This window comes from Quercus lobata, chromosome 1 (assembly GCF_001633185.2).
Source record: "Quercus lobata isolate SW786 chromosome 1, ValleyOak3.0 Primary Assembly, whole genome shotgun sequence".
NCBI lineage: Eukaryota > Viridiplantae > Streptophyta > Magnoliopsida > Fagales > Fagaceae > Quercus > Quercus lobata.
The window spans coordinates 45,048,152-45,120,240 of NC_044904.1; the positions used below are offsets into that span (position 1 = coordinate 45,048,152).

The window sequence follows — 72,089 nt, forward strand, 5'->3', positions numbered from 1 at the left end:
ACATGACAACTTCCAGTCTGGCTAGGCAGTTAGCTCATGACTCGTTCTAGTCATGAGGTCGAGTCGCCTGAAATGCCCTGTTTGATAAAAATTGACATTTCGCATTCCTCATACACCCTAATATAAATACCCTTATACCCACAAAATGTAGAGACTTCCAAAGAAAATTTTAAGAGAGAAACCCTAGAGAAAAACAAGATTGACTCATCCACAATCTTCATCTTTTGATTCTCCAAATTCCTCTACTCACACCCTCTCCATTAACATATCCTTGAGAGGTACATTTAGCGAAATCCTTATCTTACCATACCCATATCAATGAGGAGGTATTTTCATGCTTGGGAAGCAGTTTAGAAGGGATCAATTCATTTTAGTTGATGCAATGGGCGATTGGGGGATCCGGTAAATTAGAGAAGACAAGGTTTGGCGTCACCCTGTTGGAGCAAGAAACTTGGAGGATTTAGGTGCACTAGGTAAATTAGGTTTAGAGGGTCTTCTGCTATTCATGTATCCCAACTTCATTCTCTAGTAGATTATTGATCGCTTAGAAGGCGGCAGAGAGGTTTTTCGTCGAGTACTTCGGTTTCCTCTTCAATAACACATCACCGCGTTATCTTTGTGTTTACATCTTTCTTCCCTTTCTCTTTACCTTTTAATTACTGCTGTGATTGTGATTAATTATGGTTTAGAGTGTGTTACCAATTTGGTTATAGCTTATATTTCATATTCTGTGCATATATTATTTGATTATAAGCTTGTGTTGGTATTTTTGTATTTGAGGGTTTAAACGTTCATAGGTGTTTTATACACTATTAGAACTTTCACATACCATTAGAACTGGTAGATCTAAAGTTGCTGCATACAAGATCATACATAGTTGATGATTTAAAGCTTTGAGTGGGATCTTAGAGTCACAAACTTAGGTGTTTGTGTGTGATAAATTCAAATAGAAGAATCCATGGATTTAGAGCTACACATGGTCATGTGAGTAAGTACTACAAGAGGTAGTTTTAAATTTTGGGTTTAAATCTATTGTAAAACTTTCATTCTATTACAGTGAATTTGTTGCCTTAAGGATAGATTAGGTTAAATCCTCCCCAAGATTTTTTATTGTGAAACTGTTGGTTTCATTGGTTTTTCTAGATCATCATATTACTTTCTTTTTTTATTTTTCTGCACTAAGTAATATGATTTCATGAGTTTAACCTAGATCTGAAAAATCAACCTGAGTAAGTTCTTGGTTAATTAATTAAGTTAAACGAATTTGATTTTAGGGATCTAAACCAAAAAAAAAAAAAAAAAAAAATTTATCTAGTTGAACTAGATGTCAGTTTGATGCAATAGCCATAATAATAGGTCATAATAGTCACAAACTTGACCACTGGATAGAAGGTCTCATGATAATCTAAGCCCTCAATTTGTGCGAAACATTTAACCACCAACCTATCCTTGTATCTCTCTATTGTACCATTTGATCTATATTTGAATTTATAAGCCTGTTTGCAACCAATGGGCTGCTTATCAGGTGGTAATGGAGTCAAGATTTAAGTCTAATGGATATATAGCTTGAGGAAAGATACCAATTAAGTTAAATCTCTCGAAATAATAATAAAAAATTTCACAAATGACACATACAAGATGAAAATTTGTTTTTCAAATTTTTTTTATCAGTTTAGCTTGACATCATATTTTGTCAACTGAATTATTTATTTTCTTAAAATAAAAATTCCAAATAGAAGACAAATTTCAAAAATTTCTCACAATTATTTATTTTGTTTAGATAAATAAGAAGACACCATACTAAAATATTTACAAACTTCTTATATTCTTCATTAGGTGTCTAAATAAATAAATAAAATGTTTGAAGTTTGATCCAAGAAACTAGTGAAGAAAATTTGTTTCATTAAGCTCAATACTAGTTGCTATCGAGGATTAACGAAGAATCAAAACACAAGCTCGATTTATCAAGAATTACGATTTCAGAATTCTCATATCTAAAATTCGGCTCATGATAACTTGAATGATTAGGGTTTCTCTCTCTTCAATCCTAGTCATATATAAGGCTTATTTTAAAAGTCATCAAGTAGAGAAACAAATACTCAAAACTCATATACTCTGTATGTGAAGTTACTGCCTTTGTACGCCTTAGGGTTTTGTAACTAAGTGCTTCCTGATCTTCATTGTTTTTGAAGTAAAGAATTTTGCAACCAACAACAACCAATCAAGTTGTTGGAGTTAGTCACATACTGGGATCCGTGCAAAGAAGTTTGTCACAGATTGGAAATTTGTGCAGAACAAAGAAGTCTACTATAAGATCATGTTTAATTGGGTATTAAAGTGAAGATTCAACTATAGATTGGTATTTTGGGATAAGCCAGGGTAGTAGTAAGATTTCTCATACTTGTAACCGATTGATTGTTGATTAGTGGATTCTTAGGAGTGATGACATTAAATTCACTCGGTGGGATTTTTGCCTTGCGAGAGGTTTTTCCCATTCGTCAAAAAATCACCATGTCAATTTAATTTCCACTGCACTTAGTTTATTTGGTGATTTATTGGTCCCTCCACAATTTGCATGTAATTTGACATAAATAATCAACTTGGGTAATTAAATTAATTAACTAGGGTCAATCTATTTTAACCCAACATTATCTATTATAAATTATTAGATCATTTGCAATGTATCCCTTAATATTTTTTTTTTATGAAAAAAAAATTAATAAACAATGTCTTAACTCGAAATTTATTTACATTCTCAACCTTATCATTCAAATCAGTGTCCCATATATCATGTTAATGCGGTGGGGTGCACTAGTTAGTTTAAATAAACAAATTATTACGTATTGAGTTACAATATCCACCCTACTTGTGCATGCATCTCACCTCATTCCACATAGGTGATGAGAAATATATTGTAAGTTTTTTTTTTCAGAAGAAAATATATACAGTTAATCTTGAATTAACACGTTGATTACAATTATATATAAGTTGGGATGGACAATTAGACGAGAAAATGGGCTTTTGCCCTTTCCTTTTAAAATATCCAAAAAAATGCCCAATGTTTGAAATTAATTAGGCAAATGCCCCTATTTTGAAACTCGATTTTTAAAAACTAATTAGGCAATGCCCCTATTTTGAAACTCGATTTTCTAAAAATCGAGTTTCAAATGTATAAATCGATTTTTGGAACATTGAGTTATAGCGAATGTGAACTTAGGAAAAAAAAATTTCTAGAACTCGAGTTCCACTTGAATTTTTTCCATGAACTCAAGTTCCAAAAATAATAATAATAATAATAATAATTTCAGTTCGCTATAACTCGATTGTCCAAAAATTGAGTTTTAAATTGAAACTCGATTTTTGGAAAATCGAGTTTCAAAACAGGTGCATTTTCCTAAATAGTTCTAGATATGGGGCATTTTGCTGGATATTAAATAAATTAATTAATTAAAAATAAAAAATAAAAAAAATAAAAAATAAAAAAAGGAAAAAGCCCATTTTCTCCCAATTGGACATTATTGATGACCTCATAATTTAGAACAGATAGTTATGGTTTGTCGTTTTTTTATTATTATAAAATAGATGGTTGAAATTATAGTCAAATTCATCAAATCTCTTACCAATCTTGACTCATGGACACTTAGGGCTTGTCATTATAAATTAGGAAAATATTCTCTTACACTCGTTTATATCTATTATTTTATATTAATATCCACAATTAATAGAAAAATGTCCATATTTTAAAAACATTGAACAGATGTAAAGTGTAAAAAAATGAGAGTAAGAATATAATTGTCCTTAAAAATTGCATATTTGACATGACATCGTTACCTCTATCCTGGGTCATGTCAAGTTGTGGTTGTTAATAGACCAGCTATTGAATGTGTTTATGATTAAAGCAAACACAGATCGAACTGTATTGACAAATTGGACCAACACATGATATTTCATTGGAAATTTTGTCTATGCACTTTTTCAGAATATATATATATATATATAAATATATATATATATATAAATATATATATATATATATATATATATATTAATGCATTTACTGGTAGAAAACAAGAGCTGTAGACCAAGTTGGTGGAAACTGTTGTATATCTAGGTATATACATGAATAGGTTGTAATAATGATGTTTGAGTTTGGAGAATATTGTTTCATAAAGTGAAAATTCAAGTTTTGAAATTTTCTAAGTGAAAATTCGAAATTCAGCATTTTTGATTGGTCGAAACTTTGACTCGATCGATCAAAAATGGTAAAAAAATAATCCTGGAGTCTCTAGATGTCTCGATCACTATTCGATTCCTATTCGATCAATCGAAAGTCATGAAACAGGATTTTCTGCAGAATTTTCTAGTGACTGTTCAAAAATGTTGAAGAGGTTTTAAGCCTTGTGAATGGTTTTATGAAACATTTTAACTCTCCATACGTGCCTTTTGATAAAATATAACCCTATGAGTATAAATAAAGACTTATGTTAGAGAGAAACACAAAAAATCCTATGGTCATTCTCCAAAATTACTATCTGTAGAACCCAATATCTTGGTTATATCTTAGGGATAAATTTGCGATAACTTTAGCAACAATAGTGTGGGGGGCAAATATTGTCTAAGGAAAATGATATTGTGCCTCCAAGTTATCTATTTTTTGTTTGTCTTTTATATTAACTTTGTTCTCTCATTATTACTTTGTGTAATATCTCCAACAATCTTAGACAATATTTCCTACGATGGAAGGAACAAGTGATGTTTCAGCATTGAATATGTTGAATCACGAGTTGGTGAAATTGGATCGCTTTGATGGAACCAGTTTCTCTCAATGGAAAGACAAGATGAAATTCTTACTTACTACATAGAAACTTCTCTATGTCTTGGATCCGAATTTGATGCATTTTCCTACTACAAGTGATGAAGACACTAATGAGATAAAAGCACAAAGAAAGAAATGGGAGGAAGACGAACTGATTTACAGATGGCTGTTGAGGGCCATTTGTGGAAGCCCAGGCAAACAGAAAAGCCCAATAATGAGGGCTACAAAGAATTGACAAGATAAATAGCAAAAAACCCATTAGGCCCAAGCGGCAGGAATAATGAATCACAGGCCCAACAAATAAATAAATGGGTCTTGAAGAGACAAGCGGGCTCAAAGAAGCTAGGAAAGAAAGAAATAGCATCCCATGGGCAGAGTATGAGGTAGAAAAGTGAGAAAGGGCCACCGTAGGCCCAAGGCAATGCAAACTAAGAGAGTAAGGGGTTTATGGCAGGCTCATGAACGCCAAAGATAAAGATAAGGTTATTGGGCTGGGGAAACCCAATGAAGTTAGTAAAAAACCCATGGGAATGTAGAATTAGCAAATGGGCCGAGGAAGCCCAAAGAAAGTAATCGGGCCATGGATGCCCAAAGGAAAGCCCAAAGGGACATAAGAGCCCATGAGTAAAAGCAAAACAGTGCCCATGACAGGCCACTGAGAAAAGGGATAAACGGTTGGCCCAAAAAGAGGTCCAACATGATTAAGTTATTATGGCAGGAATAATAATTCAATGTGGCAGGCAATAAAGAAAATCAAAAGTGGGCTAAAGAAATGTAAGGCCCATCATCATACAAAGCCCAGCTCCTGAATAGAGCAGGAAACCAAAGAAAAGCCCACATGAAGGGTTAGGAAATGCAGACGGAGAGTCTCCAGATCATGGCAGACGCATGAGTAGCAGGCAGACTCTTGGACATATCTGAAAGGGAAGCACACGTAAGGCCCAAGCACCACTAGCCTGTACCCAGCCAATATAGGACATGGTGGGGCCATGGGCCAGAGGTAAGAGGTAAAGGAGGTATGGTTTGGTGGTGAGGAGTGGGGAAAATGTCTATTTTGCGGTTCCTGCCCAAGCCCTTTTGGGAGGTACGTCCTGCTGGGATGATAAACCACCCAAAAAAGGCAAGTTTGAGGGGGAACCGTTGGGTGCATGCCTTGAGAGTAGGGAGAAAACATTTATACCGTGGCAGGAAGAAATGTTACGGTATACAGAGGAACAAAACAAACCTGCCTCTGTCTGGCAAGGGTGGACGTTGCACAAACCTGGTGGTCGGCAAGTACTCCCAGACCAGACAAAGTCGGTTAAGGGGCAAAACAGTAAAACATTGGTCACGGCAGGCACTATAAAAGGGCCCTTGCCGTGCCTTGAAAAGGGGATCGAAAAACAGAGTATTTTACAGAGTGAAAAGAAAAACAGAGCAAGAAGAAAAGAAAAAAAGATAAGAAAGAAAACAGAGAAGAAAAGAAAGGAAACTAAGGAAAAAGGAGAGTTAGTTCAATGGGCATGCACCAATAGATCGGTTTACTTCTCTCCCCCTTCAAATCTTACTTTCTTCCAAAACATAAACAATGACTCTTTCTCTTTGGGCAATAACCATTCAGGTCCGACTCCCTTAAAGCCATTAATCCCCACGGCAGGATCTTTTTCCTGGGAGATTATTTGCATTGAGAAGAGGCGTTCTCTCCTCTTTGGCTTTACTGCGGTAGACTAAGCTTAAAACTTGATTTATGCCCATTTGATTAGCTAGTATTATTTTCTTCCTTTTTTCTCGGTGATTGACATCATTATGACTGTAATCATGCTTTATTAGTAGGGAGTACATAGCCATTTATTTAAATAGTCAGAGTACTCTATTTTGATTATTATTATATCTCCCTGCCATAACTCGTCTGCAATAGTTCTGCTTGCCATAAATTTACTCCTGGTAGATAAGGCATAAGTTTGTGCACAAACCGGCCCAAGTTGAGTTACAATTGGACCGGCCCTAACTCCCTTACTCAGAAATATTCGGGCCCATCACAGCAGGAGGCAACCCAACCCATTACCGCAGGAGGTAGCCCAGTTCATTACCGTAGAAGGCAGCCCAAGCCCAAAACACCATATACAAAAAAAGGCTCGTACATTAAATTGGTGACTCCGCTGGGGAGTTGGGAAGCAGACAGGGGCAAAGGAAAAGAAAATAGCGCCCCTCGCAAACAATGCCACCAAACTCTAGGACGACACGGAATATGAGTGCCGTACCCTCACAAGCAGAATCTAGGCCAACAACACCTCACCAAGAGCAACTTAACCAAACAAAAGGTGTCAACAAAACGGGGGCTGATCCTCAGCCTCAGACAAGAGTCCCCGCGGACAATGTCAACACCTTTGTCAAAGTATTGCAATCATTGCAACACTCGCAGCAACAAATGATGGAAGAGATCCGTCAACTAAAAGCAGACAAAACAAAAGAGAAAGGCAGCCAGCATGACCCGGATCATGTGGCAGATAGAGAAGAGACACTGGCAAGAGGTGTCCCTCGAAACGCAGGACAGCGTTTCATTACCATGGTTGAGGTGGCGGCTCTCTTGGAGTAAGAGAGAGCCAGAACACCAAAGGAGAGGTTTTACGCACGAAGACCTCCCTATCCTCTAAAAGTACTTAGCAAGCCGTACCCCGAGAGGTATGAACCAAGGGCATTGGCCCAGTACGATGGCAGGAAGGGAAGTGCAATAAAGCATGTGAGCAAATTTATTGACACCCTTGGACCTTATGCAGCAAACGAAGACTTATGTCTGCGGAAATTTTCAAAGTCACTGTGCAACCGGGCATACACCTGGTACATTGGCTTAAAACCAGGATCAATCCCAACCTGGGATGACATGGTGGATGTACTTTGCACTAAATACTTTCACGGGGAAGAAACGGTGATGCTTGCAACTCTGCAAGCAACCAAGCAAAGGAATGGAAAGGATCTGATGGAGTACATCAAACAGTTCAGGAACATAGCACTTGATTGCTATGACCACTGTGAAGAGAGGACGTTGGTAGAAATGTGCATGACCAATATGATTCGGGAGTTCAGAGCTATCCTGGAGAATCTGGAGATTTCCCAGTTCGCACAGCTATTGCAGAAAGCTAGAAAGACGGCTCAGACCGTGAAACCCAGTTCAGACAAGAGAAACGCACCGCAGGCTATGGTGGTGTCCACTAGAAACCAGAGGAGGAAAACAGAGGGGAGGGAGTATGATACGCCCCCACCCTTACCATGTACTCCTAAGGAGCTGGATGTGCTACTTGACAAATGGATAGCGGACGGGATCTTTAAACCCAACCAGGTTTCTAGAGAGCTTACGGAGGAAGAAATGAGGGATCCTCGCTTTTGCTACTTGCACAACTATGTACAACATCCCACCGCAGAATGCTAGGCGCTCCGCAGGCTAGTGCATCGCAGGATCAAAGAATGCACATTAGAGCTGACCCAGCTGGAAATCCAAAGAAACCCACTCCCAAACCACAAAGGAAAGGGTGTAGCAGCAGTGGTGATATGTGCAGACCCAGGAGAAGACGAGGAAGAAAACTTGGCCCTGCCTGCTACGGCGATTACCACTCTTCAGCAAAGTGCCAATTTCAAAAATCTATTTGACCAGTTGGGACTTACAGCAAAAGAAAGAAAAATAGCCACGGAGGCTTTGGTAAGCATCGCCTCCAGGGCAGGGGTGGAATGCCTATCAGCAGAGATGCCAGAAGACAGGGCCCTCCTACAGGAATTAACAGAAATCACGTTTAGCAGTGAGGATATCAGCCCAGCCCATTACTGTAGGAGGCAGCCCAAGCCCAATACACCATATACAAAAAAAGGCCCCTACAAGGGCATATTCTCAATACTCTTTCGAATCGACTCTATGATCTCTACACATCAATGAAGTCACCAAATGAGATTTGGAATGCTTTGGAGGCAAAGTACAAAACTAAGATAGTAGGTACGAATAAGTTTATTATTCAAAAGTATTCTGATTATAAAATGCTTGATAATATCTCAGTTTTGGATCAAGTGCATAAGTTACAGATTTTGTTCAATAAACTCCATGATTTGTCAATTAATATTCTTGAATCATTCCAAATGGGTACAATCCCCAAGTTGGAATAATTTTAGGAAGAAGTTTCTGCATATGTCGGAAGATCTCACTATAGAACAATTCGGACAATATCTTCAAATTGAAGAGGAAAGTCGGGTTAGAGATGGGATTAACACCGATTTTAAAGTGAATGTGAACAATGTGAGCAATGTTCAAAGTGCGAGTTTGAGTAAGACCAATAAGCACTTGAAAGTGAACAAAAGTGGGAGTGGTTTCAAAAAGAACAACTCCAAGAATCCCAACAAGGACAAAAAGAACCGGGCTTGTTTCCATTGTGGAAAGAAAGGTCATTAAATTCATGAATGTAAACTCTTAAAGAACAAGAAAAGGATGAAGAAGGCAATGCCATTGAAATGAATGTCATTGAGGCCATTGAAATGAATGTGTAAGTGGCATAGATATTGATATGATCACTGAAGTTCATATGGCTGTGATTGCAAATCCTTTTGATTGGTGGTTCAATTCGGGTGCAACGGTGCATGTGTGCAACAACAAAGAGCAATTCAGGACTTATGATGAGTCTTCCATAGAACAAAAAGTGTTGATGGGCAACCACAATAAAGAAAAGGTTCTTGGAAAGGACACCATTGAAGTGAAAATGAGTTTCGGCAAGATGTTGATCTTGACCAATGTTTTCCATGTACCTAATTTAAAGAAGAATCTAGTTTCTACCAATTTGTTATGTAAGAGTAGTGTAAAAGTTGTACTTGAATCAGACAATTTAATCTTGTCCAAGAATGAGATATTTGTAGGAAAGGGATATGCTACTGATGGCATGTACAAACTAAGTATTATTAATAGAAGTTTCTTGTTGTGTTTATATTGTTGATTCTTCATGTTTGTGGCATGCTAGATTAGGACATTTAAATTTTGAAATATTTGAAGTTTATGTCAAAGCATGGTGTTATTTCTTATAAGCATGATGATGAAAAGAAATGTGAGATTTGTATTCAAGCAAAGATGACAAAGAAACCATTTTCTAAGTCAGATATAAATTCTCTTATGCTTGAACTTGTATATTTTGATGTATGTGAATTGAATGGTGTATTAACTAGAGGAGGTAAAAGATACTTCATTACATTTATTGATGATTTCTCTAGATTTACATGTGTATTTAATGAGAAAGAAAGATGAATCCATTGACATGTTCAAATGCTATAAAACTGAAGTAGAAAATCAAAAGGATAGGAAAATATAGATCATATGAAGCGATAGAAGTGTGAATATTTTCTTAATGATTTTTCTACGTTTTGTGAGGAATATGGCATAATACATCAAAGTTCAGCCCCTTATACACCCCAACAAAATGGTTTGGCTGAAAGAAAAAATAAAACTCTTGTAGACATGGTAAATGCCATGATCTTGAGTGCAGAGCTTCCTTTTAATTTATAGGGAGAGACATTGATTACAGCATGTCATGTGCACAATAGAGTTCCTTCCAAGAAAATTAAAGTATCTTCATATGAGTTATGGAATGGAAGAAAACCAAACCTTGATTATATCAAAGTGTGGGGGTGTTTAGCCTTTTATAGAGTGGTTGATCCAAAAATAACAAAGTTAGGACTAAGAGCTATGAAAAGTGTGTTTGTAGGTTATGCTTAAAATTCAAAGGCATATAGGTTATTAGACTTAAACTCTAATACAATGGTGGAATCAAGAGATGTTGAATTTATTGAGAATAAATTCAATAAAGATTCCGTAGATGCTTTGATACCTACTCAAACACAACAAGGTGACTCTAATCCTAATACTACTTTAGGTGGTACTAAAAGGATTGAAAGTGGTTCACCAAATGAACAAAGAAAGAGTCAAAGGATAAGAAAAGTAAAGGACTTTGGTCCAAACTTCATTTTTAATCAAGCTCAATTGTACCTTGTTGAACGTAATAGACAAATAGTCCTAAATAAAATACCTATAGTGTTTAACACAGAAATCTATGGCTTCTAGAGATTTAGCTTTCGGGAAAGAAGCTGTGAATGATGAGATGGACTCAATATTATCCAGTAATACTTGGGTCCTAATGGATCTACCTACTGGTTCTAAACCAATTGGTTGTAAATGAGTATTTAGAAGAAAATATAATACTAATGAATCAATACAAACCTTTAAAGCAAGGTTAATGGCAAAAGGCTTTAAACAAAGGGAATGAGTAAACTACTTTGATATCTATGCACCAGTGGCTAGGATCATGTCAATTCATGTGTTGTTAGCACTTGCATCCATATATAAGTTGATTGTACATCAACTGGATGTTAAGATAGCTTTCCTAAATGGTGATCTTGATGAGAAAGTTTACATGGAACAACCTAAGGGTTTTGTACTTCCTAGAAATGAAAAGAAAGTTTGCAAATTAGTCAAGTCCTTATATGGCTTGAAACAAGTTCCAAAACAATGGCATGAGAAGTTTGACTTAGCAATTTTGTCGGATAGCTTTCTGCACAATAGTTCTGACAAATGTATGTATTCCAAATTCACAAAGGAATATAGAGTCATTGTATGCCTTTATGTGGATGATATGCTCATATTTGATACGAATATGAAAGGTGTATGTGAAACCAAAAAGTATCTTTTTTCTATGTTTCAAATGAAAGATTTAAACGAAGTAGATACTATTATGGGAATCAAAATTAAAAGACATAGTGAAGGATTTGCACTGTCTCAATCTCATTATGTTGATAAAGTGCTTCAAAGATTTAAACTTCTTAATATAAAGAAAGCGAATACACCTTTCAATCGGAGCATAAAGTTGGGCGAAAGCACTAGAAGAGTAATAGCACAACTCGAGTATGCTAATGCTATTGGTAGCATGACGTATACTATGCATTGTACAAGACCAAACATATCATTTTTAGTGGGCAAACTTTCTAGATTTACAAGTAATCCAAGTGTGAATAACTGGAAAGCAATTGATAGAGTTCTTGGTTATTTAAAGAAAACCATAAGTTTGGAACTCTTTTGTTCTGAATTTCCAGCTGTGTTGGAAGGTTATTCAGATACTAGTTGGATTACTAGTGTAAGTGATAACAAATCCACGTCTAGTTGAACATTCACTCTTGGTGTGGGTGTCATCTCTTAGGCATCAAAGAAAAAAACATGTATTTCACACTCCACCATGGAATCAGAATTCATAGCATTGGCATCAGCAAGCAAGGAAGTGGAATGGCTAAGAAATATGTTATTAAACAAAGAGTTGTGGCCACAACCAATACCAACCATTTCGGTGTACTGCAATAGTGAAGCCACCTTGGGTAGAGCATACAGTAAAATGTATAATGGAAAGTCTAGACATATAGGTCTAAGACATGATTACATAAGACAATTAATAGAATTTGGTACCATTTCAATTGTCTATATAAGGTCAAATAGTAATTTGGTAGACCCTTTTATCAAAGCAGTGTCTCAAGATATGGTTGGGGTAACATCTATTGGAATGAGACTAAAACCTTTCGCCAATAGTGGGAACCCAATCTCGAATTAATTTTAATCTAAGAGGTTTAAAAGGTAATAACAAGCTATTGATCGTGGTTTGTAAAAGCACTAATTTTGTGTCTCATTCAAGATAGATTAGTGAAGACTGTTACGATGTAATTGATGATGAGTTTTACACTCTTAATGAAGTTCATAAAGAATAAATGTCTGTGTAATAGGGACATAAGAAGGAACTTCACCTTTGTGAATATAAAAGTGGTGCCGCTTCTAGTAAGAGTAAAAGGCTTTCTCTTGTAAATGTTCACTAAACCGGGAAGAGCACAAGGCTATAACAGTGCTAACAACAATAGATTTCTAAATGTGTTTGTGGATTTCTAAACTTCTAATTTTCTGAAGCACAACAAGCTCGAGGTTTCCCTTTTATTTTTTTTTAAATCCTATAACTTAGAGGTGTAAGAAATTAAATCCAATAAATTCAAAAGTAATTTTATACTAACAAATTAAAGCCTAAGAATTCAAAACATAACAAATTAAACCTCAAAGAAACCTCAATTTATTTGAGTAAAATTGCAAAATGTATAGGTTAAATATGAAATTAAAATTTAATTTTTTTACTTTTTCAAATTTTGAGATTTAATTTATTATTTTGAAATTATAAGAGTTTGAGGCATAAAAAATCTAGCTACAGTGGAGGATAACATGTTAGGATTAGGAAAGATCAAGGCCTACGTCTAGTACACAGAAGAGGACAAGATATGAGACCGGCACGTGTTTTTGAGCACGTGTTTCCATTGCTCAATATTGTAGTTGCACCTTCTCTTTGCCCAAAACTGTGACCATCACACTGATGATAGTTGATAAATTTAGCTAGCAGTCCATAAAAGGTAACATATAATCATTCAACCAAGTCCAGTGTACATTGATATAGCCACACTACTATCATTCTAACAAGAACCAAGGTTCAACTCCTTCCAGTTATAACCATATTCATTGTTCATATCAAACTATTCATGCTGTGCTTTTAAAAAGAAAAAAGAAGAGAAAATTTATAGTACTGTTCTTGCGGTTTGGAACTACATTTCTGTTGGTAAAAGAGGATGGAGTGGGGCAATATATTAAAATTCCCCTATTCTTATTGCATATGCACACTTTGGCATCCATCAATTTTAGCATAGAAGTCTAGAAGCAAAATGAACGAAAATGCTGATTTATCCTCCTTTATATATGTAATTTACTTCCTATACACATGGGCACAGAACAGTAATGTAGAATCAACCATATTTATTAAAATAGAGTTTCAGTATGTTGTCAAAATTTCTGCGCCAGTTCTAGTAATCAAAATGGAATGCTCAAACTGTGCAGCAGCGCTACCATCAGCGGTTACAGTTGTCCAGTTGTCTGGCCATGTTATACAATCAATACTTCCAAGTGTAAGAATTGGTTCTGCAGTAAAACGGGAAGAAACTCTTATCAAAAGGATTTATGGATCAAATTTCCAGCCTCATTGGTGTAGATATTATTAAAAAGTAATAAAATAAATTATATTTTTTACCCTTAACGTTTTGGATTGTTTCCATTTTGGTCCTTTAAATCTTTTTCTTTTTTTAAAATCTCATTTTGGTCTTCCAACTTCTGCCTTCTGTTTGCAAGCACCACGAACTGAGATCTCAAACTTAGTAAATTTTTATGTAAAAAAAAAAAAGTCATATCCAGTGCACCAAACTAACACATTTTGTGGAGTCTGGGAAAAGTCATGGTAAGTAGCCTTACCCCCAATTTGTTTTGGAGAGGCTGATTCACAGAGCTGAACCCGTGACATGTCTCTTTGATGAAAGGCACTTGCCATTTAACTAAAGCCCGACCTCTACATCGGGTACATTCTTCTTATTTATATTTTATTTTAATTATTCTTGCATTTTTTTAATCCAATCTACATTCTTGTCCGCCTAAAACCTTTAGCATGGTGCTAACAAAGTTTTTGTCATTATTTCAACTAGACAAGGGAAGATGTAAGACAATGAAAAGGATGTGATATTTCAGCCAACTAGCTAGAGTACATTGTTTATTGGGTATTCTAGGTGACACCAAGACAGAACTAAAGCGATTATAAAAAATAAAATTTTAAAAATAAAAAGACAGAATTAGAGCAAGAAAGAACATTTTGTAGGCAATATAGTCAGATATAGACAAAGTCAAAGCTACATAAACTGAGATGTCAGATATATTGAAGTTTGTCATCATTATTTTCAACACTAAGACGGGTAAGTTGAGAAATGAAAAGGCTGTCATATAACAGTTAACTAACTAGAGCACCGTGTTTAATGGCATTAGGTAGGTGATACCAAGACAGAGTCAAAGCAAGAAGGAACATTTGTAGGCACTGTAGTCAGATAAATATTTGAAACCAAGCAGCACTACATATGTTGTTTACACCCTATAGCTAAAGATAAGAATGTTAATATCAACAATTAGGAAAGTAAAGCAAGCAAAGATAAGATAGTGGTGTTTGCAAGTTGCAACACACCATTACAGTAGAAGTGAAATATAAGGCAACAGAAATATTAATTTTCCCCACAATTTGAGCTGAAATTTTGGAATACTGAATCCTCGCTAAGAGGTAAGCAATTCTTTTGGTTCAAGTTTTTTTGGTTCATGAACACAGCTTATCTTACAGATTGAACCCAAGTTCTTTTTTTTTTTTTATTTGGGGATTCAGGGAAAGGTTTGGGATGCTACCTTATTCTTTCTTTTCAGGGACAAGAGACTAAGCTCCTACATTATTGTTATTGCTGTTGTTTTTTTTTTTGGTGTTGGTGTTGGTGGTGTTGGTGTTAATATTATTATTATCATTTCAATCGCTCGAGTATATTCTCCACATGGTTAAAACTACCAATATAGTTCCAGTCTAAATACTAAATGGGCAAAAGATAATATAAAATTACCACCTACTTTACAGGCACAGGTAATGCACTCACCAATAGTAAATGTCTGACCTTCTACCATGAAACCAGCCTCGTCATTGCCTGTCAGACAATAAAGAAAATATGTCAACGAGTACTTAATACATTCAACAAGCACAGTAAACTTCAAATAATGACTTAACAGCATCCCCCTAACATCACCCCGAGGAATTTGAACCTAGTTTCTCCTCTGTGGGAGAACTAAGCCACAAGGCTCTTGGCATGACCACAGCTCATTGCAGATATTTGGACAAACCAAATTTAGAGCTGGTTGCAGTCATTTTATAATTACTTGCTCTTTTACCAGGCTTTCAAGATTATCCATCCATCCATCATCAAATCAACCAGGAACAGTCGATAAAATAACCATAACAATTCAATATAGAGAGGAGAGTAAGAAGAAAGACTTTCATTTTTAATGATAAAATATAAGCTAAATTCGAGTCAACAAGTAGTTGAGCACCTAATGATACCCCAGATCAGAACTAATGCACTCTACTAAGCACTACCTAGACAGATCAAGCTAAAATGTATGTAGTGTAATAAACCTCATCATTTAAAGCTGTCATTTATTTTCACTACAAATTATATGGTATAACAATATTTCAGATACAAATTCTTAATCTACAAATTGGAGTACAAAATGAAGATTCCTTCACAAAGGGGAATAAATTCTACAACAATTGATATTAATTTTAGCAATCATCAACTCAAAACTGCTTTGGAACTCAACACACAATGTGGAGTTAGTCACACAACTTGCCAGCACTTGAGAAAATAACATCTAAAACATCAACAACATAATCATGAAAAAATCAAAAATCAAAATGAATCAATGAAAGAAACAAGCAACCTAGTTCACAAATTTGATCTTATGGCAAGGAATATAAGAGAAATAATGGTATATTTGCTTCACCTAAAGAACCTCGTTACAAGGTTGTTGCTTGTTGGTACCAACATAAGATTAATCATCACAAGATTTTTCACTAAGATAGAGTCCCCTTAAAGTTCCAATGTTTACTCAATGGTACAAAATGTTTAGTTCTAATGGTTTGATTCTTCCTAAGCCAATAAAGTAATCAGGTAATCAAAATACTGAAATCAATAGGTCACTTACGGTGATGATATATAATTGGTTCAGAGTGAAATACAGTTCCCACGCCATGGCCAACAAAACGCTCCACCACACCATATCCATATTTTTCAGCATGCTCACTGAGATAACCACCCAAAATATAATTGTTATAAACAACTCAAAATCAAGTGAAATCGATCATTGTTACATAACATGAAATAAAATGATCATGTATCGTGCATTGAAACAAATTATAAGGTCGCAAATTGTTAAATTACTGATTGTCCCAAGAGCTTAAACTATTGGAATGTGGTAAATTTAATCATTTAACCACATATTTTTAACATTCTCCTTCACGTGTGAGCCGAAACTACCTTTTAATAAGTGAGGCCCAACACGTGAGAATTTAAATGGGAGGTAGAGTGAAGGAGATAAGGATCGAATTCAAGATATCATGCTAGGATATCATGCTCTGATACCATGTTAAATTACTAATTGTCTCAAAGGCTAAAACTCTTAGGAAATGATGAATTTAATCACTTAACCATAAGTCTAACACTCTCCCTCACTTGTAGGCCTAAATTTCCCCTTAATAAGAGGGGGCCCAACAAGTGAGAATTTAACATTTTAAATGGGAGGAAGAGTAAAGTCAGGGATAACAGAATGCACAAGTAAGTCAATTATAATATTACCAAAACACAATCAGTAAATTATGTCTATTCTGTTATGTGAAACACATATCCATCTATTATACACAATGCCTAAACATAAAGTGAGGTGTAGTTACAATTTTTATAAGTCGTATTGGGCCTGTTATAACCAACTTACAAGGAGAAGAAATCCTCACCCAACATAAGGTATGGGCCCCACCCAATTTTATGTTCAACTTCTTACATAAGCATCAGCATGCCAATGAAGTGGTTTTTACTCTTTCTGGCTCTACATTAAGCAGAGCCTTAAAGAGCTCTTGGAGCTAAAAAATATTTAAGTGTGTGGAAACCCACTAAAAAAGAGCTTTAAGCAGTGTCAGTAAAAGTGTCAAGTGCACTTAAGTCTTAAGTGAACAGACCTCTTGAAGTCTAGGTGCTAGCACACGCTTGATTAAAGGAAAGTACACATTTTTCAAATATAATATCCAATAACCTCAGATAGAAATATTCACAACATATTATAAAAAATAAAATGAAAACTCAAAATATTTATATTTTACCTATTAGGTAAATGCAATTGATTAATGCTTGTAAGTTCAAATTTAACTTAAGTTAATCAATTTCTTAAAAATTTTATATAGTAAATTGAAAAAAATTATCAATGGACAATATGATAATAATCTAGTCATAGAAAGTGTAATATTTTGCATAATTGTCTTGTACTTTATAAAAATACATAGCCATTATAGTTATAATCAAATGATGAACATGGTTCAATCAACATACATCTCAAAGGCAAAGACCAAAAAGCACTAATAAATTAACCTAGTTTTTATCTTTTTGACATGCAAATAAATAATTGCTTGTGTAATACAACACCTTAAGAGAGAATGGTGTTTCTATAGTAAATCAATGGTCCATGTCATTTCCTTCAAGATCAAGCAATGAATTTTAAGAATTCATATCTTTTTTCTTTTTCTTTTTTTTTTGGATAATTAATAAACTTTATTGGAGAAAGATGTAAGAAAATACAGAGGAAAAACACAAAGGCAGTGTGCTAGAAGCAATAACAAAAAATTAAGTAACAATGCAAGTACAAAAATCAAGCATATCAAGTAAAGAAACGAAAGAGAAGACACCCGAAGCATTTTCCCAATCACGCAAAGTCTAAAAAAAAAAAGAAGCTTCAACTCATAAATCGATCTTTCAATCCCTTCAAAGGTACGTGTATTCCTTTCCCTCCAAATGATCCACATAAGAAAATTAATATCTTTTTTAGAAATATAATTAAAACGCATGCCTAAGGCATGCTTCTTTAAATGATCTTCACTTTGGCCAAGCAAAGTGCTTAGACCTTGGGGTTTTGAGCTTTAACTGTACCTAAGCGCACTTATAACAACACTGGCTAAGGGGTCCTTAAAGCTGAAACTTGTAAGAAAAAACTCTACAATTCACTGTTCAAGCTTTATAAATCCAAAACTTTAAAGCACTATACACTGTAATTTGCCAAACACTCAAAACACTAGAGCTTTTCAGTTAAAGCTTAATATTGTAAAAGCTCTACTAGTAAAGCTTTACTTCCTACAGCAATGCCAAACAAACACTATGAAGAAGACAAAGAATCTTTTACACCTACCCCTGATATTTTATAACCAAGTCATAGTAGGCCAAGGTACTAAATCTACTCATACTTGAAATTACAGTTTTCCTTTTGATTTCAGTATTATTATAAGATGTACCATACTACCTAAAAAGGTTTCCCAGATATAGTGTATTACAAAAATATTTTGGTAAAGTTTATTTATGACAGTTGTACAAGGCCATAGTCAAAATTCAAACTTTGATGCAGAGCACTTGTTTTTTCCTATGTTCTTTGATTACAAATAACTAACTCATTAACTCTCTCAAAAGACTTGATGTGCACTCCAATGCTCCATTTCAACATAAAATATTTCCCGGGAAAAATGTTTACAAGGAAAATGACTTTTTTCTGTGTTTCATTGCGACGCTAGAAAATATTGCAAAAACACTTTCCTCTATTTCACTAGCACATAAAATCATTAATATTTCATATAATTAAACAATAACTTTCATCCACAACATGAATACTATCTAGAGCAACTAGAAAAACTTACAGTTGAGATGAGAGCTTTTTTTCTTCTCTTTTTTTGTTGTTGTTGTTATGTTCTGTGGGGATGGGAAGCCATGGAACATGTTTTACGCTTGCTTTATGCTTAGAAGCATAGAACATTTTATACCTCTTTTGGGGTTTTTGTTTTTTGATTGTAAAAATGGTTTTCCGTTGACCAACAGACCAAGATTTTCAATTGTACCAAATACTGGAAAATGTTTTACACCAAAACAAACTGAGCATTTGCCATGTATCAAGCCCTGTGCTACTCTTTGGTGGGTAGTTCTTTTCTTCACAGGCTCTGAATTAAATACTTTTTTTCATAAGGTTCTGAGTTGAATACATTAAAATAATGCTGAATAGATAAGCAAACTTTATTGCATTAATGAGTTAAAATTTATATGCTAGTATCAATAGTAAAGTATAAAGCACAAAATTACTTCAACATATTTCACTGTAGAATCTAAATAAGATATTATACTGTGGACATGGATCTATTTCTAATAGCATCTGACATATTAATTGGTGTCTGCAAATTGACATTCACATACTCTAACCATTTTTGACTTGACACTTAAGTCTTATACAAAAATGTCTTTTCTTTTCTGATCCAACATATCATGAGCACAAGAAGCAGTACCTAATTCTCTTTCCAATTTTCTTAAATTGAGCACCATCTTTGCAAATAGCTATGCCTCTCTCCAAGCACTCTTCAGTAACCTGCCACATTACACAGATTGAACAGCTATAAGTGAGGCAACGTTTAATGCGCAATCGATAATTTATTTGATAAATTGGTACAGAGCTTTCCAGAACAACAATGGTTGAGAAGAAACTATGCTTCCAACTTAAAACATTTGCTACATGCATGTCCAAAATAATATGTTAGTTATTACCCCATTTGTGGGGATCAAACAAACATTTACCTTCACGAGGCGTTTCATCTCATCACTAACATCTCCACAAAAAAATGTTTTTGATGTGTCTCCATGATATCCCTACACAACATACAAAGAAAGAAATCAACTTCTAGCTTTAAAGAAGTAGAATAGAAATACTGAAAGAGTCAGATACCTTACATTATCTACAGCAAGAAACTACTGACCTTTTCAGCAACAAATCTTCTAATATTATATTTGAGTTCCTGTGTGTGTGTGCATGTGTGCGCTTTTTTCAGAAATAAAACTTTGGTAAAGAGCAAACCAATTGCATCATAAATGACAACGGAAAAAAAATTTGGGAATTTGTCTACGTGTGCTTGTGGTGGGTTTATGATTCAAGTCTGAATATGAATCAAGGAAAGAGAGAATTTTAGAGGAGAAATCAGAGAGCTAGTTCAAGTTATCAAAATTAGCAAGAACACCTGACGTAGGGCTGTCTTCTTTTTGCTCTTCCTCCTATACGTGCATGTAATTGGGGGCTTGTACCTTGTATCCGCACCAACACCCAAACCAAATCCATAGCAAAAGGGAGAGGAAAAGTCAAACGTTGGTTGAAAGTTTATTTACTTCTCTAGAAAAAACTGCAGTTATGCCAATGGGACCTCCTCCCCTTATAAGCACTAGGAGGGTTGAGGACATGGGTTCAAATCCTGTTGAGTGCGTGTGTAACTTACCAAAAAATGTAAAAAAGGAAGCCACCGTTTCAACTTCATAAAAATCTAAAATCCCAGTTTTACAAAAGCAAGATCTTTAAAGGATATATCCATAGAGCTCTGAGTTCATGGAGAGCAACTTCATATTAAAAAGGCTTAAGAATCGATAACTCCTTAGCAGCAGGAACTTATATATTAAAAAAATATCTATTGACCAAGTTATTCCAATTCCAGGATGACTGTCTGACAGAACTTTAATCCAACGTCAAAATTTAAATCCTTGGAACTCCTAAGCAAAACATTAGTGTGATTATGTGGTTAAATTGAGTACAGAAACATTTATACTTTCCTTTCACTTTCTCTAGCAATTTTACTAAATGGGGACAAGCACGGAACATCTGTCATCCTCTCATATCATCCTATTGCTGAAAAGGTTTTAGATTTTAGGATTTTGTACCTGCCTAAAGAATGAAAAAGGGGAAGGGGGGGGGGGGGGAATGAGAGAGGGTGATGGAGTCATTTTTTTGATAAATAAAGAGGGTGATGGAGTCATGGAAGATAAATATACTATTACTTTGCAAATTCGCCTATTCAAAAATTATTCTATTGAGTCCTCATGTGAAGTTCAATTGAAGTGAAAGATGTGCCCTTTTAATGGTCTAAGTATGAGTCTTTTAGGGTTAAAACAGTTTTTAATTTGGGTTTTCATTTTATTAGTTATGGTCAGTTTTATATTGAGGGGCAAATCTGTAATTTCTGCAATTCCTGTGAATTAAGGGTATTTTGGTAATTTAGTTGAGTCTAGAATCTTCTAAGGTATTCTAAGTATCTTAGGTTTATTTACTTTGGGTCCAAGTTAGTATGTATTAGGTTTTATTAATATTCCTAATACTAGTAGGAATCCTATATTACTAGTACAAGAGTCTATATTTATTGTGCTCAATGTATTCAAAGAAAAATAGAAAGAGTTGATAATAAAATTTGAGTGTTTTGAGCAATAAGCACGTTGGCTCTCTTTCTCTTCTTTCTTTCCAAGGTTCACGGGTCACACAGCCCCTAAACAGCCACTACAGCCCTAAGTTCTCTCTAATTCTTCTTCTTTCCTAACCCTAAACCAACCCAACTAAACATAGACAAATCCCTAATTTGTCCAACATCAAATTGCTATCAGAGCAAAAATCCTATCACAAGTCCCTGCCAAAATCTTCTTCAGCCGCTTGACAAAATTTATCATCTAGGATCATGTTGATGCGGGAAGATGCATCTCTTCTCTCAATTGTTAGGCGTATTCAAGCTATACCCAAGTAAGAGGAGGATTGGAAGTGTACTTCAATATTTAGGACCATAGTGCATTGTAAAACTGAAAGTCAAATGCTTATTATTGATGGTGGGAGCAAGATGAATGTTGTTTCCAAAGCTCCTATTGAGCTAGGAAGCACGGGTACGGATTTGGGTTCAAGTTCAAGTTCAGGTGCAGGTGCAGTGCGGCGACATGCCAATTTTTGAAAAAATAGGATACGAGGGCGAGGGGATACGTTTACTAATAAATTAATAAATATATTTTTATTTATATTTTCTATATATTGCTAAGCATTTTTTTTCATATAAAGGTAAACATATACCGATTTAAGAGCATTAGTAGATAATAAAGTGAGAGATGGAGGGAGTCTGAGGGAGAGCTAGACTACTAGAGCCATGGCCGTGGGTTAGAGAGAGAGAGAGAGAAGACGGAGAGAATGAGAGAGACTTTTAGATGATTTTAGGATTATTTCTTTAAAGTAGGCTATCAAAATAGTGTTTTGATGATATATTTTAGGCAAAAATGCAAAACTAACCCTCTAACTTTTAGCTTTTGTCATTTCAATCCTTTAACTTTCAGTTTTGTCATTTCAGTCCTCTAAGTTTCAATTTTTGTCAATGTAGTATTATGTTAGATTTCAATTACTGCTACCGTTAAGTTTGACCTTTTTTTTTTTTTTTGAAAATAATTTTTGTAATTAAAAGAAAATAAATAAATAAAAAGCTTAAAAATAAAAAATAAAAAAAAAAACAACATGGAACTGGAAGGTCCCCTTCAGTCTTCATCCTCAGTTCCCCGTTCTCTGCTCTCTCTCTCTCCATCATTTAACACAAACACACGCTATACAACACCACCAACAAGATTTTCATTCTTCTTTTTCTCTCCTTGAAATGACATCGTAGTGAGAATATGAGCGACGATGAGTGGGTCAAGGAGGCCATGACCAACGGCACGGTGGTGGTGGATTTCTATTAAGGCTCTTCCAAGTTCAGCCTCCTCTGCCGAAGCCTATTCAGACTGTTCTCCGCCTCAGCTGGATTGTCCGCCAACGTCGGTCCAAGTCGACGCCCAAACACGGTGACTCCACCACGAGGAAGAAGGCCCAGCCTATGCGAGCTAGTCCTACCACGCCACTGTCATGGAGCGACGTCACCTCTGCTAGTGGTGGCGCTCTCGATGGCTTTGAGGAGTCAAGTCGTCTCTCCAAACCGACTGAAAGCTCGAGATCTAAGGTTTGTTGCTCTGATTTTTCCGAGCAACAAGAAAAAAAAAGTTCCATGTTTTCTTTTTTCTTTTTCTTTTTTCAAGCTTTTTTTTTTTTCTTTTAATTACAAAAATTATTTTCATTATAAAAAAATAAAAAATAAATAAATAAAAAAGGGTCAAACTTAACGGTAGTAGTAACTGAAACCTAACAGAATACTACATTAACAAAAATTGAAACTTAAAGGACTGAAATGACAAAACTGAAAGTTAGGGGACTGTAATGACAAAAGCTAAAAGTTAGAGGGTCAATTTTACATTTTTGCCTATATTTTATGTTTTTATTTTTAAAAAATTATTTCAGCCCATATCTAAGGCCTGTTTCGGCCCATTTCGGATCGAATCGGAAACCAAAAAAAAAAAGTTCAGCCACAGACGCGTGTGCAGCTGCATCCGTGCGTATCCAACTCGTTGAGAGGTTGAAGATACCAATGGAACCACAAATAAAACTATACAAGGTAGCGTGGATGCTAGATCATAATAATTTGCCTAGGAATCTCTCTCCCTCTCTTTTTAAATAAATAAATTTTGACCCCAAAGGGCTTACAAATTAAACAAACATAAAAAGAGAGGGGGAAAGGATCTCTGTTCATGGCATTTATCAAAGCCAGATCCTTGGTGCCATGTGCTTGCAGCCACATCAAATAAAACTATATTGCAAGAATGAAGATTTAGAGATAGGTCAGGCCTAATACAATGGCAAGTGTCTTCCACCAAAAGCCACAAGTCACAAGTTTGGGTCCAAGAATCAGTCTCTCTCTATAAATTGGGGTAAGGCTGCCTACCACAACCTATCCTAGAGCCAGCAAAAATGAAAGCTTTTTGCACTAGGTACTACCATTTTTAAGCTTTAGAGACCGATTGTTCTAGATACTTTATTCAGTATACTACAAGTACTTGATATGCATCTAGCTTATGAAGAACATACAAATAGTATATATGAAAAAACTTAAAAATCAGGAGTATAGGATACACAGATGGTCAAATCAAATGCTCAATACACTTTACTGTAAGGATATTCAATCAAGACATCAAACAGTTATTCACATATACAAATAAGCAAATATGAAAAATTAGCTCACATATACAAATAAGCAAATATGAAAAATTAGCACATTAAGTGGAACGTACATTTAGGTAGACCGTTACATCAATATTTATTATGTCACCATCCTGCACAAGAGAAGACTATTAGTGATGAATGATATGGCTTCCTATGAAGGTGTCAATACGTGGTCATAGCATACCAAACCTGTAACTGGCGAGAATCAGGTATTCCGTGGCACATGCACTCATTAACTGATGTACATACACTCTTTGGAAATCTCCCATAGCCAAGAGGTGAGGGATAAGCACCAGCATCAATAATCATTTGGTGCACTGCTTTGTCAATTTCATCTGTTGTAACAGACGGCTGTTAAGATACAAAAACATGTCAACCAAAGACCAATTTTAATAATCCAATGGAGAGATAGCATGACTAGATTTACAATAAGCATGTGGTCCATCATGACAATGGATAAAGGAAGGAGGGTGAACTTCCAAGACCTGTTCCACTTTTAAAGAGGCAAAATGAAAGAGAAATTTTCGTTTTCTTTTTTTCACACCAAAGAAAACTGCATCCTAATGGATATTCCTCATCCTGATCATATTGTGAAAGACACTTGCAGAAGGAAACAATAGCCTACGCACTAGGCATTCCATTCATCCAACAATGCACCTAATAGACTCAATAACTACCATCCCAAAATATGTTGCAACTTGCAACAACCAGGACATCTTTCTGACAGGATACAACTCTATATCAAAGCTCACCTGAATTTATGCTAAAGGCCTTTCATTGACCTAATACATCTCTAGAAGACAGCAGCAAATATGAAATCCACAGTTGACAACCACTGCAAACTATTCACAGCTGAAATGTGAAATATGAAGTAACCAAGTAATAGAGATCAAATCCAGCATACCAAAGGGTTCATTAAGCTTGGAAAATTTTAGTCACTTTTAAAATGTAATGTTAGGTCAACAGCTGCTCAGAGCTTGAAACCAAAATCCCAAATATAAACATGCAAGGTTTTGGAGTTACATGTCAAGTTGAACTTGAGTTGCATTTTAAGTTAAATTAACGAAGAGAACTTAACTCATATTGTGAGCCCGCCTAGAAATATGCAAGTGATTTTAGACAAATATTTTTTGGTAGGATACATTAGAACCAATACTCAGACACAGATTACGCATGTAGAACAACATTAAGAACCTTATTACCTTATAGATCTTATTATTTACACAACACAACAAAGAATTTCACATGGGCCATAAAGCTTACCCTAACCAATTTTCCTGCATTGTCTAAGACACGAGCAGCAAGCTCGCATGCAGCCCTCATGCGAGCAATGCCTTCAGAATCATGAATTTGGTATTCACTTGAAATTTCTGGCAACAAATTTGAACCTACATAAGGAGGCTTTGGTATGTGATCGGGCATGGGAAGACGTGGTGATACCTTTCCCCGCCTCAATGGTGGCCTTCTTTTGACCTTTGTCACACTTGTAAGCTCACGTTCTCTACATACGAACAAAGAATATATCAAGGAGACAAACTAAGAATCACTTCAACCTTCTGATGAAGCAATGAAATGCAATGAACCACTTAAAGTCCAAACGTTTTATGCCCTGAAAAAGCAAATTACAATGACCCTACTCCATTTCTCAAAGTGCCTGAAAGAGAATGCAGGTTGAATTTCCAACTTCAACCTTAACAATTCAAACAGAATCAACGTGACAATTATGATATAGAAAGGAGCTACAGAATAGATTGACATACACATATCCTCTACATGGCACCATATGCCAACATCAGTATTAGAGTAATTAAAAAAAAAAAACCATAATCATATTAAAAAAAAAAAAAATTAATCAAGAACACACATGCATGAGCAAAGGGACTGAAGGACCGGCATAGTGCAGGCTGTGCAGCTCTTCCTTTTTAGCGGTTTCCCTCTTTTCCTAGGTTTATGTAAAATCAAATAATAGTTTCCCTCATCATTTTTACCTCACCAGGCAGAGCAGAGAATAAAAAGAATCCCAAATCATCATCTAATATGCCATAGCAATAGAAGATGTAAAAAAGTGTAGTAGTTGCAGATGAGTTAAACCACCTTGAATGCAATTATTCAACATTGTTCTTATTATTGAAGCGTATTGGTTTTTCATATTGATTTTTGGTCGGGATTTCTTGGATTATGCAAGGACCAGTGGTGGGTTTATTTTTTTGTTGGAAAGATCGTTTTAGAATTCATTGGAGTTGCATTATATAGAATGTCATCACACTTTGTCTCATGTGGTACATTTGGAGGAAGAGAAATACTCATGCAGTAGTACTATTGAAGGAAATGAGTTCACATTGATGGGACCTAAGCCTCTATTTCTTTTTCCATTGAATGAGAGCCATAAGAGGTTTTGCTTCACTATCTTTTTTGAATTGTTTTAAAATCATTTACACATTTTCTTGAACTTATAACTAGGGCTCACATTTTTGGATAACCTTAGGTAAGGGGTTGCTGCCCTCAAAAACGGCACAAACAATTAATTAATATCATTCCCAAGCAACTTTCAGAAAACCTCTATAAATTCCATAAAGGGAGCTTCTAAGCCACAAAAGCTGATTCAACTCTGAAAGAAACACACATACTGACTATTGCATAACTTAAAAAGGGGTCTTAATAACCGTTCAAAGTCATGTACCTTCTGATTCTCATTGCCTCCTCCAAACCCCATAGCTTCTTGGAAAATACAATAAATTGGTTTCGAGAATGCAAATGTTTTCCTGAATTGAACAACCACATATTAATAATACAGAATAAGACCCATTATTGCAATCAAAGTTAGCAACTTTATATTAACAAAAGAGAGATGAACAAATAACTCCCCTAATGTGAACTCAGAGAAAATAAGAAAACACAACCAAATTTGAAACTTTCAATGTTCTTATTGATGAAAACAAAAAAGACCCATTGGCTAAAACAGAATATAGTTCAAAATTTTCTGTTCTTTCCTTTTCTAATTTGTTATTTTCATTAGCAACAGGAGAAAAATAGAGACAGAAAATGAGTAAAGAGAGTGTGAGTAATAGACCAGAGAGAGTATAGGGTGAGAAGGTGAGTGGGGCCCTCATCCCCATGAACATAGTTGAGTTTGATAAAGGTTCACCATGCAAGGATGATGGCAGTTGCAGAGATGCCATCCTCTACTACACACTGTCACTGAGAGAGAGAGACAGAGAGAGCGTGTGTGTGGAATGTGGATAACAGAAAAGAGGAATGCAGAGCTTTGCAATACGGGCTTGGCCAATTTTGAAACAGTGACTTCTAATTCAGTGGGTATAATATTAATGGGCTAAATGTTTTATGGACCAAGTTATAATTATGGGAATATGGCAATAACCTCAAGAATGCCCAAAACTTTTGGGATAACAATTTTAAAAATAATAACAAAATCATCTATATATATTTTGAAAACCTAACAGTTAAATTGAATGTTATTTACGCTTTTAATATACATGTCAAATTTTGTGTCAATTTGATATTATTTACTATATTATCTATAAGTTTATATTTTATGCATAATTTTAAACTATGAAAACTTGCAATTTAAATAATTTATTGATGGTATAACTATTAATCTTTAATTTTCTATAAATTTTGCAAATAAGAAGGATTTATGCTTTGTTTGTTTCAGCATTAACATTTTCTAGAAAATGATTCATTTTTTAAAGAGTATTTTCTGGAAAACTATCTTATTTTCCGATGTTTGGTAACAACCTTGAAAGTGGGCTTCAAAATGTTTTCTGGTGTTTGGTATTCACAGTTTTTATAACATTTCTTGTATAATTTAAAACATGTATAATATGCGTATTGTGTAAACCCACCTAATGCAATCAATATAAATAAATAATAATAATAAAAAACAATAATGAATTTGGTTTTCAAACTAAAATTTTGACAACGGTTACAATCAAAATTAGCTATTGAATTTTCATGATCTCAAATATTCATCTTGCTCACGTATATAAACAGTAACATACATAATATATATATATATATATAAACCATATTTCTCATAATTCAAAATAACCAGTATAACCTTAAGTTCCATTTTAAATAATTCAAAATGCCACATAGGCCAAATAGTTTTATTGGCAAACTAATCCAGTACAAATAGTTTGATAAATATACCAAAAATTGTTATAGAACCGTTGACCGAACTGTGAGGAGAAAAAAAATAAAAACCTTATTAAAGAACGGTGTTATAGAGGGTAGAATAAATAGGAAGAAAAAAGATAAGAGAGGCAGATAGAGAGAGAAATCTGTGGAAAGAGAAGATGCCAAAAGGGGTGATAGTGAGGGTGTGAAAAGAGAGAAAAAAGAAAAGGAAGGAGAAGAAGTGAGAGAGTTTATTGTGAGAAAGGCTGAATGAGTAAAAAAAAATATTTTTTCCTTAGGTCAGAAGAAGATAATATTTATAGAAGCTATACACTGTGTGAGAGAGAGATTGTTTTCCAAAAAAAAAAAAAATTTGGAAAACAACCTATAGAAAATAAGCCTTATTTTTATAAGAGTTTTCCGTTAACCAATTTTTTTTATGCTACCAAATACTGAAAAATGTGAAAACTATCTTTATAGAAGGTTTTCCAGCGAAAAAAACAGAGGAAGAAAATGTAATCTAATAGTAGATTTGTCAAAATTCACATTTAATAAAAAAAGATATTGAGTAAGGAGGTTGTACTTTAAAGGTTACAGCTAATTTTGTAAATAAATTTTGTTTTTAAATTTATACACTATTTAGATGGGAGAAGATCTTAAATTAGGGAGTTAAAATTATATGTGTGTGTGTGTGGTGTCAAAAACAAAATGTCTTAATATTTTCACAAAAGAAATGTTATGTCCACTATATTTTCACAAAAAATTATAAGTAGTAGGTTATTACATATTGCTATTGGTAGGTAAAATAGTAGTTTCATTAACCACCTATTTTTTTTATGAAAATGTTGTGAAAAATACTGTGGATGTAGCACTTTTTTTGTTTTTTTACAATATCTTCATTTTTAATTGTAGTTGGTTCCAGTATGATATTTTATTATTTTATTTTAACCTATAAAGAATTAACACCTCAATTGTGAAAATATTGTGCCAATTTATTGTATTAATATTTGATTATAACGTGAAACAGTATGAATTGAACAAATAAAAAATAATGTAATAGATCTATTGTAACTTTATGCATTCCAAAAAATAAAAATAAAAACCGGCTAGTGAAATAATTCAAATTGAACCAATCAAAAATACTATAACGAAATTACATTAGCTTTTCGCATTTGCTCGTGTAGATAAGACGCGTGGCAAAGACAAGAACCGCAGATTCTAAAATTGTTAGGCAATGAATAGTGTTCCACAATTTCTCAAAAAAAAGAAAAAAAAAATAGAGAGAGAATAGTGTTCCACAAGTACTGATCCTAGTCCTCCTAAGGAACTTTTTAGGGGGACAATGTATCAAATTTATTCTTGTTTTTTTACATTTTCGACAAAAGGAAACACATGCACACCTGGAGATATGCTTTTATATCAACAGAGATGGAAACCGATGTGGAAAATGCAACTTCATGGCTAGGAGAAACTAACATAGACTTTAAATTCTGATTGAAAATAATAGGCAAAGAGCCAGTCAACCATCATAAAAACAAAGTTTCTACAAGATGCACGTTCCGACACCCGCATAATTAGGATTAAAATCAACCTAAAAATCTCGAAGATGATATATTATGTATCAATCATTTTGACTGACTTTAACTAGACTTATAACAAAATAAATTGGAATTTTAATCTCAACTTCTTTTTTTTCTTTTTTTTAAATCTTTGACAATTGAGTAGTTTATAACGAAAGTTTGAATTTTTGGTGTCTCCATTCAAATCATTAAAAAAAATGTTAATTGAGTTACAAAACTCTTGTTAAACCTTAATCTCAACCAATAACAGGATCAATAATAGCACTATATGGCTATATGTATATTTGAGTTTTACTGATTTATGCTTTTAGAGAATCTATTAATAAACCATTTTAGGAATTTTGTTTGCCATTAAATAAAAAAGAGGACTAACCTTTTTTGATAATTTTTTTCAATTTTTCTTAAAATTAATAATTAATATATATTATAAGAACATACATTAACCGAACTCTCTATATATAAGTAAGATATTTATTTGAATTAACAAGATCTTGTTAATTTTCACTTTCAATCAATTACTTTTATGATACGAGCGGATGTGTTTTCTTGACTCTCATGCACAGAATCTTCCATTTGAATATCTCCATTCTTAGCAATTCATTGACGATTGACGAAATGGAAAGCCGAATTAATTAGCAGGAAAGAAACAAATGAGCCTAAATATTTCTTCATATCTCTGTGGAAGTCTCGAAGAAGCTGCATGGAAAAGATGAAGTAAAGAGGGTAAGAGAGCATCTAAGAAATATACCAGTAGCTGTATGAATATTAAATAATAATAATAATAATAATAATAATATTTATTCATGAGTTAAATACTTAGTCTTCGACATTGAACTTGTCAAATATTTGGAAACTCCACCAAAAAAAGAAAAAAGATTCATGTCCAATAATTAACAAAATAAAGTCAAACATCCATGTTGTTTTAGGAGATGACACTGCCATTGAGATGGAAATGTCTTATATTTGATTATATTATTGTTCATTATATAGTTAATGTTGTTTTGAAAATTTTTGGTGAAAAAAATTGAAGATAACATCGATCGTCTCATACTCTCATTCAGATGTCATGTATAGAATATTATAATTGAAATTAATAAAAATGAGATGCACGAGGCAAGTGTATCTTATGGGGACGTTAATTATTTGTATATATAATTGGGATAGTCAGTGTTAGGCTAATGCCTTTAGGTAATTAGAGCACAAAGTGTTTCATTGGCTATTGGTGTTTGGAAGGTGCTCCCATGTGACCACCTGAGTTGTAATATTTGGATTTGGACTATGAATGTGTTGCCTTAGTGTATATTACATATCACGTTACTTGTGTATTAAGTCAATCCAAGTTAAATAAGTGATTATGAAGAATTTTAGGTGGGGTGAGTCTTTTGTGGGGGTGAAAATTGCTAGTCATACCTCTTTCAATTTTAGGGTATAACACTAATTATTCTAACCTAATACTATAGATATAGGTACTAGTACTTTTCTTTGTCATAATAACACATAATTCCTATTGTTAGGGTCATATTTTTGTATGTTGGGTATTTCAAGTCAAAACACACTTTTTGATGCATTTGACTCTTAGTTTTTAGTGTTCAAAAGTTTGTTGCAAATTTATGTTGAATGCACAAAAAAATTGCTCCAAAAAAAAAAACTTGTGTATATATATATATATATATATGTACTAATTTTAGCAATTTAGTTCAATAAAATTACAATTGGCCCGCTTTAACAATATTATTGATCCTTTTAATGGCCATAAAAAATATATATAGATTATCAAAAACAAATTTAACAAACCCAAAAAATTAGTCCAACAACAAAAAATTTCCAATATCAAAACTAAAAAAAATTAATTCTAATCATTCAATTTTACCCAAAATAAACAACTGTGCTCTTTAAAGAATTTTAAACAAAATAATTTTGCTCTTACCAGACGCACACATTAAAGATGCACACCAAACTCTCTTTTCATAATGATTATATTGTAATGTATTAAAAAATAATGATTTTGTACCTTTATTTGACAGTTAATTTTTTGTTTTGTAAGTCCTTATTGACACCAATATTCAAAGAAAAGTATTACATCCACAATATTTTTACTACATTTTCACAACAAATCATAAATGGTAAGTTATTATTGATTCTAATCTGAATAAAAAATTTAAATTATTTTTCTATCCACCCATAACAATCAATAATAACATACTACTTAAAATTTATTATAAAAATATTATAAATATAACATTTCTTATATATTTAAATAGACTCGTTACCATTTATGGAGTAGTATGCATTATGCAAGATGGAAAAGATAAATTTTTGATAATTTCAAATGAACTTTTCTCACACCGTCAATTATGGTGCCAATGGTTAGGAACAAAGCCACCTAAGTAAATAGTCGTTGTTTCTAAAAATTAAAAAAAAAAAAAAAAAAAAAAAAAAAAAAAGTAAATAGTCGTTAAATATATACTATTAACGTTTTTTTTCTAGTAAGAACGATTGAATTTGTTAAAATCGGGGGGTAAAAAAGTAAGTAAAAAAAAAAAATCATCAAAACAAGAAGAATATGTGATTACCCCTCATAATTTTGTATTTACCGAGTGGCTGGCAGTGTCCTTGATCCTTTTAAAAATCTACTTCATCTTTATCATTCCCACCAATCACCTCCACCAAATTCTACAGTACTTTTTATATACGAAGATAGTACACCTGTGACCTGTTTTAAGGTTGGCAAAAAAAAGTGAAGTGAAAAATGTAATGAAAGCCAAATTACATCTTTCTTATTATTATTAGAAAAAATGACTTCAACTCCACTCACTAATTTTTGTATTTTTTCTTTCCCAACCCAATAAATTAACCATCCTCTGTTTGAGGGCAAAGGTTCCTTCCACACCTATTATCTATCTATTATTCTATTATTATTATAGTATTTATTTATTACCTCTCTCTCTCTCTCTCTCTCTCTGTCTCTCTCTCTGATTGGGGGTTGGGGAGATTGTATTTGTTTGTCAACAAGGAGATATTTTGGGAAAGCCACAAAGCAAAAACTACAAAAACACACTAGGCATTAACTGGTGAATAAAACTTACCCAATAAATAAAACATGGGAATTTAAGAAAGAAAAGAAACCATGAACAGAAACATAATGACAGTTATCCAAATTTTTTTTTTTTAACAATTTGTTGCATCTAAATTCAGCTTTGTTCAGCCTTTTTTTTTTTGTCTTGTAATGTACAATTCACCTTTGGCAACTTGCAACTACCCCACTCCAGTACTTCCTTTCCCCACCTCCCATTCCCTCCTCCTTCCTTTACTTGGCCATTCACAAAATGCTATATAAAAATTATAATAAAAAAAAAAAAAATTACAAAAAGAAAGAAAGAAAGAAAGAAAATTAACTTAATGTTACAAAGCTCCAACTATCCTTTGCTTCTTACTACACTCTAATGCCAAAAGCTCCATCTCTCTCTTCCCACCATTACAACCACCAATATTACAATTATTACTACTCTCTACAACCCCAACTCCTGGAATTTTCAAAATGTTGACCCCAAATAGCCTAAGCATCTGAACCGGGTTCGATGATGATGATGAAGACCCGGCTCTTGCCTTCCATTCAATAAAAAGCTGATTATCAGGACCGGTTGAGCGGTGAAAACTAACAATGTCACCGGCTTTGAGATTCTTCTCTTTCACAAACCGGCTCCAACCCTTTGTAAGCACATAACTCTGGCTACTATTCCAATACGAATACCTGAACCTCCAAACTTTGCCTCCAACATCTTCAAAATTCAAAAGCAAACCTTTTGAACTAGTTGTAGAATTGCTTCCACTGTTTTGTAAAGGAAAATGCTTTTCAGCATGTTGTTTTGGTATCACAAGCCGGTTCAACTTTCCCACATCGCTTGGAGTCACAGCTTTCTCAAAAAGCTGTTCACGCGCTTTCATTGAATAATTCACTCTCTCTAATAACCCTTGTCCTAAACTCTCACCCTTTGATCTCCTTGTACCATCCAAACCATAGTTACGCTTGCTTTGTTCCAATTCATCGTTGTACGTGTGTTTCCTCAACATGTCCACAATCTCAGCCTTGGAATGAGAATTCAAGAACAGAGTCTCTATGTCATCCTCTTGATGATGATGATCAGTAGTACCACAGGGCTTGAAGTTAGTCACAGCATCTCGGCCACGAAAGCGTTGGGCCGCGATGTCATAAGCTTTTGCGGCTTCGTCTTCTTCGTTGAAAGTGCCTAACCAGACGCGTTGATGCTTCTCGTAAATCTGGGCACCCCAGCGACCGTTTGGTTGTGGCACCACACCTTTGTATTTGGAAGATGGGAGCTTTCTGGACTCAGCTTCTATGCCACTTTCAGAGTCTAAGATTAATGTGCTGGTTGTGCCACTTCCAACTCGGCATAGACTCTCAGGGGACTTTGTAATATTGGTAGGTGAAGGGAAAGGTGATTGAGTTGTGGCTGGGGAAATGGATATAGAGTCACTTGTTGTGCTTTCGTCTATGCAACTTCCATCCATTTTTTTTTTTTTTTTTTGATTTGTTTTGTTTTTTGGTTTAGCTAAAAAGAGAGAGAGAGAGAGAGGGGTAAGGAAATAAGGTGTTTTTTGTGTATGGTATGGTACAAGGAAATAAGAGAGAGAGAGAGAGATATGAATGGAGGAGTCGTTGGAGGGTTGAATATATATAGGGGGGGTGGGGGGGATTTGGTTTGGGAATTGGGTATGCAAGTGAATGTATAATATTTGGAAGAAAATGTAGAAATGAAATTTTAATGTTGTGGGTTGGAATTATAATAGTTAAGGGCGTGTTGGAGATATGGGGATGTGAGTGTGGTGGGTCAACCCCTTAAGAGAGAGAGAGAGAGAGAGAGATGGGTACTGGGTAAGGAACTACTAGGAAGATTCATGGAGAGAGAAAGAGTGTGTGTTTTTGTGTGGGTGGGGGGGGGGGGAAGGAATAGTTTTTTTTTTTTTTTTAGAGAGATTGGAAGGAATAGTATAAATGTATAATAGTTTAGGGGAAAAGAAAGAAAGAGGGAAGAGTGTGCGTTTAGGGGTGGTAGTATGTGAGGGTTGTGGGCTGTGGGCTGTGGTATGTGAGGTAGGTCCCACACTAAGCAACTTGATGGGGTTCACATGAGTGTGGACCGTGTTTTAGTTGAGTTCATCCCCCCTGTGCTTTGCTGCACCTGCTGACCCCCACTTCCCCCTTGAAACAAATGCCCCTTTTCTCTTCTTTCTTTCAGTCTTCTCTCTTTTTTTTTTTTTTTTTTTTTTTTTTTCTATTCTTTATTTATATATATATAACTACCGACTAAACATTTTCAATATAAACTTTAAGTGACAAATTGTTAATAGTAAAAAAAAAAAAAAAATGATGTTAATGATAAACACAAATAAAAATAAATAAGCTTACCATTTAGGCTATATTGTAAAATTTGTATGAAACTGATATATATATATATATATATATCTTATCTGATTCTGCTGCTTGTTCATCAAATCTACTCTTATCATTTGTTGTTGCCTTTATTAGACCAATTAGAATGTAGATAAACATTAGGACAGAGTGAGGGGAGGGGTTACTTCCAATAGGATGGGTTGTGGGGCTAAAGTTTAATAATAAGGAGGTGGGGATGGATAGGCATTCAAGACAAAGCTCATCCAACAAGAAATTCCTCCCCCCATAAGTCTTACCTGGCTTGATTTGATTAGTCCTCTCTAACTCTTGCTTTGTCTTATTGGCCAGGTTCACCTTAGTATCTATGAAATAAAATAAAATATAAATAAAAAAAATAAAAATAAAAATACAAAAATCATCATTGCATTATTTCCAACCGACATTGACATCTCTCCTCCAAGTGGGTTTCTCTTGTTTGTTTTACCCATTCATTTGTTGAGAATGAATTCCCTCTTTGTAAACCCGTGGGATTATACAGATATTGATATTCCCCTGTGGGTTCCACTTATTTAAACGGATTAAATCCTTGTAAAAAAACAGAAACACTATCTTTTTTTCTTTTTTTGCTGAATAGAAACACTATCAAATTGTAGAGAATATGCTGACTCAAATTAGCTTTTGTTGGTGCTTATTTCAAATTTGATATATACTATATAATTTCCTTTTTCTTTTTAAATACAGTGGTTCTTTTTTTATCCACCTATTTTGTAAAAGTTCGATGAACCAATGTTCATCAAAACACCATTTTCAATGTACAACTTCTGATTTAAGAGTGAGGACCCAGAAAATAATAATAATAATAATAATCAAGCAATTGTAAGCTAGTTCATCAAATTGATTGTGGGTCCAATTATTGCAATTTTTTTTTTGGGGGGGGGCTTGCAATAAAAAGAAAATTGTTATAGTATATGGTTGTCAATGTGCCATATTATTATTATTATTATTATTATTATATTTATAGGAGAGAAGAAGATGAAGATGAAGATGGTGGGGGATATTAATATTATATGGGCGATTCTGTACGGATAAGTCCTCGGTCTTTGAAGGGCCCACATGCAATGCAAGTTGTTTAAAAACCGAGCGCTGAAGACGGTGGGTCAGTATTTTCGGGCTATGGATGTGGTTTTGGTTTTTGGGGCATTGTTTCCTGGCCCTACTCTTACAGATTTCACCCCCTATTTTTAAAACATGATTATTAATTTCAACCATTCACTTTCACGAGTGTAAAAACAGTTTTTATAATAACACAGCTCTTTTTCATAAAAAAATTTTCACAACTTTTGGGGCAATTCTACTTCTACCGCTCAAAAAGTTCACAGCATACTTTTTATAATATTTAAGTTGGTAATTTTTTATTGATTTTTATATAAATTTATTATTTATATTTATTTTTTATTTATCATTATTAATCTTTTATTAAGTGTTAAATTTCTTTTGTCAAATTTTGCATATAAACTTTTGAGAAATGATATGTTCATAATATTTTTACAACAAACTAAATAGTGATAGTTGACTTTTATTGATAAGCTAAAAAGTAACTTTAGTTAATAACCAATAACAACTTACTATTTAAAATTTATTATAAAATTATTGTAAAAATATTTTGTATAGAGAGATTTTCATAAATTTTCTCCAATTTTTATTACAATTTATTGAAGCAGTGACTATGAACTATGAAGAATCACTTTCAAAAGTTTCTTAACCTATCACTTTATAATTTTTCACACCATTTACGGGCAATCATTTTTTTAAAAAATTATGAGAAAAACTGTGTTTTATTTTTCTAAACTTTTCTTTCTATATGTATAAACAGAAAAATAAAAAGTCCCGATTTTATGACTAAGTCAATGTTTTTGATTATTTTTTGAATGTGATTTAAGAACAAATAGGCGTACGATATTCTTGTATACGGAAATGCTGTCTTTCCTTTATCGCCACTCCTTGAGAAAGGGAACGTGTGAAAATGTCTTTTGATGTTCGGCTGGCTGTACTGAAGAGACCAATAATGTGATGGAATAGACTAGAGATTTATCACTTCTTTTTTTCTTTTCTTTTTTAATGAATAGGGATTTCTTTGCTGTCTCATTGATATTCATTGCTTTAAGATTTTTATTTGTGATTGTAACTTGTAACACATGACATGATATGTTATTACCAAAAATGTTTAATTTATCCGCCCAAATTTGAGTCAAAGTTCAGCTAAAATTATCCTCTATCGACATTGATGAAGAAACCAAGTCAAAGACAATTTTATGTTGCTAGAGAACACATTCAGTTCTGATGGATTCAGCCAAAAAAAAAAAAAGTTCTGATAGGTGCGTGCGAACAAATAATGCAACTTTCCATGACCAAAATTTATACGTAACTTACCAAATTATAAAACCATAAATGCAATTCATGTGTTGCGAATCATTTCATATCTACTTATATGGGACAAGTTTAAGGAAACTTATCACTAGGACTACACCAAACATTGTTGGTATTTAGCTTTCTTCCAAAAGTAAAAGAGATTTACCCAAAAAAAAAAGAAAAAAAAAAAGGGAAAATCTAATAATTTATGATTAAAGTAAGGTGACAAAGTGACGAACTATTTTTTTTTTTTTTAAATAATATTAAGTATTTTTAACACACACAAAGAGATGGGAAAATGTTTTAATGAAACTAACAGTTGTGTATATCTAAAAGGGTATTAACTTTTGGATGCACAATACAAGTTTTAAATCTTTTTAACTCACACTCGTTTTTTAATGTGGGATTAATCCACTATTTTTTTTTTAGAATAAATATTTTTAATACACACATAGGGAGAGGGAAGAAGACAAACTCCTAATAATAGCTAAAAAAGGTTATATCAAACTATCAGTGATAGACTCAAATGAAAACTAGTAACATATGAGTTACTAAACTTTATGGTAAAAATTTTGTAAATGTAACACCATTCATAATTTATCACAATGAGCATACATATGAATTGGAATCTTTCATTAACCTTTAATCAAATGCCAAAAAAAGAAAATAACAAATTAATCAAATTTTTCTGTTCACTAATCTCTTACTCTTAAATATTCTCATAACAATTACTCCTTATCTTTTTTTTTTTTTTTAGTGAGTTTTAACTTATGTCGTTTATTCTTGATACTAATTCTTCATCATCAGATCAAGATACTAAATTGTTTTTTTTAGTGTAAGAGGGGATTAAACCCCAGGTCTCTTATTCAATCATCGGAGACTTTACCAGTTGAGCTAACTGGAACTCATCATTTCATCCTTATCTTGATTCTTTGAGATTATAAAATTACTATAATATATAGACCATTTATAGTTACTTACATCATACATCGTCCGTGATATATCTCAGACCATAAAAATAATATTAAACATTAAAACATGCATCACACACGTCAAGATCTTTTTGTACCGACCCCCTTTTGCTTCTTAAGATTTATCTATGTTATCTCTTTGTATCACTTTTTTTATCCCACAAAACAGTCCTCTTAGTGGTCTAAATCTCTCTTCAAACCTAATTTACACTGGTGCAATTAGCTAATTACAATTATAGCTCAAAGCACTTGTTGTTCAGATAAAGCTCAATCGTTATTTGGTGCACTTCTACTCATCCTTCCTCTCTTTATTCATCATCTTCATCTACAAATCTTTTATAATGGGTCATGAAGTTACTCATCAAAAAGGTCCATCTATCTATTATGGTATTATCTCTTATTAGATTGTCTCACACGCCTGTCCTTTTCAATCAGATAATTTTTGTCCCCTTTTGCTCCTTTTCTAAACATAAATGTAAACTGCTTTTTGAATCTTCTATGGATAGTTATTTTATAACAAATTTTAGTAATTTATAGTGTCTATTTCATGATAATTATTTTTTATCATTAACTAAAATACCAATTAGTTTTTAATATAAGTATATTAAGATTCTAAATATTTTATTCTACGATAAGAGATGTGTCTTGTAGCTATGTATTGTTAATAATATGCTCTTTACCTTCCTAATTAATAAACAATTAAAGCTAATCTACATAAGGGGTATTCGATTATTAATAAAAAATGTGACATACCCTTATCGTGTATTAGCCAAACAAGATTTCTATATTTAGATTGGATAGTGTTTGATGATGCGAAGAACCTTGGTTCATATGTCACCAATACCAATTGAGGTAGTGCCTTACTAGTAATAATAATGCCGTCAAAAGCAAAAGCATGTGTTTATCGACTTGCATAACTTTTGTACATTAAAATATGAACTTTGTGATTATCTTAAAAGAATTTTGTCACAATAATATATATATTATTATGTGCATGACATGTTCACACCTTCCCACTCTATTGGGCTTTATTTATTTTTCAAGTTGGGGATGAGTTGGGACAAAATTGCCAAATGCCCATTTCGGGAAAACTAATTAGTATTTTGCCCTTTTTCCCAAACTAAATAGGGAAATGTCCCTCTTTTGAAACTCGACTTTTTCAAAATCAAGTTAAGCCCTTTAGTGACGTTTTCAATGACCTATAGTGACGTTTTTAAAGACCTATAGTGGCGTTTTATAACTTGATACTCATGAAATCGAGTTATAGGCAATAAAATTGCCTATAACTCGATTTCATGGATATCAAGTTATAAAACGTCACTATAGGTTCTTAAAAACGTCACTATAGGGTTCCAGAATTTTTTTTTTTTTTTAAACTCGATTTTGAGAAAATCGAGTTTCAAAAGAGGGGCATTTCCCTAATTAGTTTGGGAAGAAGGGCAAAATGTTAATTAGTTTGGCTGAAAAGGACAGAAGCCCATTTTGTCCGGATGAGATGACTTAAAAGATTAGTATGCCACGTCATACCCGCCGGCGCAAACGCAAGAAAGTACCATGTCACCCTAAACAGGAGTAAATTAAGACAATGTGACGAAATCACAATATACATGGCCATGGGGATGGGAATCTCTGATTTGGATGCTCTCGTCTCGTAGATTTACACTGAAACATTTGCTTTATAAAAAGGCACCTATCAGAATTTAACATCTAATAAGGACCAGAGACATGACACATGTAACCTTACTACAATTATACCCACAACCCACAAGCTTGACTTTGTATTTAATCTTTTTTTTTTTTTTTTTTTTTTAATTTTATTAGAATCTGAGGATGATCTCACAGTAAGAAAGTTGAATGGTATTGCTTTTGTAGGTAGGAAAGGATAGAAAGATTTTTGAGTCATCAAACCTTTTTTTTCTTTTGGAAGGATTCGATCTATCATTCTATGTTATAACTATAAATATTTACATTAAAGGAACTTATCACAAAAACGCAGCCGACTTGATTTTAATTATTAAAGTGAATAGTAAAGTACACGGTTAATTTTTCTGAATAATACTTTAACAACCTTATAACTCAGTAGTTTGGTGGTATTTGTCAAGTTCTTCCATAGAGCATAATTTAGGTATAAATCCTTCATTTTCCACTTAAATATAACGGCAAAAAAAAAAAAAAAAAAAACGCGCCCACACACCCAAAAACATACCTAAATAGCACAACACAAAATGTCAATTTAACATTTTCAAATCAAAATAACTACAATGCAATTAAAACCTAAGAAATGGATTAAGTGTAAAGTTGAATATTTGATTTCTGCAAATGAGAGCAAGACTTCTCGAGGCAAGAGTGATTGTATTTTAGGATAAAAGGTAATTAAAGCTCTTAAATTTGGATCAATTGTTTTTTTGACCCTAAGTTTTTCTTCTCTCAATTTACGATCATTGTCATTATGATCATTCATTTTAGTGTCGTTTGGGGTTATTTGAATTTTACACCCCAAAGTTTTAAAACTTTGATTCTACACCTTCAAGTTTGGTTCTGTTAGCAATTCATCCCATGGTTTGTTTCTGCTATTAAGTAACACATTGCATGCTAACCTGTTTTATGTACATTTTTGCCCAAAACTAAAATACAAAACTCTAATCCTAGACCTAAACTACACATTGTACATAACACCACTATGGCATGGGAGAATGCGTAAGTGGTTGAATCTAAACTCTATACGTGAAGTAGCTGTGAAGGAAGGGAGAGTAGGTGTTGGCTAAGAGATTTTGTCTTGGTCAGTACTAAAGGCATGATTGTCTTGGGAATGAAGTAAAATTTACACCTAACATGGTACTCAAACACTCACAAAAAGTGAAATAGTGACTTTCTAAAGTCAGAGGTTATGAGGACACCCCTTATTGATTGAGTGCACAATGAGTCATCTTATGAACACATGTACCAATCACAGTACTTCTGATGTTCCTCCCAATGTCTAAGACTTGTCTCCCAAGCAATGGTAAAACTACCTACCTACGAGTCCCAATGCCATGTTGGCGTAGTTCTTATCCTCTAGTCAGCAGATAATCTCACAGCTGTGAAAAAGTCATAGATAGAAAATGATGACTTGACACCTATCCTTGTATTCAATCATATTCCTCAGAGTATAAAAGGAATATATAGTTATGCTATTAGGGCAAGAACCCAAATAGATATTTTGAGATGAAAGTAAAGAGTTGGTGGGAAAGAAAGGCAACTTCATTGTAAACTGATCTTATTTTATACATAATACAACTTGAGCTGAGCAAGAATATTATCTTCTTACTCAAATCGTGGTTTTTTATCCTTTCTTTAGGGTTTTCCACGTACATCTTGTGTTGTTTTGATAGTCAGCTTCTTCTTCTTGTTTAAATGTGTCTTTTTTATATCCTATCATCACATTCTTTATTTCCTGTTTAAATGTCATGTCAAAGTTTACATCTTTTCAAGCTTTGTCATGTAGATATTTTGTTAGATAAAGTTATCCCCATAAATAAGCTCAAATCTACCTTGTACGTACACACATTTTCAGCCAAATTCTAATATCCCAAATCACTCATACCATCACATCAGCTACTCCCAAATTTTCGAGCAGGCCTCATCCTGAGAACCCATTCACCTGCACCACGATTTGAAAGAACTGAACGTCTGAACTCAAGACCGAATTGTCTGCATAGGCACCATCTTCATCCATGCGATTGCCATGTAGCTGAGCAACGAGCAAGCCGTCATGTGACACGTGGTCAAAAAGATCAAGTACTTGAACCCGTAATTGCTTAGCAAGTACTTGTTTAACAATAGGACCCCAATGTTGGAGGAGTACAACGCTGCGACGAGCCTGATCATGAAGAATCTGCTTGTACCTTTCATTTTCGGTGATGGGTCTTGATCCAAAGGCTCTGAATTTGCCTTCAACAACAAAAAAGATTGGATTTTTATGGTGAGTAATTAGAAACGGTGAGGTCTACCATAAAAGGTAGGAGATAATAGAACTAGGCATTGGAGAATTTAGAGAGAAAGCTTGTGGGTTTTCTCTTGCATGGATCTGAGGGAAAATTGAGTTGAGTTTCATTTCATTGAAAGAATAAGAGAAAGAAATTGATTTTGTGTACCCATCCACCTGAGAGGAGACCACAGCGAAATTCTCAAGAATCCGTGACACCAAGAAGCATGGCAACACCACAATCTTCATTGCTTACATATTACACCCCAACCTGCGAAGCTTGATTTTTCCCAAAGCTAACCGTACAGTTTTTGTCCAATGATTTAAATTAACTGCAAAAACACAAAACTCTAATCCTAAACTAACCTTTGGGGCTGATTTGGCAAAATAAAACACGTTAGCATATATGTGTCACTTAATAGGAAAAACTAAGTATGTGGTGAATTGCTAACAAAATCAAATTTCAGGGTATAAAATTGAAATTCTGAAACTTTGGGGTGAAAAATTCAAGCAATCATTTAGGAGTGTAATTTGCAATTTATCATTTTTTAACTTATTTTAAAATTTTTCAAATCTTATATATAAAAAAAAACACTTCTACTCTTTTCTAGATCACTCATCTTCTTTTCTCTTCTCTTTTCTCATCTATTAGATTATATCCTATTAATTATGAACCTAATTGATGCAGGACACAATTTACAATTTAATTATTGTAATTTATCATTTTTGGTATTTTTATGTAAAAAACGTTATTTTAGGTTTAGGTGATTTATTTCTTTATTTTTATGTGCATTTAATGCTTTTTAGGTCAAATTTTATTCCCGATATGGTTAGGTATCAATTAGGAGTTATTTTAAAATATATTTTCTTGTCTGTCAAGTTTTATGGAACCTTTAAATAGTCTTCTAAGTCTGTAAACGTTTTTCATATAAATTATTAAATAAAAATCAGAAAATGTGAGGTTTTGCTCTTCTTTTGGTTCTTCAAGAACTGTGAACTTATCAGGGATTCTTCCTTGTGGCATTCAAACTTTATACCTTTGGTTCGTGATTCAATTATAATCATTGGGTTAAGGTGCTACTTATACCTTTGGTTCGCGTTTCACTTATAAACGTTGGGTCAGTGTTTTCTATCAAAATCTGAATTTTAGCTTTCTTGGGCAAGTATTCCAATATTTTTGTTGGGTCTCAAAGCGTGTCGATTGAGATTCGCAACATATTCCAATATTTTTGTTGGGTCTCAAAGCGTGTCTATTGAGGTTCGCATCACTAATGCAATCATTTATATGCCTAGAGCCTTAATAAGTAAATTCTTTTAAAAAATTAATAAAGTTTTAAATAAACTGTCTAAGCAACCAAGCAAACCAACTCGTCGCTGCTCAATCTAACTCCTCCAACGGTAGGCACTGAGTCTTAACCCTTTAAAACCAACTCTAGTGGGTCGAGTGGAAGGTTTCCTCTTCTAAAACTTGAGCCACCTAACTCGACTAAGCAACCCTTCAAATTAAGGCCAAATCTACCAAAATCAGGCAATGATGAGGCCTCCTTCGCCCAGTTCATGCCATTTTTGGCCCTCCTCCGCTCAAATCCTCTTAAATTCTACCACATCTAGGGGCTGCTTGATGCATTTAAGGGCCTAAGGTGAAAATTGATTATCTTGTATTAGATGCAAAATTACTACTAATTAATATGAACTACGTATAATTTTGTTTTTTAGAAATTTTATAAACATAAAAAGTTTGACAAAATTTTTCATACTTGTTGATGTGGCAGATTGATAGTGGTAAATAAAAAAGCAGTGTTAGTGGTAGACTTAAATGAGAACTAGTAAAAGTTAACTAACTCAATTATTATTATTATTATTATTATTTTTAGAAGTGCAATATTCACAATATTTTTTTACAACAAATCCTAGATTTTAAGTTGCCTTTTGTTTTCTATTTGAAAACATCACTATAATTATTTTTTTGCCATCAATAACAACTTACTATTTAACATTAGTTGTAAAAGTGTTGTGAAAAATATTGTAGATGTTGCATTTTTCTCTCTTTTTTATTTGTTTTTCATCTGGTAAAAAAATATTATTTTATTTATTGATTATAAATAGTCCTTGTAAGGACTTAATTTGTAACCACCCAAAATTGATGTTGGGTTCGTACGTTAAAAGGCTCAAACAATAAAATTTGTAGAGTGTGAGCTTGAAAGGTTAGGTCTTGGTCACCGAATGGTGGTTAGTCATGGTGTTCATACAAATTTAAACCATGTTCGCTCGAGGAGTCTTTCTCCTCGATACGGTTTGGGAGGCTCTGGTTCTTAGCCTTTTTTCCCAGCCCCTTTCTTGGATTGCTTACTTCTCCTTTTATATTAGCTTTTACCCCTCCTCCGACGTCTACGTATAGGTTCAGCTTTCCAGGACTAATACTTGTCCCATCAGCCCATACCCAAAGTGGTTGGGGATGGTTGTAAAAGCTGAAAAGCATTGCTCTGTCTAGCACAGAGTATTTAATGGCAGTAATGGCAGCCTTTCTTTTGTCCTTTGTCGCCATACTGTCCAGGGCTCCTTTATCTATCAATGCGAATGTGTTCGGCTCTTTCCAAAACTGTTCCTATGACATTCTTGTTATTTCTTTTAGGAATGCCTCAGGGATGCCGAGGACAAAATCATCCTCGACTATGTCTCAAAACTACTTGGACTTTTATTGTGTGTCCTCGGCAATTCCTCTCCTCGGCTCGATCCTTGGGCCCTAATGTAAAGTGGGCCAGGGTCACAAATTCTCTGGCCCCACAATAGCCCCTCAAAATTCTACTGCCCGACCTCTTGGTCGGGGAGAAGGGTTTTGGTGATGTCGGGCCTATATCATGGCTTGCTCAGCTTTGTCCTTCATTAATATCGGTGTCTTTTCGCTTGCCTGGGAAATGCTCCCGGTCATAAAACATTCCTTTAATTTTACTCACGCCGCGCCTCTACCATTTCAGTGTACGAGGCGTATTTTTAATAAGTTCCTTTTTCGAGGCGACGCCCATCCAACGGTTGTAGACGGCGTTGGAAGTTGAGTGAGAATTATCCCGTTTGTAGCTTCTCTTGGAAATCTGTATAGATTAAATGCCACCAGACTTGCCTTCTATATAAGAAGCAAGGCAGGAGGTTACTTCTTCTACATACATACCCTTCAGTCTTTTCAAATTCCTAAACCTCCAGCTGCGTTCAAAGTTTTCATCTCTAGTGCAATTCAAGCCTTAGTGAGTGATATGTTCGAGGCAAAAGCGAGGGTGAAGGGACCACACCCTCTCCAAAAGCACTGGGTCTCCCCGAGACTCAAGATGGCGCGGTCAGGGTAAGGGAGACGGAGACTCAAGACAGCTCTCCCCTTTCGCAAGGCGGGGGAGAAGCCTCCTCCTCCTTCAGCCAAAATCCGAAGCAGATACTGGTCGCACCAGATTTTCAATGCGACAGCAATATGATTTCTCATTGTCGGTACCATCCTCTCTCTCTCGAGCGCTGCTAATATGGCACCAGCGTGTTAGGAGTCAGAGCTGATGCGGGGATTAGGCATCCCCGCTTCCTCCTCTCCTCCTCCTCTGGTGCCTTCTTTTGCCTCCACTTCTTCTTCTTTTCCATCACTAGGGGCATCTTGGTGTTTCTACTTCTTCTTCTTCTGCCTCTTCCCCCCTTCCGTCAAAAGGGGTCATCCTGACACGCTTAGTCACCACAAGAGCAGAATTTTGAAGAATTTATCGTTCCCTTGTATCTTTTTCATTTTTTTGTTTTCTCTTTTTGCCTTTGTAATTAGCTTTTGGTATAGGCTTGCTTAACCCCTTCATTGTATGCTGTGCTATTTCTTGATATTAATAAAAGATGATTTTATCTTAGTCTAAACTTTCTTTCTTTTCTGCAATAACTATATTGTGAATGGATATGCTATATATATTTTTCCTGAACGATACGTAGGGCCGAACCCCTTGTTAACAAAAAGCTATTATTTTGAACTTACTGAGACTAACAGACACAATAATGCCGACCTGAAAAAGGTTATACATATAAGACTAACCGAGATAACAGCTGAACGTTCCGTATTGCGTATGAGGCGATCATCCGAGGATGGGTAACTCAACATGAACTATCTGAGATGGTCACTATGTACTAGGGTGCTTTACCACGTTCCTAACAACATTCATGGCTTTGACCATTTTTCTGGCATCTGGTCCGAGGACCGAGATATGACTGTACTGGGCCTAAATACTCGTTTATGTTAGTTTCCTTAGATCTGGGGATCCGAGAACAGGACAGGATTTCCATTCTGTTTAAAACTTAATCCATTTTCTAATGAATGATTTTCCCATAGGTTTAAGTCCGAGGACCATACAATATCTTGGTTCTGTCCAAAACTAAGATATTTTCTTTAAGTAGTTGGTTTTCCCATAGGTTTGAGTCCGAGAACCATACAATACCTTGGTTCTGTCCAAAACTTAGATATTTTCTTTAAGTAGTTGGTTTCCCCATAGGTTTGACTCTGAGGACCATACAATACCTTGGTTCTGTCCAAAACTTAGATATTTTCTTTAAGTAGTTGGTTTCCCCATAAGTTTAAGTCCGAGGACCATGCAATACCTTGGTTCTTTCCAAAACTTAGATATTTTCTTTAAGTAGTTGGTTTCCCCATAGGTTTGAGTCCGAAGACCATACAATACCTTGGTTCCGTCCAAAACTTATATATTTTCTTTAAGTAGTTGGTTTTCCCATAGGTTTGAGTCCGAGAACTATACAATACCTTGGTTCTGTCCAAAACTTAGATATTTTCTTTAAGTAGTTGGTTTCCCCATAGGTTTGACTCTGAGGACTATACAATACCTTGGTTCTGTCCAAAACTTAGATATTTTCTTTAAGTAGTTGGTTTCCCCATAAGTTTAAGTCCGAGGACCATGCAATACCTTAGTTCTTTCCAAAACTTAGATATTTTCTTTAAGTAGTTGGTTTCCCCATAGGTTTGAGTCCGAAGACCATACAATACCTTGGTTCCGTCCAAAACTTATATATTTTCTTTAAGTAGTTGGTTTCCCCATAGGTTTGAGTCCGAGGACCATACAATACCTTGGTTCCGTCCAAAACTTAGATATTTTCTTTAAGTAGTTGGTTTCCCCATAAGTTTGAGTCTGAGGACCATATAATACCTTGGTTCTGTCCAAAACTCAGATATTTTCTTTAAGTAGTTGGTTTTCCCATAAGTTTGAGTCCGAGAACCATACAATACCTTTGTTCCGTCCAAAACTTAGATATTTTCTTTAAGTAGTTGGTTTCCCCATAGGTTTGAGTCCGACGGCCATACAATACGTTAGTTCTGTCCAAAACTCAGATATTTGCTTTAAATAGTTGGTTTCCCCATAGATTTGAGTCCGAGGACCATACAATACCTTGGTTCTGTTCAAAACTTAGATATTTTTTTTAAGTAGTTGGTTTCCCTATAGGTTTGAGTCCGAGGACCATACAATACCTTGATTCTGTCCAAAAACTTAGATATTTTCTTTAAGTTTGGGGGGACCAGCCCCTCGGCCAAAGCGTGGGATGTTGATCTGACGCTGGAAGCCCCTAGAACTGCCCGTACCACTAGTGCTTCGAAGCGCAATTCCTAGTGGAACTTCATGTTAGGGCACAACAACGGGTTGTTGGAAGTGGTGGAGGGACTTTCCCGACCCACCGCCTGTGCCAACGCATAAATCTTTCCCACAAACGACACAAATTGTAAGGACTCAATTTGTAACCACCCAAAAATGATGTTGGGTTTGTACGTTAAAAGGCCCAAACAATAAAATTTGTAGAGCGTGGGCTTGAAAGGCTAGGCCTTGGTCACTGAACGGTGGTTAGTCATGGTGTTCATACAAATTTAAACCATGTTCGCTCGAGGAGTCTTTCTCTTCGATACGGTCTGGGAGGCTCTGGTTCTTGGCCTTTTTTCCCAGCCCCTTTCCTGGATTTCTTACTTCTCCTTTTATATTAGCTTTTACCCCTCCTCTGACGTCCACGTGTAGGTTCAGCTTTCCAGGGCTGATACTTGTCCCATCAGCCCATACCCAAAGTGGTTGAGGGTGGTTGTAAAAGCTGAAAAACATTATTTTGTCTGGCGCAGAGTATTTAATGACAGTAATGACAGCCTTTCTTTTGTCCTTTGTCGCCATATTGTCCAGGCCTCCTTTATCTATCAATGCGGATGCGTTTGGCTCTTCCAAAAACTGTTTCTATGACATTCTTGTCATTTCTTTTAGGAATGCCTTGGGGATGCCGATGACAGAATTATCCTCGGCTATGTCTCAAAACTACTTGGACTTTCATTGTGTGTCCTCAGCAATTCCTCTCCTCGGTTCGGTCCTTGGACCCTAATGTAAAGTGGGCCAGGGTCACAAATTCTCTGGCCCACAGTCCTATTGGTTAAAATTTGGGGTTTTTTTTTTTTTTTTTGGCTTGGGTCCTTAGGCGACCGCATTTCTTACTCTAGCATTTAGCCGGCTCTGACCACGTCATGCTCTCCTCAACTTAGCCTAACAACGTTGAGCTTTCCTTCGCTCAGTTCTAACAACGTCTTGTTCTCCTCCACTTAGATCCGGTGAAGATCTACAAATTGCCACCCACTGCCACTCCTTTATTGATTTCATCTGAACCAACCAATCATCCGCCTAAGCTTGATCCAACTTAACCCGTGGTGATTAGAGATCGATGATGGGTCTCATCATTTTCCACCTAGCTTGAGTGGGTTGGTTTCAAGTTGAGTCCAAAACCAACCCGTGGATAGCCCTTGCTTTAAACATCTGCTAACCTTACATCATATTTGGGTGTTCATAAAAGAAAGAAATGAATATATAGAATATATAATAATAGAAAGGAAGCAAATATTTATTTGTCTCTTGTTTTGATATTTGAAAGGCAAGGAATGCAATGAAATGTAATATTGTTTGAGTTTAATGAGAGAAACTGCCACCTTGTCTATAAATATGGGAAGAGTGGCTGATTTTAAAATGATAAATTCTGTTAAGTGTGAAAATTCAAAAATTTGAATATTAGAGGGCAAAATCAAAAATGACTCCAAGCTTTAAAATTATAAATTGCAATTTAGTCAAAGTACGTTTTAACTTAAAATCATACGTTTGTTTATGCATTCAATTTATGTTCAAATGTAATTGTATTTTACATAATTGTTTAAAATAAAATAAAAATAACATAAGTAAACATTCTGTTGAAACCGTAGGTTGAGAATTGAGAGTGAGACAAGTGGTCATGGGCCAAAGCAAAGTCTTGGACAAACATTGCTAGTGACATTGGGGATAAGAACTTTCTTCATCTAGCATACCTATGTATCTGGTATTAGCCGAGAGTTATTGACTTCCAACCATTGACGCATTTACATTAAGATGGAAAAATCAAAGAAGATTTTAAGTTCCAATTTCATCAAAATCTCTTCTAGAATTGGGTAATTTCCAAGAACTGAGACCCAGCTACTGGGACATTTCCTTTTGGGTAATTTTTGCAGTCATGCTTCTAAAGTAGAACCAGATAATGTTGTAATCTCTCCAAGCAGCTATGGCATTTCTTTGAGCTTTAAGAAGTTACTGGTTTTCCTGGATTTGCTAACAGAACAAGATCTTTCAAGAATTTTTTTTTTCCTAAATAAGATCTTTGAAGATAATGTACAATTAAGATGGAACCAAAAAGATGACTTGCTGTATACGTGTTTGAGAACAATATAAACCACTTGGCACAGAACGTGGTGGATCACATTGACTAGTCCCACAGAATTAATTTAAAACCCTATTTTACTTTGCCATATGCACCAAGTGAAACACAAATTAACATTATCATAAAAAAGTTTCTCTTTCTATTCACATCAAATAAAATTCAGTACAATAACTTTATAAAATGTTCTTTTTCTTCTAGCCCAACTAATAAAAGCTTGTTTATATATAAAAAAAATTTAATTAATATCTTAATTTGATAATAAAAAAGCAATTATAAAATAAACACCATAAACTTCTTATCAAAAAAAAAAAAAAAAAAAAACCATAAACTTAAATTTGTACCATATTTATATGTATATAAAAAAAAAATGATTATCCTCACACACCCACTAAAAAATAAAAAAAAAAATAAAAAAGGGAAAAGTATTTCTTTAACAGGACAAACATTGGAAATTTTAGTAGAACTTTCTGCCGCGTAAGCAACACGCCATATTCCTGTACCTTTTGGTTTGTTTTTTCATACGTACAGCTTGTTATTTCAATCCGTTCACACGCAACGCAACCAGTCCACAATCAAAAAGCAAGGAAAAAGAAACCTGATTACATTAATAAATAAATAAATAAAAAAGTGTTTATGAAAAATCCCATTAATTTTGAGAGTGGGAGTGGGAGTGGGGGTGGGAGTGGGAGTAATATAAGTGATCTTTGACTGTTGCTTCATCCTCTCTACCGACGTGGACAGTGACCCACCTTTTCGGGTCAAAGCACGTGAGCCTAATTAGATCTACTAATTAGTGAGACTAATATATATATATTTATTTATTTGTTTCCTCTCTCATGATATAATAGATTCTTCTCCCACATGACAAAGAGAATGCGAAAAACAATCTTTTCGGTATTAAGACAACACTTTCCTATTAATTAAACAAAATCCTTAAAAAATTTCAATTATTAAAATATAATCAACAGAGCCATAATAGATTTATTTTAAAGTGCAAAAATATTTCGCTCAATGTATGCTTTTCTTATGTCTTTGTGTTTGTTCTAGATTGGACAATATGGATAAATTTATTTTAAAATAAGTTGGATAAAAATCCAAATAAAATGAGCTTTATTTTGGAAAAAAGATGTACATACCGACGTGAAGGTTTTGCTAGCTTAAATAGGGATAAAACCTAATTGAGGCCAAGTTGTATGCAAGTCCATGAAAAGTATTCGAGCGGACTGAGTCAAAATTAATGAGCTTTTATATATCTTGGGAGTATTATAAAAACTACAGCCCGAAGACCCAAATATAATTATTTTTGTTTTGGAGAAGCAAGAAGCAAGCAATAATGAGTTTCACTTGAGCCACTAGGCTGTAAAGTTGGGCAGGTATTCGTTCGTGTTAACTAGAAGCTGCTTTTGTTGACTAAGAAAAGCATCATTGGTCATTTTTATTGGGTTGGGAGGCTGTGTTGTGTCAGATAAATTTTTTTTTTTTTTTTTTTTAAATTATAATTCTGTGGGGGTTGTGACTTGTGAGTGAGACTTGAAAATGATCGAGAACCACATTTTTTTTACTTTTCATACAACTTCAAGCAAGTCTCCTCTCCTGTTGTTTATTTTCCAATCTCACATATATTAAAATTAAACCCGGCCATAATAATTTTCTCTTTGTAGTTGTAATTGTAGCTAGACTCATATAATTGTTTTGGACCCACGCACAAATTGAATCAATTAATGGGTCTCACTGAATTTGACTTGATAGAATAGTTTGTTGTTTGTTGGAGCTGGGTTAGAGATTTGGACCAATTCAATCTCAATAGTGCGTTCCAGGATTGAAATAGTTTGATGATTTTTTTGTTGGTGCCTTCAATAGTCCAGAGTCCAGACTCCAACGCCGCCTTGACCATTGTAAGCACGTGGGATCAATATCTTTAGCAGATGCCCTAGCTAGAGTGCAGCTGAGAGCGGAGTTGGAGAAAGTCATTACAACAACTAATAAAACTTCTGAGAAATGATTCCAAGAAGAAGGTTAATAATAAGTGTAAGAGGATGATTGGATCGATGGAGGAGGTAGCAGATATATAGATTCCGGAGTATTCAAATCTTGGATCTTAATTTAGTCACATATTATCAAAGGTTCTTAATTTGATTCTCACTGATTCCATTTCTTATGTCACTTGGATCCAATTTTTTTATCGGGTTAATAAATAACTTATTGATAGATCATGATTTAAGTAAGATTAAATTTTTTCTTTCTTTTTTTGAGAAAAGATTAAATATTAAAATAGAATGACACATTTCATTTAATGACAATATTGCCAAAATATCGTGACTCTCTAGTCCTAGACTAATATTAAGGTACGAGATAATTAAAAATGGCCCTATTAATATAAACTTTACCCTAATCCTTCCATTGAAGCAACTCTCTAATTATGAGGTGATATTACGTGTCCATTTCATAGAACAAATTTCTTACGGTAAGGTAATGAGACTCAATGTCTAAGAGAGATTTGATCCATGAAGTGGGCTTATGAGATACTTTCTTGAATCTCAACGTATGACACCTAATTTTGTAGTTAGGTTATTCTTTGAGAATATTTTAATCTCTGTCTCATTTATAAGACGTTTTTTTTTCTTTTCAATTTTTCTTTGTTATTGTTGTTGTGATTAATTTTATTTTATTTTTATTTTTGTAGAGAAGATGCTTATGTTGGAATTGTAATATTGTGTGGTGCGACTCCATCACCCATTCAGTATCGATACGATATATAACGTGATTGTACTTTTTTTAAAATTATTATTATTATTATTTTTATCTACAAACCGTGCATGAAACATAAGGTTAGCAGATTATAAAATACGTTTTGTTTATTTATTATTTTCCTAAATAAGAGAAATAAAAAATTACTAGAAGATGATGTTGCCGACATGGCACGCATAAACGCAATGTTGGAAAGTCAAAAAAAATTTGGCAACTTGGATGTTGCAATATGACAATATATATGCAAAGACATATTGTTTTTGTTTTCTTCTGTTGCAGATATGCGCTCATCGATCTCAGTCAATCGTCATCTAATACTAGTTGTCAATCAAATATATTGAACATGGATTTTATTTATTTATTTTTATGTAGAACAATCAACTCTGTGGAGGACTATGTCTATGAGACAGTTATAGCATCATGGAGGAGACCTGACCAATGCACACATTTCGAGGTCAACTAAGTCAATAGAAGTTATCTTATCTTTCTATTTTTCTTTTTGTACACCCGGGGCTCCATAATTACTCTTCTTTCTTTTATTCATTTAATTTTTTTAATAAAACTGTTTTGGTTGCAAATATTACAATTCAATTAAGCCATAAAATGTATTTACTCTTCGCTACAAAGTGCAATAAACAATGTTTATAATGCATTGCTGTTTCAACCTGTAATCGTAAAGCATGTTATTAGCGTATTGATGTAAAATGTATTATATTATCCATTAGATTAAAAAATTAAAATTTTTAAAAAATAATGTGATTTGTGATACCAACAAATCACAGTTTTTTTCTCTAATATTTTATAGTTAAACTGTTAATAATTTTAGTTAGTATTTGGTGTTAACTTAATTAGTGCAATAACACAATGCCATTTATAACAAAGTGCAATAAACAATGTTTATAATGCATTGCTTTTCAACCTGTAATCGTAAAGCATGTTATTAGCGTATTGACCCACACTGTAAAATGTATTATATTATCATTTTTTAAGCATTAGATTAAAAAATTAAAATTTTTAAAAAATAATGTGATTGTTGTGATACCAACAAATCACAGTAAATTTTTTCCTAATATTTTATAGTTAAACTGTTAAAAATTTTAGTTAGTATGTGGTGTTAACTTAATTGTATAGAATAAGGGAGAAGAAGGCAAGTTGATATCTTTGGTATTTTCAAACAATCAATTAATCTTTTTTTTTTTTTTTTTTTTTTTGAGATTTTTAATCTATGGTGTCTACTCCTAATGATAGCTCCAAGACACCAATCAGTTTTAGTGTAGGTAAGGATTAAATCTCAAATCTCAAATCTCTTATTCAACCCTCAAATACTTTACTAATTGAACTAATTGAAACTCACTACAATCAATTAATTAATCTAGGCATGTGCTTTTTGGAACTTTAAACAAAAATTGATTTGAGGGTGTTGACCGGCATGGATTTCTACTAACCATCATTTGGGGCCATGAAGAAGCCTTTGTTTTCATGGCCTTATTGCATTTTTAATAGTGTCAAATATATATAAACCTGGATTATGAATTAATTTTTTATTTTTATGTATCTTATATCATATCGTATAGTGTATAATAAGATTCTCATATACTTAATAAAATTTATAAAAAAATTATAGATATAAATATATAAAGGGTATATTCATTATAAATTTTGAATATATTCAACTAATACCTAATTTATTCATCACTTATGTAATAATATTTAACAAACTAACTAAATAAATCAAACTTGTATGTGTTTATAAAATACACATTCACCACCACATATCTTTGGTCCGAAAGTCACTCCACAAGTATAAGTGCTTGTAAAGTCACTGGAGTGTGGGGAGAAAAAGTTAGGATTCAAATCTCTAGGAAGAAGCTTAACACATATATACACTTAGATTTGGTTAAAGTAGAATTTCTATCTTGTATACAAAATAAAGTAAAATACACATTCGAATTGATTAAACTCAAAAGTGATATATATTACAAATGACCAAAAATAATAATTTTTTTTCATCATATTGTCTAATCAACTCAATCTAAGTTAATGTGTTTGGAAATTTGTAAAATAAAACACTTCCTTTGGAAATATGTTTCAAATTCTTTACCTACAAAATCCAATCTTGTCAACAAAAAAATTCTGCAAGACCCGGTGTGTCATTTATGCTCATTAGCACCTGAGGATGTGGTTCATGCTCTCTGGGGTTGTGAAAAAATAAAACATATCTGGTTTCAAGACTTTGGTTGGGTGGATCGGACCGCAGTAGTAGATTTTTCCTTCAAGGTCCTAGTTTAAAAAAAAATAAGGGAAAAGCCTCAGACTTTGGCACTCTTTGCTATCACGGCTTAGGCAATTTGGCACCATAGAAACAAGTCTCAATTGCAGGAATACTCGATGTTGTTGGACAAAATTGCTACTCACGCTAAAGACTATATCTGAAATTTGAAGAGCCTGGAATATAGCCACCCACGAACACAGAGTAGAGTTAGCAAAAAATGGAATCCTCTACCACTGAATTCATACAAAACGAACTTTGATGGGGCTATGTTCAATGAGTCGAGTGAAGTGGGGATTGGTGTTGTTATCAGAAATTGTAAGGGAGAAATCATGGTGGCACTTTCAGAAAAAATTCAAAAACCACAATCTATTGTGGCCTTAAAGATGCTAGCTGCCAAAAGGGCAGCCCTCTTTGCTCGTGAATGTGGTATTCAACAATCCTCATTCGAGGGAGATTTTGAGTTTGTGATAAATTCTTTAAGACATGGAGAGTTGCTGCATTCCTCTATTGGTTATCTTTTAAAAGACACAATGTCTTATGTAAGCTCTCTTCAGAGCTTTTCCTTCTCTCATGTGGGTAGACACCGCAACTCCGTTGCCCATGCCTTAGCCCAAAGAGTAAGGCTTTCTTTTCCTATTGTAGTCTGGATGAAGTCTGTTCCTCCAGACATAAACTCTTTTGTTATGTTGGATATTTCGTCCATTGAGTAATAAAGTTTACACGTGTAGGGGGGGCGAATTGATCCGCGGCCCAAGAATGACCCAGACTATGGCCCAATAAGCCCACTACAATAGATTTGTTAAAGAATGAGTTGGATATTGATCGCTTAACAAGTTAACGTTAATCACAATGAGAAAAGATGCCAATGAGATGACTTAGACCACAAATTATGAAGAAAAAAGGATCCTCGGTCAGGCCCTAGGAATGTCTGTTTTATATATACGTATTTCTTACTTCTTTGGACAAATATTTCAGTTATTCATTACAAAGATCTTTTTTCTCTCCTTTTTCCTCTTTTTTCGAGATCCCCTCACATAAGGATCTTCATTTTTCTTTTATATTTACACATAAATTATCTTAGTCCTGCACCTGGAGGGCTAAGATCGCATTCCTAGGATTTCTGTCTCATCCAGAACGTACTAGTAAGCTTCTGTAGTGCAATCTGAGCTATGCCACCACTGTTCATGGTCATATCCTCATTAATGCGGCTAAAGGAGTAGTTGTTTTACATTTAATGTGGAGGGGATAGCTTCTACACCCTTCTCCTTTCATCCCCCTCGAAACCCGTGCCGTGTCTACTTTCTTCCCTCTGTGATATTTTAACTTCATGCGCTTCTTATGGTTACTGCTCGTCCCCAAGGTCAGATAGTGCTCGTCTCATTGTTAACCAATACTCGTCCCCGAGGTTCGAGATGCATCCTTGGAAATAATCTTGGCAGTCCATTTAAATGGGATTAGGGATCCTCGTCCATATAATAGCCCCTTAGAACCTCATTTTTCACTCCCAACCAGGAAAGATGAGGTTTTGGTAAACAAAGTCATTGACAAGGGTACGCTCGTAAATAGGTCCCCTCCACGAACACGTCTTTTCAACTGACTACGACACGCTCCTGACACTTCGAAGTCCCCAACTTTGCAATAAAGGCAACTGACAGCCCGCTGTTTCCCACGTTTTATGGTGAGATCCTGATCGAACGACTCAGAATTTACCAATGGAAGGGGCAGGAAGATTATCTCTCCTTCTTTTCCCAGTGTTTATATAGAGAGAGATGTAAAGCTCCTCTCTCTATTTTGTCTCCCTAGAAGTAGAAAAGAACTCAAACATGCTTCTTTCACCTGATAACTTTGCTTGAGGAGCTTTTTCTTCCCTAAACTCATAAGTGCGTACTTTTGTTAACCAGAGTTCTTCCCTTACTCTTTCACACAAGTTGATTTTTTCTTTTTCCCAAATGGGTAGATTTTTTAGTTTGGTTGAGACTCCTTAAAACCGAGAGTAGTTTAAGAAATACTATCGAATTCCCAACAGTGTGTCTCTATCGACACTGCAACCAGGGTGAATGGCATGAAAGGAGGCCTATTGGTGTAGTTGTAATTCTTATAATTGCCTTCACTAAAGGAGGTATGAGGATTCCTATGGGTAGAGTTACTAGGGATTTTTTAAATCTTTTTAGATTGTGTCCCACCTAATGCGTTCCCAACATGTTTAGAATATTAGGTAGTGTGGATGTCCTAAACGAAAAATTGGGTATACAACTTACCCATCATGACGTGAATTGGGTGTATAGTTGTCAAAAAGGTGCCGATTGGGGGGGGGGTTTACTACCTAAAAACTAGGGCTCTTGTTGTTAGACTTATCTCTTATCTCCCCAAGACGAACAAAGGCATGGATGAGGACTTTCTCATCGTTTCGGGGGAGTGGCACTACGGACTCCATTGCCCTACCAAGGACGGAACCCCAGGTGGGATGGCTTAGGGAAACTTAATAAAAATTAGTGTTAGCTTAGGAAACTATAAACTACCTTTTTATGTGCCATTTTGCCATTTTACCTTTACATGTGTTCATTTGTCTTTCACTTGTTCAGATCTAGGCTTGTCCGAGCTATAAACTAATCTTAGTTCTTAATTTTTTCTTTTCAAAGAAAAAAGGCACTGCCAAAATACAAAGTTTGGTGAACTTTGAATTACCGAATCGAGTCCTAAGATCTGAAATTTTCTTGCATAAGGTTGGTCAGCTCTGTGCAATCCACGTGATCCTAGGCTTCACCCCTATATCCAACCGCTTCCAAACTTCCAAGCATATGATCAAGGCTTGAGACTCCCGCCTCGCTTTGGTTGATGTGGCCATTGAAGGTTTTATAGGCAAACCTCCTCTGGAGGGAGCACAGATAGTCGAGCTCCCTACCTTCAAAGATCCTGATCCCATAAAACTTCTTATTCTCGAGAATCCTCAACCTGCCATAGAAGAGATCACTTCCTCGGATGAAGGAGAGGAGACAATCAGAAGACATCGTCTTGGAAGAAGACACTGAAAATCTTGTCCGAGACGGGGATTTTGAAATCTTCTACCACACACACGCATCCGAGGAGGAGGCAATCAACCCCCAGCTAACTACAACTCTAGTTAGTGAGGACTAAAAGGACACTGAAGTACCAAAAGGCATGGTGATAGAGAAAGGCTACCAAACTTGCTTTCACTACTTGAATCCCATGCTGGAACCACAGTTCCCAAGGTTTCAGTTATTCCTAGGCCTCCAACCCCAATTATTCATGCCCTTGTCCAAATAGAGATAGTTGATAAAAAGTGAAAGAGGGACAGAAGAAGGGGTAGGGGAGTTGTAGAAGAAGGCAAAGTTCAGGAGGAAACTCCCCCAGAGCCTACTAAGGTGGTCAAAATGACCCGCGCCCAGCAAAGAAAAGATATGGAAAACTCAAGCACTGCCTTTGAGCGCAGGTCTAAGGTTCCAGTTTGGAACCCCACCTTTGATTTGGATGATTCGCCTCTTAGGGAGGATGCTTCCATCAGCGACTTTGACAGTGGAAGAGCAGGCTACATAGCCAATACCGTTGAACAAGCCCTTCTTCTCCCAAGGGACATGGACGAGCTTCGAAATTTAAAGAAGCATGAGCTTTTCCTGTCCGTGAAGAAGGACTTAGCCTTGGTAAAGTTTCCCTACCCTCATTATATATATATATATATATATATATATATATTTATATATTTTACCTTCAAAATCCTTTCTTTGCATACTCTTTCATTGACTTTTATGCTAATTATCCACATACAGGCTACCCAAGCTGCACATGTAGTGGAAGAGTGGGTTGACCAAGCTTTTAGGGATGTGAAGAAGGAGGAATTTAAGTGCTTGGCTGCACAAAAATCTTAAGCTATGACAGATAAAAGCTAAAAGAGACCCTTCTCAAGCTGGTGGAGTGTGATAAGGCCAGGAAGAGTGCCGAGGCTTCTATTGAAAACTCAGAGAGGCAAGCTCAGGAGTAGCTTATGCAGTTGAGGGAAGCTGAGAGTCAACTCTCTATCGCTCAGACGACCATCACCAAGTTGAAAAAGGAACTTGGCAAGAAGGACAAGGAGATGGACAGGGTCGAGCAAACTGCATATGACCAAGGGTAAAATGAGACTACAGCCCACTTCAAGTCCTAACTCCCCATTGTGTGCCACAGCTTTTGCCTCCAGAATTGGATTGAGGCTCTGAACGCTGCTGGAGTAGATCCCAACTTTGAGTTGAGGAACCTCGAGAAGGCCTTTTACCCTCTAGCTATTAGAGCTCGTCCTGTCAGCCAGTCTTTTGTCAGCACCTCTGCCTCAACTCCTAGGGGTTCCATTAAGAACCCTCATGCCAAGTCCAACATTGCTACTCCCACCCAAACCAAGTCTACCGAGCAGCAACTCAAAACCACTGCTCCTACTAAGGCCAAATCCATTGAGCTACAACCCCTCACCACTGCACCTGCAAAGGCCAAGTAGATCGAGCTGGCCACTTCCAAGCCTAGTACTGCCACTGCCCACAGCATTGAGCAGAAGATCTCTCCAAGAGCGCCCCACCGACCACAGTGGCTCTTCCTGCCCCAATTTCAGTTCCTGAAATGCAACCTAGTACAGGGCCAAAGGCACAAAAGACTTCCTAAGCTAAAAGTATGTGCAGTGGATTCCCATGCTATTTTGTTATTTTTATAGTTGTTTGTTAGTTATATATATATATATATATATATATATATATATATTAAATAGAAGGCATTTCGTTCTTACTTCCCTTCCTTGTCCTATGTATCTTTTGAAGCTTGGATTAATGGGAAACTCTTATTGGCTTTTTGTCATTTCATCCCTGTACTTACATTTTTATAATCTTAAGCTCTATTTATCATATTCTCGTATAAAGAAATGCTTACACTAAGTGTTAATTTCCTGAGGTAAGTCACCCAAGAAACAAAACATAAACAGGGTTATATTGAATATCACAAACATAATCCAAGTATTAATTTGCCTAAGGCAAGTGATTGAAGGAAATTAACTTAGTAAAGGCTTATTTGAATACATAAAATAATCTAAGTGTTAACTTACCTAAGACAGGAATTCCATGGAGTTGAATCCAAATAAGGTGTTACTTAACATAAAAACGATCTTAGTGTTAATTTACCCAAGGCAAATAACTCAAGGAATTGAATCTAACCAATGTTCTATTTAAAATAGAAAATGACCTTAGCGTTAATTTACCCAAGGTAGATAACCCAAGGGGTTGAATCTAACCAAAGTTTTGTTTAACATGGAAAATGACCTTAGTGTTAATTTACCCAAGGCAGGTAACCCATGGAGTTGAATCTAACCAAAGTTTTGTTTAACAATTAAACGAATAATGGAGAGCATTAATTTACCCAAGGTATGTGGTCCAAGGAACCAAACATGACCGAGGTTCTATTTAATATTTAAACAAATAATGGAGAGCATTAATATACAATTGTTGAAATGGAAGCTGGCATAACTGCCTCTTTATTAATAGTAGTACTTTCACAGGTTATTTACATTCCACGGACGTGGTACAACATTTTTGTAAGGTTGAGTTTATTCAATCATGTGTTGGCTTTATTCTGTGTCAAATTTGCTTGTATTTCAGCAATTAGATACCATATATTTAGGTGGGAATCATGTGAGGGTTGTGTGTGAGAGAGTTTGAAGAATTCAAGTGTGTAAGCATTCAGAGAGGTTCTCGCGATTGGATCATACGAGTGACTTGCGACTCGCCAAAATGCCACATGTGTGAAGCGTGTAGGAAGCTGAAAGGACACGACAGTTGAAGCACTACAGGACAAAAAAGATAGTCTAGCCTGGTAGTTATGTCACGACTCAAACTTGCGACTCATCCCAGTAGCGAGTGAGTCGCCATAATACCCTGTTTTGCAGAAAAATGTCTTTTCACATTCCTCACGTACTCTATTATAAATACCCTTATACCCACGAAATTTAGAGGGTTTCCAAAGAGAATTTTGAGAGAGAAACCCTAGAGAAAAATAAGATTGATTCATCTACAATTTTAGACATTTGATTCTCCAAATTCCTCTACTCTCACCCTCTCCATTGACATACCCTTGAGAGGTTCATTTGCCAAATCCTTATCTCACCATACACATATCAGTGAAGGGGTAATTTGGTGCTTGAGAAGTAGTTCAGAGATGACCACTTTATTTGGTTGATGCAATAGGCTTATTGCGGGATCCGGAAAGCTAAAGAAGACACGATTAAGCTTAACCTTGTTGGAGCAAGAAGCTTGGAGAGCTTAGGTGCATTGGGTAGATTAGGTTTGGAGGGTCTATTGCTATTTGTGTATCCCAATTTTATTCTTTAGTGGATCATTTTACCGCTTGGAAGGCGGCGGAGAGGTTTTTCACGGAGTTCTTCGGTTTCCTCTTCGATAACACGTACCGGTGTTATCTTTGTGTTTGCATCTCTCTAACCCTTACTCTTTACCTTTAATTGCTGTTGTGTTATGATTATTTATGGTTTAGAGTAGTTTGTTTATTTGGGTATTACTTGTACTTATTATTCCGCACATATATTGTTTGAGTATAAGCTTGTGTTGGTTATTTTGAAATTGGGGGTCTAAACATTCACTAGTGTTTTATACACCAAGTGAACTTTCAATTTTCATCTAGATCCTCCAAAAAGTGGGCACCTATCCTAGCCACCAAAGTGATGCGATATGACCTTTCCCAATTGGGCCCTAACTTTCCCTATGATGGATTCTTTGTAGTACCTACCACCTTTCTTAGCACTAGATCTCCTGGGGCTCATGGCCTTGCTCTCACCTTGGTATCGTAACCTTGTTTAAGCTTCTGCTGATAATACGCCATTTGAACCATGGCTGCCTCCCTTTGTTCATCAACCAAGTCTAGGCTTGTTTCCAACAGCTGATCGTTACTATCTAGGGTGAATAAGCTCTTCCTTAGTGTCAGGAACCCAGACTCTAGGGGGATCACAGCTCCTCTACCCATCTACCTTTTGCATCATCTAATCTCTTCTTGAGTCTATTTACCATAACTTTATTATCTGCTTCAACTTGCCCATTCCCTCATGGATAGGCTGGAGTTGAATGTCTGTTTCTAATGCCCATCTCATAACAATATCTCTTGAATGCTTTACTATCAAACTAAAGCCCATTGTCTGAGATGAGGGTGTGAGGAATCCCAAACCGAGTAACAATATTCTTCCAAATGAATTTTTTTGCATCTTTATCCCTAATGTTAGATAATGGCTCGGCCTCCACCCACTTCGTGAAGTAATCAGTTCCGATCAGGAGCCATCTTTGATTTCCCATAGCTTTAGGAAATGGCCCTATAATATCTAAACCCCACTGAGCAAATGGCCATGGACTAGATAGGGATTGAGTACCCCTCTGGTTGATGGATATTTGGAGTAAACCTTTGGCATTGGTCACACTTTTTGACATACTCTTGTGCTTTTTTTTGCATACTTGGCCACTAATACCCTTGTGTAAGAGCCTCTATGTGATAACGACCTACCTCTTGTATGGCTCCCACATATTCCCTAATGCAACTCTTCTAAAAGTGGTTCCACTGCTTCAGGATGAACACAAAGTATGTATGGTCTAGAGAAAGAATGCTTATATAGCTTTTACTCCTCAGACAACCAAAATCGAGGAGCTTTCCTCCGTATCTTCTCCGCCTCCCCTTTCTCATCGAGCAGGGCTCCCTTCCTGAGGAAAAGAACAAGAGGATCCATCTAACTAGGTCCAACCTTGATCTGGTGAACTTGAACTTTACCCTTCTTCTCTTTGACAGATGTAGGTCCTCAACAAGTATAACTCGAGGTAGGTCTTTTCCAAAAGAGGTCACCAAAGTTGCTAATGAATTAGCATGAGTGTTACCACTCCTCGGGATTTGTTGTATAGTGAAAAGTTTAAAGCTTGATTGCAAACACCAAGCTTGATTCAAATAATCTTGCATTCTTAAGTCCCTAGTTTCTAGTTCTCCCTTTACTTGTCTTACAATCAACCTTGAATCCAAGAACACTTCGACGACCTTTCCTCCCATCTTCTAAACCATAGCAACCCTTATTATTAAAGCCTCATACTTAGCCTCATTGTTTGTGACCAAGAAGCCCAATCTTAAATATTTCTTAATGGTGATCTTGTCTGGGTATACTATGACCAATACAACCCCATATCCTCTTTAATTCGCCGCACCATCTACATAAAGTTTTTAGGGTATGGGACCTTGTTGAGAAATTGTCTGAACTTGCTCCCCTCCTGAAATACAGTCCTTGTTTTCCGCCTCTGCAGGAGACTCAGCAAACTTGGCCACCAAATCCGCAAGGACTTGCCCTTTAATAGAGGTCTGAGGCATGTACTTTATGTCAAATGCTCCAAAGATTGTCCCCTACTTGGCAATTCTCCCTGTATAGTCAACCTTTCAAAGCGACAACTACTGGGGGAGTTGAGTTAAAACTGCTACTGTATAAACTTGAAAATAATGGGGAAGATTTCGCGTAGCATGCACCACTACTAGAATGGCTTTTTCTAAGGGGAAATAACGGACTTCTACCTTATGCAATGATTTGCTCACATAATAGACTGGCCACTATATTCAATTCTCTACCCTCACCAATACTAGACTAACTGCATGAGATGCCACGACAATGTAGGTAAAAAAGGCTTCTTCCTCCTCGAGTTCAGAAATAATGGGTGGTCGAGAAAGGTAGTCCTTCAATTGTTGAAAAGCTAAGGCACACTCTTCGTTCCACTCAAACCCTTTCCACTTATGCAAAAGTTGGAAAAATGGCCTACATTTATCTATGGACCGAGAAATAAATCTGTTCAAGGCTGCAGTCATTCCTGTTAACTTTTGGACCTCCTTAGGATTTTGAGGAGGTTGTAAGTCATTAATTGCCTTAATCTGATCAGGATTTACCTCAATCCCCCGGTGGATAACCATATAACCCAAAAACTTGCTTGAACTGATGTCGAAGGAGCATTTAGAGGCATTCAGGTGCAACTTATGCTTCCTCAGCACTTTAAAGACACTTCTGAGGTCATTCACATGCTTGGTCTCTACTTTACTTTTCACCACTATGTCATCAATATAGACTTCAATATTCTTGCCAAGCTGGGGTTCAAACATCCTCGTTATCATTCTCTGGTAAGTAGACTCGACATTCTTCAATCTAACTGGCATCACCCTATAATGATAATTCCCGATAGGCGTTACAAAAACAGTCTTCTCTTGGTCAACCAAAGCTAATAGTATTTGGTGGTACCCTTGAAAAGTATCCAGAAAGCTCATTCGAGGATGACCAACCGTTGCGTCCACCAATTGGTCTATCCGAGGTATAGAGAAAGGGTCCTTGGGGAAAGCTTTGTTTAGATCTATGAAATCCACACACACTCGCCATTTTCCACTTTTCTTTTTTACCACCATTCTGGGTAAAAAACCCCTTTTATTGCCCTTCACGCTTAAGTTTCACCACCTCTTCTTTAACAGCCTCGGAATACTCTTTAGAGCAATGCCGAGGTGGTTGTTTCTTAGGGATGACAGTTGGATTAACATTTAGATGATAACAAATGAAATTTGGATCCACCCCCGGAGCTTCATAAGCACTCCAAGCAAACACACCAACATTCTTTCTAAGGAAGGCAACCAACTCTTCCTTTTCCTATGGAGGCAACTTAACTCCCACCTGAAAATACTTATCATCATCACTATCCAGCTCCTCGCATCTCACCCCCTCAACTGTAGCCTTCGAGGACATCCCCATTTCCTTTAGTTGCTACAAGGCCCTCTCTATAGTGGCCGAGGATTCACCCTTAAATTGATGTCTAATTGCTGCCACCAGGCATTGCCTGGCCATGTCCTAATTTCCTACCAATTCCTCAACTTGATCCCCTGAAGGATACTACACCTTTAAGTGCAAAGTTGAAGAAATAGCCCCCATGGCATGAAGCCAAGGCCTTACCATGATAGCAGTATAGGGGGGATATGCATTCACCACAGTGAAATCTACCTCAACCACCTCGGACCTTGCTTGGACAGGCAATCTAATCTGATCCCTTGGGATAACTGTTTTACCATCAATTCCTACCAAAGGGGAGGTATAGCTAGCCAAATCCTCGGGCTTCAACCTAAGCCCCTCATACAGATCAGGGTACATGATCTCAGCCTTGCTACCTTGGTCCACCAAGACCCTATTCACATCATACCCCCTATACAAAGGGTAACCACCAAGGCATCATCATGCGGTTGAAAAGTTCCAACCTTATCCTTATTAAAGAAACTTAGAGCTGGTCGAATCTCCATCTTCACATGCTTTAGAATCAGGGGTCAAATCATCAACATGCGGTCTCACTATAGACATGACCTTTGATGGACACGAACTTGTCCGGCCTGGGGTAGTAAGAATAACACTGATTGTTCCTAGGAGTGGTCTTAAGGAGGCATCCTTCTAGTATGCTGACCCGACTTGATCCCGCTGCCTAGTGGGTTGATACAGGAATTGATTCAATTTCCCAACCTTGACTAACTACTGAAGGTAGTCATGCAGGGTCCTACAATCTTCTGTATTATGTCCTTGGTCCTGGTGGTACTGGCAATAAAGACTTTGGTTTCACTTCATGGGATCTCCTCCCATCTTATCTGGCCATTTGAAATATGACTCATTCTTTATCTTCCCCAAGATTTGATGTATAGGCTCCCTGAACATAGTGTTAACCACTTGGGCAGTAGTAGGCCCTGCATGCCTAGCAAAATCTCTTCTGGGCCGATTATTATTGTACCTTTTTGACCTAAAATCTCTTCGTTCTTGGGGAACTACCTCTACTTTCCCCTTTCCTTGCTGCTGATCCTCCTCTACTCACTTATTTTCATCAATTCGGTCAATTAATTGCCGCATACTTCGGGCAGGCTTTCTAGTCAAGGACTTCCTCAAATCGTGCTCAGTGGGCAAGCTGACCTTAAACGTCCTTATGGCGACATCTTCAATATTTCCGTCTATCTCGTTAAAAATTTCTCAGTACCTATCTGAGTAAGTTCTCAGAGTTTCACCCTTTCTCATAGTCATAGATAGCAAAGAGTCCAAGGGATGAGGAACTCTACTACAAGTGACAAATCGGGCTTCAAAGGTCCTAGTAAGCTCTTGAAAGGAGTTGATTGGCCCTTCCTCCAAACTATTGAACCACCTCATCACGACTGGCCCTAAGCTAGAAGGGAACACCTTACACAGCAAGGCTTTATTCCTCGAGTGTACATCCATTCTTTGGTTGAAATGATTGACATGCTCCACCGAGTCTGTTCTACCATTATACATGGTGAACGTGGGCTGTGTGAACCACTGAGGAAGGTTTGCCCTATCAATCTTCCTAGTAAATGGAGACTTTGAGATTTGAAGCAAAGCCCTACTCATAGCATCATTCCCTAAGCCTTTATAGGTCGGGCTCTTGCTCCTTTGCCTATGATGGTGCTCTTCCTTGTAGGAGAAAGATTCAATAGAGGGAGTCCATGATTGGGGTTTGTAACTGTCATCATCATCAAATGGAGATTTTGTGCTTGATGGTGACCCTCCATTTTGTTTCCGACGTAACTTCCTACCTAAATGATTTATCTCCCTCTGCATGTTCTTGGTATCCTCCCCATGTGACACATGACTCCTACTGGTACGAGTTGTGTGAACACTAACCTCACAATCTCTTCTTCATTCAAGATTCACAAAATGATCTCGATATTGCAACCCCACTGACTCCTTTGAATCCTCCATGACTAAATTAACTCAGGTATGCTTGATATTTCTCACAGACGATGCCAATTGTAGTGGCGAATTGATCCGCGGCCAAAGAATGACCTAGACTATGGCCCAATAAGCCCACTACAATAGATTTGTTGGAGAATAAGTTGGATATTAAGCGCTTAACAGGTTAACGTTAATCACAATGAGAAAAGACGCCAATGAGATGACTTAGACCACAAATTATGAAGAAAAAAGGATCCTTGGTCAGGCCCAATGAATGTCTGTTTTATATATACGTATTTCTTACTTCTTTGAACAAATATTTCAGTTCTTCGTTACAAAGCTCTTTATTCTCTCCTTTTTCCTCATTTTTCTAAATCCCCTCCCATAAGGATCTTCATTTTTCTTTTATATTTACACATAGATTATCTTAGTCCTGCACCTGGAGGGCTGACATCGCATTCCCAGGACTTTTGTCTCATCCGGAACATACTAGTAAGCTTCTATAGTGCAATCTGAGTTATGCCACCACTGTTCATGGTCATTTCCTCATGTAAGGTTGAAACTAATCAACCATTTTGTTGGCTTTATTCCGTGCCAATTTGCTTGTAATTCAGCATTTAGAAATCCTGTATTTAGGTGGGAATCATGTAAGAGTAATGTGGGGGTAAAATTCATCAGTCAACAGTGGGCCTTGGGACCCGTGCGGAGGCCAGCCATAATAGGAGGTGAAGACATGGCCGGAAGACTTTCAGCCCAATCCTATTGGGCTGGGCTTGTTTAAGGGGCGTCCGAGGAGGAGTGCCTCAACGGACGCAACAAAGGGGAGCCCAACGCACGCCCTGTACACGGTGAGAAATCGTCCCAAATAGAAGGAAAATGCTAGACATTCAGGGGGCAACCACAATTGCTGCATTAAATGCAAGGAAGCTACTTTTCCAGCCGCATTAATGTAGAAAGGACAGGAGAATAGTATTATCTTGGCCAGTGCAACTCACAGGAAAAGAAGGGAGATGTCCTATGGGACAAGCACTCAAGTAGAGGCCCAGATGGTTAACAAGTGTAAGGCCATTATCAATTGAAGGATGCTATATAAGAGAAGAAAACCCCCATGACTAGGGGATCGGAAATTTGATAGAAAAAGGAAGGGAGAGAGAAAGAGAGAAAGGAATTCTGTAAGTAGAGCATAAGAAGCACTCATATAGCCCCACGGACTGTTATCCCATGAAACTTAACGAAATATCCCCACGTTCAAATTGTTGCATGGCTTACTAATAATTACGTTTACTCTGTCAAGACCTAGTTCTGTGAACGAAATATCCCCACGTTCAAATTGTTGCATGGCTTACTAATAATTACGTTTACTCTGTCAAGACCTAGTTCTGTGACCCACTCTCTACAAATTCATTGTTGAGGGTCTTTTGGGCCAAAATCGCCTGCTTACTGAGCTTGGGCCCCAAAAACCGCCCTTACAATTGGCGCCGTCTGTGGGGAGAATTGGTGTCTCGACAAGTGAAACAGTAAGAAATGGAAGGATCAGGCCCGCGCCAAACCGGACGTGTAGATTCTCAACGGCAGGACAATTTTTTAAATATTGAACGAGGGAAGGACCAAGATAATCAACGAAAGGGCAGCATGAACACCTCTCACACGAGTAAAAGCCGCTCAAAAGGGAAGGATCATGCATCCCATAAGCAAAAAGATTGAAGGGCTCTACAACAAGAGATTGATGATTTGAAGAAGAAGCTGCGCCGAGCACAGCAGAAACGTCCTTCATCCAGCTCGGGCACTAGCAGTGACGAGGATAACGAATATCGGTAAAGATCAAGAACCCCTCCGAGCGAGACCTTTTCCTACGAGGAAGAGAGGCCTCGTAAACGCAGCCACAAAAGCCTATCTTACCAAGGCCTGACCAACGATGTCATGAGCAAGGCCCTGGATCGCATCTCCTAGTCGCCATTCACACGTAGAATAGAGAAGGCAGTGCTTTCTCGGCGGTTCCATCAACCAACATTTGCCATATACAATGGTCGAACCGACCCAGTAGAGCATGTAAGCCAATTCAATCAGAGGATGGTCGTCCACTCCAGGGATGAGGCGTTAATATGTAAGGTATTTCCATCCAGCTTGGGACCCATGGCGATGAGATGGTTTGATGCCCTCCAGCCGAATTCCATAGATTCCTTTAAACAGCTGACACAGGCTTTTGGTTCCCGTTTCATCACCAGCACTAGAGTCCTTCGGCCCCTCGACTCTCTCCTATCCTTGTCCATGCGAGAAGGAGAGACGCTGAAGGCCTACTCGAATAGGTACTGGGAAATGTATAACGAGATAGAAAGGAATTATGATGACGTCGCCATCAGTACGTTCAAAAGGGGCTTGCCGACAAAACATGGCTTAAGAAAGTCCCTCACTGGAAAGCCAGTCACCAGCGTGCGCTAACTCATGGACATAATTGACAAGTACAAAAGGGTCGAGGAGGACCAGCAAATGGGGAAGGGTAAAGCGAAGGTCGTCCCTCAGGAGAGGAGGGACTTCAGGTCGGAACGATTTAACAACAGTAACAGACCGAGAAGAGACTATATAGAGCAGCCCGGATCTACTGGGGCTCAGGCAGTCCATGCTGTGTTCCGAGAACCGCTTCACAAAATCCTAGAGAATGTGAAGTATGAACCTTTCTTTCAGTGGCCGAACAAGATGGCTGGTGATCCTTTGAAGCGCAATCAGAACCTGTATTGCGCGTACCATCAGGAGCCAGGTCACACCACTGATGATTGCAGGAACCTGAAGAACCATTTAGATCGGCTCGTTCAAGAAGGGAAGCTGAGACATCTGCTGCATCGCCCTGAAGGATGGCAGGAACCATCGAACAATGAAACCCGACAAAGTACGTTGAGGCCACCCATTGGCACAATTAATGTCATTCTCGCCGCACCTGGAAGGACAGGCTCTGCCCCTTTCAGGGTAATGTCAGTGAGCAGTTTACCAACTGAGCCAGACGACAGGGAATCCAAGAGAGCCAGAGTGAATGCCACGCCATTAATCGGGTTCACGGAGGAAGACAAGCAAGGAACTATTCAACCCCACGACGATGCCCTAGTCGTCACGCTCAGAATAGGAGGTTATGATGTGAAAAGGGTGTTAGTTGATCAAGGCAGCGCCGTGGAGGTAATGTACCCTAATTTGTATAAAGGGCTGAACTTGAAGCAGGAAGACCTGTCGCCATACGATTCCCCCCTGGTCAGCTTTGAAGGAAAAATCGTCATCCCGAAAGGCATGATTAGGTTGCCTGTGCAAATAGACTCAGACGTGGTAGAAGTGAACTTCATTATCGTAGATGCATACTCCCCCTACACAGCTATCGTGGCCCAGCCATGGTTTCATGCACTAGGGGCTGTACCGTCAACCTTGCACCAAAAAGTGAAGTATCCGTCAGGAGGTCAAATCAAAGAAATAATAGGGAACTAGGGAATGGCCAGACAATGCATGGTGTCGGCAATCTCACGACGGCCGAATAGCGAACCTTCCACTTCAGCCGAGAACGGCTTATAGCAATCAATGACCCCGGTCCCAACTGCGGGTAGTGGAGGACCGGCCATGGAGGTGAACTGTGAAGAGTTGGAGAAAGTACTCGTCGGATCAGACCCTGAGAGGTTTTTTCAAATTGGTTCAGAATTACCGCCCCAGGAGAAGTCAGCACTGATTGCTTTTCTCCGACAGAATGTAGATGTGTTTGCTTGGGACCCCTATGAGGCCCCCGGGGTTGACCCAGATTTCATCTGCCACCACCTTAATGTGAATTCGGCTATAACACCTAAGAGGCAGGCTCCTCGACGACCGTCGAAAGAACATACCGACACTGTGAGAGAAGAGGTCGCAAGATTGAAGAAAGCAGGGGCTATCAAAGAGGTCTTCTATCCCGAGTGGTTAGCCAACACGATAGTGGTAAGTAAGAATAGCAGGAAATGGCGGGTCTGCGTAGACTTCACAGACCTAAACAAGGCGTGCCCAAAGGATCCATTCCCTATGCCCCAGGTAGACCGGTTGGTAGATTCAACTGTCGGACACCCTAGAATGAGTTTTCTAAACGCCTTTTAGGGCTTCCACCAGATACCCTTGGCTGCCGAAGACCAGGAGAAGACTGCTTTTGTCACCCCAGTTGGGAATTATCATTATAAGGTGATGCCCTTTGGCCTGAAGAATGCCGGGTCAACCTATCAAAGGATGATGACCAGGATGTTTGAACAGCAGATGGGTAAAAGCGTTGAAGTGTACATAGACGACATGGTGGTTAAAAGCAAGTTGGTAAAGCAAGTTGGTTCCCGGACCATATTGAAGACCTCGGCAACGTTTTTCAAATACTGAGAAAGTACAAACTACGGCTGAACGCAACCAAATGTTCATTTGGAGTGGGATCAGGAAAATTCTTAGGTTATATGGTGACTCACAGAGGCATAGAGGTTAACCCTGACCAAATAAGAGCCATCCATAGCTTGCAGCCTCCTCGGAACCCTAAAGAGGTCCAGAAGCTTACTAGTATGATAGCTGCTTTAAACCGTTTCATCTCGCGCTCAGCAGACAGATGCAGACCATTTTTTCTCCTATTACATAAGTGGAAAGGATTTGAGTGGAATGAGGAGTGCGCTATAGCTTTCCAACAGCTAAAGGAATACCTCACCTAACCACCGATTATGTCTAGTCCCGATGCCGACGAGGTTTTGTTTGCCTACAT

General features: G+C 36.1%; 3 protein-coding genes across 3 annotated transcripts; 1 reads left to right on the forward strand and 2 right to left on the reverse strand.

Annotated features, from left to right (window-relative positions):
• Window positions 1-13,277: 13,277 nt before the first annotated feature.
• On the reverse strand, window positions 13,278-27,700 carry LOC115990900 (methionine aminopeptidase 1B, chloroplastic). Its single transcript, XM_031114668.1, has 10 exons — window positions 27,469-27,700; window positions 27,079-27,160; window positions 25,662-25,899; window positions 24,588-24,749; window positions 24,467-24,508; window positions 20,105-20,176; window positions 19,819-19,898; window positions 16,440-16,537; window positions 15,338-15,385; window positions 13,278-13,805 (listed from the first exon to the last, which is right to left on the reverse strand). The coding sequence occupies exons 1-10, from the start codon at window positions 27,575-27,577 to the stop codon at window positions 13,660-13,662; spliced, it is 1,077 nt and encodes a 358-aa protein (XP_030970528.1). The 5' UTR covers window positions 27,578-27,700; the 3' UTR covers window positions 13,278-13,659.
• A 5,549-nt stretch (window positions 27,701-33,249) lies between these two features.
• LOC115990905 (AP2/ERF and B3 domain-containing transcription factor RAV1-like) lies at window positions 33,250-34,810 on the reverse strand. Its single transcript, XM_031114675.1, has one exon. The coding sequence runs from the start codon at window positions 34,643-34,645 to the stop codon at window positions 33,518-33,520; it is 1,128 nt and encodes a 375-aa protein (XP_030970535.1). The 5' UTR covers window positions 34,646-34,810; the 3' UTR covers window positions 33,250-33,517.
• Window positions 34,811-57,944: 23,134 nt separating this feature from the next.
• On the forward strand, window positions 57,945-60,380 carry LOC115957808. Its single transcript, XM_031076169.1, has 2 exons — window positions 57,945-59,273; window positions 59,400-60,380. The coding sequence occupies exons 1-2, from the start codon at window positions 59,007-59,009 to the stop codon at window positions 59,496-59,498; spliced, it is 366 nt and encodes a 121-aa protein (XP_030932029.1). The 5' UTR covers window positions 57,945-59,006; the 3' UTR covers window positions 59,499-60,380.
• Window positions 60,381-72,089: the final 11,709 nt, after the last annotated feature.

Bases quoted from the DNA above. Each gene is read 5' to 3' on its own strand.
- LOC115990905 (XM_031114675.1), bottom strand. From the start codon at position 34,645: ATGGATGGAAGTTGCATAGACGAAAGCACAACAAGTGACTCTATATCC.
- LOC115957808 (XM_031076169.1), top strand. From the start codon at position 59,007: ATGACCCGCGCCCAGCAAAGAAAAGATATGGAAAACTCAAGCACTGCC. The intron at 59,274-59,399 runs GTAAAGTTTCCC...ATCCACATACAG, and splicing joins TGAAGAAGGACTTAGCCTTG to GCTACCCAAGCTGCACATGT.
- LOC115990900 (XM_031114668.1), bottom strand. From the start codon at position 27,577: ATGGCATCTCTGCAACTGCCATCATCCTTGCATGGTGAACCTTTATCA. The intron at 24,750-25,661 runs GTAAGCTTTATG...GTATCTTAACAG, and splicing joins ATGCAGGAAAATTGGTTAGG to CCGTCTGTTACAACAGATGA. The intron at 24,509-24,587 runs GTTTGGTATGCT...TCTCTTGTGCAG, and splicing joins CTGATTCTCGCCAGTTACAG to GATGGTGACATAATAAATAT.